The sequence below is a fragment of the Malania oleifera genome, chromosome 2 (assembly GCF_029873635.1).
Source record: "Malania oleifera isolate guangnan ecotype guangnan chromosome 2, ASM2987363v1, whole genome shotgun sequence".
Lineage (NCBI taxonomy): Eukaryota > Viridiplantae > Streptophyta > Magnoliopsida > Santalales > Ximeniaceae > Malania > Malania oleifera.
In genome coordinates, this window is record NC_080418.1 from 145,360,519 (window position 1) to 145,432,607 (window position 72,089).

General features: G+C 36.4%; 2 protein-coding genes across 2 annotated transcripts; one reads left to right on the forward strand and one right to left on the reverse strand.

Annotated features, from left to right (window-relative positions):
• The first annotated feature begins 21,982 nt into the window (after positions 1-21,982).
• Positions 21,983-25,346, forward strand: LOC131147887 (large ribosomal subunit protein eL31). The gene is made up of 2 exons (XM_058097526.1): positions 21,983-22,185; positions 24,911-25,346. The coding sequence occupies exons 1-2, from the start codon at positions 22,100-22,102 to the stop codon at positions 25,188-25,190; spliced, it is 366 nt and encodes a 121-aa protein (XP_057953509.1). The 5' UTR covers positions 21,983-22,099; the 3' UTR covers positions 25,191-25,346.
• A 34,674-nt stretch (positions 25,347-60,020) lies between these two features.
• Positions 60,021-61,518, reverse strand: LOC131147888 (DNA damage-repair/toleration protein DRT100). The gene has a single exon (XM_058097527.1). It carries the CDS (start codon positions 61,343-61,345, stop codon positions 60,251-60,253), a length of 1,095 nt encoding a protein of 364 aa, XP_057953510.1. The 5' UTR covers positions 61,346-61,518; the 3' UTR covers positions 60,021-60,250.
• Positions 61,519-72,089: the final 10,571 nt, after the last annotated feature.

A 72,089-nucleotide genomic window follows, 5' to 3' on the forward strand; every position in this document is an offset into this window, starting at 1 on the left:
TCCTAGCAGGGGGTTGGACGTAGTTCGTGGAAGAGAGGTGGCTATTATAGAGGCCAGAGATAGGAGATCGGAAATCGCGGTTTCCAGGGTGCACAGCAGTTTCCAGCTTGTCCATCTTGTGGGAAGAGACACCTCGGGGAGTGTCGTGCCGGGCAAGGTGTTTGCTACAGGTGCGGGGAGCTAGGGCATATGATGAGGGAGTGTCCGACACGGACTGGTACGGCTTCTGCTCCTAGACCTGCACGAGGAGGTTACCAGGCACCACGAGGAGGCCAGCAGAAGAATACTGCCCCAGCCAGAGTTTTTGCTTTGACGTCGGGCGACGTTGAGGCGGCCGGCGATGTGGTGACAGGTACTGTTAGTATGTTTTCGTTTAAAGTTATTACACTTTTTGATTCTGGTGCCACACATTCTTTTGTGTCCTTGTAGTGTGTAAAATTATGTGGGGCAGAAACGTAATCATTAGATGTTGAGTTATTAGTGTCTACACCGACCAGGTCAGTGGTAAGATGTAGTAGGGTACTCTGTGGTTGTCCAGTTGATGTCTAGGGGAAGATTTTATCTGCTGACTTAGTGGTATTAGATATGCACGGGTTTGACGTTATTTTCGACATGGATTGGCTAGTGGCTAATTTTTCTATTATTGATTGTCGTGCTAGAGAAGTGATATTCAGAACTCCAGGGAAACCAGAATTTAGATTTACAGGGTCACGAGTGCAATCCTTACCTCAGATGGTCTCAGTTGTTCAGGCGAGGGGACTACTTCAGAATGGCTGTCTGGGATTCATGGCTTTTGTGAAAGAAATGTCAGAAAATGAATTGAAGCTTATAAATACACCTTTGGTGAAAGAATTTACAAATGTGTTTCTAGATGAATTGCCAGGTTTGCCGTCTGATCGTGAAGTAGATTTTTCCATTGATCTACTTCCAGGTACAGCGCCGATCTCTAAAGCACCGTACCGAATGACACTGACAGAATTGGCAGAACTGAAAGATCAGTTACAGGATTTGCTAGATAAAGGCTTCATACAACCTAGTGTATCACCGTGGGGAGTGACTCACTCGAAAAATGAGCAGCTCGGAAGCTATCCTAAGTATAGGAGTTCTATCGTGTAATATTAAGCCCAAGGGCTAGATCGTCTCCTCAGGGAATGCGTTTAATCTCAGATTTAACGTTCTCCCAATCAAAATTAAATTGCACTGAACTTAGTTCAAATTCGGGATTTTTCAAGATTGTTCAATTTCACTTTTGATGAATTAAATGACACATAATTTAAAACCCTAAACTAACATGCACTAAATAAAAGAAAACAAGAATAAAAATCCTAGTTTACTTAAAGAAACATCAGGACACGCGTTAATAAAAACTGGAAACTTAAAACATGGAACTAAAACATACAAGAATGGAAACTCTAATCTACCTAAGGAAACATCGAAACACGCACTAATTATAAATGGAAACTACAAATAAGGAATTAAAACACGCAGGAAAGGAAACTTAATCAAACACACACACACTAACAATCAAACCTTTAATACGGATCAATAATTCAAACCGAGAACTAGAACAAAAATGCAAACACATCAAAAATCTAAACTTTGAATGATACAGAAAGATAAAAATAAGAACTTTAACAAAACTGAAAAATACGAATTTTGACGAAATTGACCCTAACTAAACTGAACGATAAATAAATAAAAGAAACTAAATTAAATTCTTCAAATCTAATGGTAACATTAATTAGGAGAAACATAAACAAATAAAATTAAACTTCACTAAAACAAATTAAAATTAATTAATACTCATTCAAACAAGTTTTCAAAAAAATAACTCTAATAAATAACTAAATCAAAAGAAAAGAAATATTCAATTGCAATTTTAAAAATAAAAGAAAGAAAAGAAAATAAGAGAGAGAGAGAGAGAGAGAGAGAGAGAGAGAGAGAGAGAGAGAGAGAGAGAGAGAAAACAGGAGCCTGTGCTGGTTGGTTGTCCTCGGTTGAAGCTGGAACAGAGGAAGAGTGCTGGCCTGCTGTGGAGTGTCTTGGGTTGGTGATTTTCTGCTGCAGAGGCTCGTGCAGAGGATTGAGGAGAAGGGAAGCCTACTGGTGCTTCACGGGAAGCTGTTGTAGGGGAGCTGTGGAGATTGGGCTGGAGCAAAGCCGAGGACCTACTGCTGTTGCTGCTGGTATCTAAGATGGCCGGGGCCGCTGTGCTGGTGTTGGCCGAGGACCTGGTGGTCGAGATTCTGTGGAACAACTGGTGGAGGCTCTCGGGTCTGCCTTGCTGGAGCAGATTCTGGAAGGCCGGCTGTTTGGTGCTCGAGGAGTTGCTGGTAGTGCTCTGCTCGGAGGAATGAGAGTTGCAGAGGAGGACAGGGGAAAAGGAAAGAAGGAGACAGAGATGGAGATAACTAAGTGAAGAGAGAAACAAAGCAAGAAGAGGAAGAAGAGAGGAGAAGAAGGAGAGAAAGGAGAGAGGCTGAAAAGAGAAACAAGACAGGAAAAGATTAAAGAAGAAGAAGAAGAAGAACAGATAAAGAGAGTAAAAGGAAGAGATGGTGCGCAGGGCACACCCGAGAAAAGAGAAGAAGAATAGATTAAATAAGGGGAGGAGGAGGACAGCCCTAATGATCCAATCGCCTGACCCATCTGGCTGACCCGACCCGGCTGCATGGTCGGGTCAAATCAAAGCCCATTTAATATATATTCTTTTTTTTTCTTTTTCATTTTTTCATTTTCTGTTCATCGCAAATCTGACTCTTCTAGAGCCCGTATCTCACAAAACTCAAAACATGAAAGTTGTAGATAATCCTTTTCTCTTTCTCAAAAATTTGAATTGTCTCGATCGGAGCGCGGACGAAAAAGTTATGTATGAAATACGAACAGGTGTCGGTTTTGGTTCCTGAGAATTTTTCCTGCGACAAAAAATTACCAAAACTTCATAACTAGTGCAATAAAGTTCAAGAATGATGATTTTGGCACTTTATTAAAATATTGGACAATTTTGAAAATTTAATTAAAAATATAAACCGTAAAGCCCGGGTTAAGATGCCCAATTACGCAGTTTCGGAGCATAATCAAGGAGATTCAGTGCTATTTGTAAAGAAGAATGATGGGTATATGAGGATGTGCATAGAATACAGAGAGATTAATAAAGTGATCATCAAGAACAAATATCCTCTAACCTGTATCAACTATTTATTTGATCAGCTCCAGGGTACATGGGTATACTCTAAAATCGATCTCAGATCAGGTTGCCATCAGGTGAAGGTGAGAGCAGAAGATGTATCGAAGACGGCTTTCAGGACTAAGTATGGGCATTACGAGTTTCTTGTTATGCCATTTGGTCTAATGAATGCTCCTACAGTATTTATGGACTTGATGAACAGAGTCTTTCATCAATACCTAGACCAGTTTGTGGTTGTTTTTATTGATGATGTACTGGTCTATTCGAGGAGCTATAAGGAGCATGAGATACATTTGAGGCGGGTTTTACAGATGCTCAGGGAGAAGAAGCTGTTTCAATAAATGTGACTTCTGGCTCGAGAAAGTTGTGTTTTTGGGGCATGTTATCTCAGGAGAAGAAATTTCTATAGATCCTAGTAAGATTGAGGCGGTAGTGAATTGGGCTAGGCCAAGGAACGTTCAGGAGATTAGGAGTTTCTTGGGGTTAGCTCATTATTACCGTCGTTTTGTCGAGGGGTTCTCAGCTTTATTAGGGCCTCTAACATGACTAACGAAGAAGAATGCTAGATTTGAATGGGACAATAGCTGTGAGCAGAGTTTTCAAGAGTTGAAGCAGAGGTTAGTCATAGCACCAGTACTGATCATCCCATCTGGGGGTAAGGGGTACACTATTTATAGTGATGCGTCCCTGAAGGGACTTGGCTGTGTGTTGATGCGGCATGGCAGGGTAGTGGCGTATGCGTCTAGACAGTTGAAAGAATACGAAAAGAACTACCCTACCCATAATCTTGAGTTGGCTGCAATGGTACACGCACTGAAAATTTGGAGGCATTATCTGTACGGCGAGCAGTGCGAGATTTTCTCTAACCACAAGAGTTTGAAGTATTTTTTCACCAAGAAGGAATTGAATATGAGACAGAGAAGGTGGTTAGAGTTGATTAAAGATTTTGATTGTACTATTAGTTACCATCTAGGGAAAGCAAATGTGGTAGCTGATGCATTGAGCAGGAAGACCGTGAGTCCAGTGTTAGCAGTTATGAAGATTCAGCACCCGATCATGATGGATCTGGAGAGACTCGGCATAGAGTTGGTGGAGAGTGATCATCCAGTGTGTATTGCCAGCTTAGTGGTGTAGCGTACTCTGCAGGAAAGAATTAAAGCTGCTCAAAAGGAAAACCCAGAATTAGCAGAGGTGATAGATAAAGTACAGAGTGGGCAGGGGGAGGAGTTCAGTATTGTAGATGACGGGGCTTTGCGGTTTCGTACCAGACTATGTGTTCCTGTAGATACTGAGATCAGGAAGACCATTCTAGAGGAGGCCCACAGATCTTTGTATACGGTTCATCCTGGGAGTACGAAGATGTACAGAGATCTGCGAGAGTCATACTGGTGGAGTGGTATGAAGAGAGAGATCACCGAGTATGTAGCCCAATGCTTGATGCGCCAGAAGGTGAAGGCTGAGCACCAGAGGCCGGCAGGGTAGTTGCAGCCGTTATTTATCCAGGAGTGGAAGTGGGATCATATATCGATGGACTTCATGTCAGGACTGCCGACGACATTACATGGCTAGAATGCCATTTCGGTGATTGTTGACCGGTTAACGAAGACCACCCACTTTATTCCTATCAAGATCACCTATTCCCTCAGCCGTTTAGTGGAGATCTACATTCAGGAGATAGTTTGTTCTCATAGGGTGCCTGTATATATTGTGTCAGATCGAGACCCGCGATTTAAGTCACGATTTTGGAGGAGCTTGTAGGAGGCACTGGGGTCTTGGTTATCGTTTAGTACGACATTCCATCCTCAGTCAGATGGACAGACTGAGAGGACGATACAAATATTAGAAGATATGCTCCGAGCATGTGTTTTAGATTTTGGGGGTAGCTGGACTCAGTTTATGCCACTGGTAGAGTTCGCATATAATAACAGTTACTAGTCTAGTATTGGAATGGCACCATTTGAGGCACTATACGGTAAGAGATGTCGATCTTCTTTATATTGGGATGAAGTGGGTAAGTGGCGTGTAGTGGGACCAGAGCTTGTGCAACAGGCATACGATAAGGTTCGGCTTATCAGGGAAAGAATTAGTGCTGCTCAGAGCCGACAGAAGAGTTATACTGACAATCGTCGCAGGAATTTGGAGTTTGATGTGGGGGAACCCATATTTTTGAAGATAGCTCCATTGAAAGGAGTTATGAGATTTGGTAGGAAGGGTAAACTTAGCCCTAGATTCATTGGTCCGTTTGAGATTTTAGAGAAAGTGGGACCGGTGGCCTACAGGCTCGCTTTACCACCTTCATTATCCAGAATTCACGACATATTCCATGTATCGATGTTGAGGAAATACGTCCCAGATCCTTCTCATATTATCAGTTATGATGAGTTAGAGTTTAGTGATTCATTGGGGTATGAGGAGGTACCAGTATGTATTCTAGATAGTAAAGTACAGGAGCTACGTAACAAGAAGATTCCTCAGGTAAAAGTTTTGTGGAGGAATCATGCAGTAGAAGAGGCTTCTTGGGAGTCCGAGGAGCAGATGAGACAGAGGTATCCGCAATTATTTCAGGAAGTTTAAATGTAATTAGAAAATGTGAGTAAATATGTAGTTTTCTTTTACAAGTACATGTACGGTTTTAGTAGTGTAGTATTTTGTTTTGGGAGGAATTTTCTTTTGATATGTATAATCTCCCAAGACTTGAGTTGTAATCATGGTATTCCTCCGCCACAAGTGAGGGTGAGTAATAAAACAAGTAAACCATTTTGCCTAATAAGGGATGATGAATTATGAGAATAGTAAATTTCGAGGATGAAATTTTATAAGAAGGGGAGAATGTAACGACCCGAATTTTGAATGAAATTTAAACAATAAAGGAAGGGAAATTGGAGAAAGAAACAGAAGGAAGCTACCAAGCTTTGTTGATGAACACAGGATTTCGTCGACAAAGGCTTTAATAATTTCGACGACGAACACAGGGCTTCGTCGACGAGAAAATACCGAGAGGGGTTTTGAGGCAGCCTAAATTTCGTCGACGAATACAGGATCTCATCAACAAAATTTATGAAGAACTTGTCGACGAAGATCGGGCTCGTCGACGAATTCTGCTGTCTATATATATGAAAAATCCAATTTTTTATTCATTTGCAAGCTTCCTCTCCACTCTCTCTCTCTCTCTCTCTCTCTCCTCTTCGGCCCTCTCACTCTCTCTCTTCGATTTTGGGCTAGTTTTATGCCGGATCGAAGATCTGAGGCTACCACGATGCTCCTGGCGAAGTTCTCTACAAGTTTGCCGAAGTGGATCGTTAGAAAAAATGAAGTTGGAAATCATCCCAAAGTTGAGGTAAGACTTTTTAAGTCAAATTAGACTTTGTGATAGTTATAGAAATTGATGTACGCATGAAAATACTGATGATTAATACTGGGAGTTTTGGGTTTCAGGATATTGACTAGGAAATCCAACGGGGAGGTCAGGCTAGGAAATTGTAGGGGCTTTCTCAGTAGCCAGGTAAGGAAATAAACTAAAACAGTTATTTTCCACGCAATTTATTATTAACTATGAGTAAATTTATTTTTCAGAAGAACAAATGTTATACTTGTATATTATAGATGAAATGTACATTTGGGAAATACTGCTATTATGACGAAACATATATGTATGTATGAGATGCCAAAGAATTACGATTTTAGAATAAGAAGTATGATTTTCTATAGTGCACGTGTGGCATGAATATTATTTTAGGTGAACATATTATGATATGAAAGATTTTATGAACGAAGTATGATTTTAGGTATTATGAAAAGACATGTTATGTACGATCATTTTGACGAATGTATGATAAATGAATTATTTTCAAAATATATATATACCTGAAACCATTTTGGCACGAGGCCATGTATTTATGTTATCGGCACGAGGCCGTATTACGATTTTGGTGCAAGGCCATGTACTTATGATTTCGGCACGAGGTCGTGATGATGTTATGTATGTTCATGTATTATATGTTCTTACAACCAGGATGTTAGTTTAGTTCATTTCTAGGCTCGGTACCGTAGCTATATATGTAGATCAGATATCTACGTCAGATTAGTGCTAACCATCCCACGAGAGGATGGGAGATGGATAGTCGATGTGGCTTTCAGTAAAGTGTGGACATCCACCTGACAGTCCGAACCAGGGTGTGGCGGGCCCATCATACTTACAGACATATTTGATTCGGCAGTGGTCAGCCAGCCATTGTCGGGTCCCGCCTTTGGGCTGCACAACCCGTCATGGGGGGTAATACATGACATTACTAGCTATTCATCCTGGGTAGATTTTCAGTATTACAGTTATAACAGATGCTTATGTATGTTATGATTTATTAATCATTAGGAGAGTACATGATTATCCAGTATTATATTATGATTATTTCGAGAGCTATGAAATGTACTGTATATGTATAAGTACTTCAAATATTCATGTTGCCACACAGCTGTATTTAGTTTATTTTTCCTTATTGAGAAGTGTCTCACCCCCAACATGTACACATTTTTCAGGAAATCCAGAGAAACCGGCGAGTCAAGGCCGCCGTTGAGTGAGTGGAGCTTCCCTACTAGAAGGGTAAGCATTGAACTAGGATTAGGAGATTTTTGTTGTAAGGTCCTAGTGTCATTTTTGACTTTTTGAAAGATTGTAAATAAATACAGTATTTTGGAAATGTAAATAACTCTGGTATTATGTTTCATGGATGAATGATTGAGATTTTATTTACTGCTGCTTAGGCTTCCGCTAAGATTGACAGGTGTCCCCGTGAGCCACGGGTTCGGGTTGACCATTTTATCATATATATTACATTTTATGTTAAGAAATTGAGGGACGTTACATTTAATTAAAAATATAATCATTAATGCATGATTTTAAACACCTAATTACGCAATTTAGACATGTAATCATAAACCATCCAACTAGATACCATGAACAATAAATAACCATGGATAGTTAGGAATTCAGTGCAGTACTTATATGGACATTTAGGCATGAAATAAAAAATATATATAAGAGCATTTTAATTTATATAACCATGAACGATAAATGCTCCCCCTCAATTATGTACTCTACTCATTTTATGCCATCATATGCTTTGAGTTTCTTGACCAAGAAACTTAAGGGTATTGAATGACATAAACTTGGCATTTTGATTATAGGCTTAATGGACCAAAAAGTCACAATGATTATCTTTTCTGTGTGTTAAGCCTATCTTGCCTCTTTTCTTATGAATCTTAGTACGTGTGAGAAGCACAAGTTGGAATGACTTTCGATTTAAAAATGCACATGCATAGGTCTACTTGAATTTTACGCTTTCATCTAGATTGAGACCTAGACAAACATATTAGTCAGTCAACACTATTTGAAGCTCTAAAAGATTTGATTGATGTTTGAGAATTGGTGAGAGAAGTAGGGATGTCTTATGATGAGCACTTAATATGTATTAGTCATTTATGATCAATAGTACTTTAAGCCTAAAGTGATGACTTGATTTTGATTTAGGCTTTTAAGTTCAACGATGGGTTTAGGATTAAATAATATATAGTGTGAGATGAATTCCCTAAACCACAAGCTAGTGCAATGGATAAAAGGTATGCTTTGTAGTAATCGGGAAAAATAAAATTAAAATTAAAAATATATATATAATAAAACAATAATAATAATAATAATAAAATTTAAAAAATAAAATAAATTAATTAAATTAACAAGTAAAATGAATAGTATGATAAGGAATATATATATATATATATATATATATAAGTAAGTTATTATGATATAGATGTAATATATAAAAAGTTGTACAAGCTTCTCCAAGAAGTTTTACTTCAATTAGTAAGTTATTATAATAGTTATATATATATATATATATATATATATATATATATATATATATATATATAAAGTTGTACAAGCTTCTCCAAGAAGCTTTACTTCAATTAGTAAGTTATTATAATATTAATGTATATAATTGTATAAGCCTCCTTAGGAAGCCCCATTGTTCTCTCTCTCTCTCTCTCTCTCTCTCTCTCTCTCTCTCTCTCTCTCTCTCTCTCTCTTCGATTCCAGGCCAGTTTTACATCGGATCGACAAATTGAAGTCACCACGACGCTCCTGACGAAGTTCTCCACAAGTCTGCCGGAGCGGATTGTCAGGGAAACGAAGTTGGATTTCATCCCAAATCTAGAATAAGACTTTTTACTCAATATTTGGATTTGTGATAGTTAATAAAAGTGTTATACGCTTAAAAATACTGAACTTTAATATTAGAAATTTTCATTTCCAGGGGTGTTGAATTGGGGAACATTGGGAATCATTCCTAAGTTGAGGTAAGACTTTTTAAGCTGAATTTGACTTGATGGTAGTTATAAGAAGTGTTATGTGCATAGAAATATTAAACTTTAATACTGGAAGTTTTCATTTCCAGGGTTGTTGAGTTGGGAACCCTACGGGTGTAGAGAAGATTTTCTTAGGGGCCTTGCAGGAATCAGGTAAGGAGATAAACTAAGCTAGTTTTGTTTTGAGAAAATGTGTGTATATATATATATATATATATATATATATATATATATATATATATATATATATATATATATATATACCTTGCAGGAATCAGGTAAGGAGATAAACTAAACTAGTTTTGTTTTGAGAAAATGTATGTATATATATATATATATATATATATATATATATATTTAGCATCTGATTTGCGGGAAATGTATATATATTTATATATATGTTTTATATTTGCAAAATACTGTGAAAATGATCGTATGATTGAATATGTAAAAATCCAATTGTGTGGCATGAGTATAAAATGTTGAGAAATATTGTTTTCGAAAAATATGGATGATATGGATTTTTATGATGAAAAATCGGCGTACGGACCGAGATTTTTATGTGTTTTGCCGGCGTACGGGCCGTGCTATGTGACTGTGATTTTCTAACGTACGGGTTGTGCTATGATTTGCCGGCGTACGGGCCGTACTATGTGGATATATTTTCCGGCGTACAAGTCGTGCTACGTGGATATGATTTGCCAGCGTATGGGCCGTACTATGTGGATGTGATTTGCCAGCGTACGTGCTGTGCTATGATTTGCCGGCGTACGGGCCGTGCTATAATAAAATGTGTAATACCGGCGTACGGGCCGATGATTTTCATAATATATGTATATGTGCAAAATGATATGGTTAATATGAAAATTAATGATATGAGATATCCATGTATCACGATTTTAGTATATGTATATGATATCAGAACTTGGTTGGCTTGGTTTAGGCTAGCACTTGCACGGTACCGTTGCTATGTGTCCATGGTCTTCATGATCATGATATTTGTGTTAACGCCGCTGTACGGAGTGGTGTGAGATTGGATGGTCAATGTGGTTTATAAGAAGTGTGCTGATCGCCCTTGGTATACAGACCAGGTTTGGTAGACCCATCGGACTTACAAACTTATAATTGACTTGGCAGTGGTCGGCCAACCATTGTCAGGTCCCGCCTTCAGGCCACACAATCCAATCATGTGGGGGTAATACATGACAACAACCAACTAACCTATGAGGAATGTTTTTATGTTATTATTATTATTATATGAGATGAAATATGATTATGAAAAATGCAGTATATTCTGCCATGTTTTGATGGTATATGTATGTTTTTCCCAGATTTGATAAACAGTATTGAACATGTTATGTATGATATATGTTGAACACAGAATACTCATGTTGCCACACACTAGTATTAGTTTATTTCCCTTACTGAGAGGTGTCTCACCCCTAAATCTTATAAACTTTTCAGGAGCCCCTGATAGGAGAGCGGGAAAAGCCCCGCTGATCTAGAGTGGTTTATCTGCCCTTTTTGAAGGGTAAGTTTTTGGTAGGGATAGTATGGTTTTGTGGGAATTGTCCCTAGATTTCATTTTTTGGGATGTATATATGGAAGTACAGTGATTGTAGTAACTCTGGTACATTGTGATGTATGATATGATGGTATGAATATGATTGTACATTTTCTGCTGCGTAGGCTTCTGCTGTATGTTCTAATGTATTCCTAGTACCCACGAGTCTAGGAGGATTGTGACCTGCTGAGTTGGAATGTGAGATGTGTGGTATTGATTTTATGATAATATTATTATATATAAAAAATGTGGAAAATGAGCAGGTTGTGACATGCTTAGCTTTAGATATTCATATTAAAGCGTGAGTTAAGCAATTTGAAATTTAAATACAAGGCAAACATGTCATGTCCATTTGGAAGTGGTTTTTATTCAAGCAACCAATAATTTCATATATCAACCAATGAATATATGCATTAAGTTCATATTGATTATTTTGCTTGAATTTTCTTGTTGACTTAATTTTTCAAGATCCTTAATATGTAAAATTTTGAATAGTGGACATATACTAATTTTTTACATTTTCAATCCGAACCACTTCCTAAGCCTTTAGTCAACACTACCCCTATAGCTAATCCTAAATGCTAAGGAAGAATTATGTGATCATATAATTCTTGTATGAGTAAACTCTTCCTTGAATTTCAAGGGGTTTGCTTTCTTAACAAGTCATACCATTTTTCTATCTTTGAGTCTTGATGGGTTAGGACTAGGTGATACTTTGACTCTCTAGACCTATTTGCATTTAACATCTTTCCTTTTAAACAGACAATCAAATTTTATGTGCCTCTTCTTTTTACATAAAGCACAATGGGTATGGGTATAAATACCGGAGGAGGTACTAGCGTAATGATCAGACTCTCTCACAAAGTACCTTATATACAGATTTTTCTTCTTTTTATTTCTAACTCCATTATATCCTATACCTTCCCTATCTAAGGTCATCTTCTGTGATTCTAACAACTTATTAAAGTTGTCCTTGTCTCTAGTGAACGTATAAATGATCTTTGGTTGGTCTTCTATTTTCATTTCTAGGTCTTGCATTTTTGAATCTTTCAAGTTTTTGCAAACACTTTGTAATTTAATAAGCTCTTTAGTCATGTTGTTTGCTTCGCATTCAAGTTCTGCAATGAGAAGATCTTTATTATTATCACTTGATGTTTGAGATCTTACTGCATTCAACTCTTTTTCCAATTTTTCATTCTTGTTTACTAACTGTTTGATTTTTAAATCATTTTCCCTTTCAATAAGAACTTTTGATTCACATTCTTCCAAAGATGCCTCATACTTGTTTTTCAAAGCAGTATATCTTTTGTTAGCTTTAACAAGTGACTTATGAATTCTAATATATTCAATTTGCAATTCTTCATAAGTAGGCATGTTCTCATTATCAGAACTATTACATGATTCAGTATCATATACATCATTCAAATCATCACATGAATCATTACCAAGATTATCTAATAATATATGAGGAGACGGGTTTACCTCATCGTCGATTAGAGCTATGAAGCACGGTTTACCTCCTTCAAGATCCGTAGAGGTTGAATCACAAGGAGTGATCGCCTTTTCCTACGTAGTTGCTCCATATCTCCTTTCAAGTTCCTCACATATCTCCTTAGCACTATTACATGTCATAACCTCACAAAGAACATTAGAATCTAAAGCATGCAGCAAGGTGTTCAAGGCATCAAAATTTATTTGCACTAAGTTCCTATCATTATCATTTAGCTTAAATTTAGATTTAGGAACATCAACACCATCAATGATTTTTACTTGAATACTATCTCCTTGTGCAATAATCTCCTAGAACCTCCAATTTAAAGCTTTAACAAATTAGGTTAACTTAAACTTCCATACAGCGAAATTTTCACCGCTAAATACTGGAGGGTTCATGACTAACCTTCCCTCACATGAAGGGGATGCACCAACACGAGTCATCATGATCTTTTTACTAATTAATTGTCAAGTCTAAGTAATGGGACTCTGATACCACTTGTTAGCCTTGGTGCAATCCCAAGAGGGGGGTGATTTGGGTATTTAAAATTTTGTCCTATGTTAAACTAAACCAACAATCAGTATTACACAAACCTAGGGTCTTTTTATGTAATCTTACACCTAATCAAATATTCAAACAATAAACATAAACTTACAGGTGCAGAAGGCAAATTTTGAAAAATAAAATTAACACCAGATATGTTATTGGAGTTCGACCAATACTGCCTACGTCCCCGCCTTGGCTCACCAGCACAAGTATTCCACTACGACTCACTTAATGGGTGGAGCGACACTGTTACAACCAAGTCAATTCACGAGGCTGACCTCAACCTACAATCGCATCTTACCAAGATAGCGCACCTAACTTTCCTAACCAGGTCTAAGCCAATCCGTACTATTCAATATGGCTAGTCTCCCTCTTTAGGCCCGCGCCTAAAATAAAACAAATATATGAAAATTTGCGTACATGGAAATATGCTTCTCAATAAGTAGAAATGTACAACAATACAGTCTAGAAAATATGCAAGCACGGATGATAGTAAATACGCTTAGTGCTTAATGACCGGTGCAAACTGCAAGTGCACAGTATCGTAGTTTTATAATATAATGATGTGTAGAGTATCGTCCTCAGGGATTGATGTCTTAATTTTACCAAGTACCGAAATTTTACTAACCTTGATTTTATTTAGAAAAATTAATAATTTTAGACTGCGAAATTTAAACAAAGCTACTTTAAATAAACTATTCAGGAGAATTTAAAACTAGATACCGTGTGTCAAATTGATGATGGTGAAACTTTCTAGGAAACCGATTTCACCTAGTTTCGCACTATGCTTTACTCATTTAGCTAATTTAACTTCGTTTTCTCTGTTTGTTAGCAAATCACCAATTTTTCCAAAAGCCTCTTTCGATAGTCAATCAGAACCTATTCTTATTTATTATTTAACATAAGAGTATGCAAATTAATAACGCAAGAACGCAGTAAGACCCTCGATTTTTAATGCTACGTAGGTTCATACAAGTCTTTCGATCTCTATATTTACCTACACTGAATTATCCAAGATCTATCCTATAATCCCCCCTTTCGTTAGCAAATCACAAGACTAAAATCATTTAATTAATGGCCAGTTAATTAAAAGCATTAGACACAGAATAACTCAAACAAACATTAATGAAAACTACTTCAGATTAGCATCAAAGAGCAAGCATAGTTCGAAACTGGCTACATCGTTTTCCTAGAATTCAAAAATTTAGTTCATTCCGAAAATTAAATCCAACATAACAGATTTCACCATATTTTCTTCAATTTGGAGCGTACGGAAAAGATCAACACTCGCCGCACCGCCGTCGCGCGTCACGAACACCCCGAACACCGCCGTTGTTCGCCGCCTTCCGATTCTGAAAAGATAGTATTTTCGCGTGCTTCCAACTCTCCTTTACTGGCTGTGTGTATATCTTCGTAGCACCCCCCAAAAGAATACCACAAGAAAGCTCCCCAAAAAATAATTTTTCCAAGAAACTTTATGTGGTTTGGCCTCCCTTGTGCGTCTCCTCCAGAAAAATCCTTTTTTTCTTTCTATGGTGCAGCCTCCTTCCAGTCCAGCCCCAGCGCACGGTGCTCTCTCCAAATCTCCTCTTGCACACGGCACTCCCCCCACAAGGAAACCCTCCCTTGTTGACTTTTCCATCCTTTCCTTTTGTCCTTTCTTTCTTTGCTTTTCTTTCCTTTCTTTTTTTATTTCCATTCTTTTGTCTTTCCTTTGTATGTACCCAGCGCACACTGCCCTTATGAGATGACCCGGCTGCATGGCTGGGTCACATCTCATTTTTTGATTTTTTGATTTTTTTTTTCAAAGGTACATGAACTGCCCTCCTCTTTCAAGCCCACTTTCGACCCTCTTACAGCTCGTAACTCTCAAAGCTTAAAACACAAAAGATGTAGAGCTCTTTTTTTCAGCTTTTTCCAAAATTTTGAATCATCTCAATTGGAGCTCGTATGAGAAAGTTACGCCAAGATTACTAAGAATTGTCGAAAAAAATCCATAAAACGGCGTATGCTAACTTCACGTCTGATTTCGGCCTTGATGCTGCCAGTATTTTGCAAAGCACAAAACACAAAAATTGTAGATTGTTTTCTTATCTTTCTATGTCATCTTGAATCATCTGAATCAAAGGTTGGATGAGAGAGTTACGCACAGATTGCAAAGTACCGTCGGTTTTTTTAGCTTCCAACAATTGCTCTACAATAAAAAAAAAACCAAAATTTCATACATTACTCAATAAAACCCAAATTTTATAAATAGAACACAATGTTAGAATATTGAGAGTAATTAGCCATTTAAATACAAAATATCATTTGCAATGCATAAATTAAAGCTCCTAATTACGCAATTTAAGCGCGTAATCACACCCCCCAACTAAAGTTTTGCTAGTCCCTAGCAAATAACGTGAATGCAATTTAGGGTGGTGTCATACCAATTTCAATGAATGAATACACAAGCAACACAACTATACCCATTTACATACAGGAATATCAACAAATTACACACAAACTCATTCATACCCAATTCACACAACTCCGAAGTAAGTCATTCATGCAAATCTCATCATTATATCGCCATTAAGAACAGTAAACTCATGAAAAATTAACCAGCAAGCACAATTCAGAGTTAATGTAGCCATATAAATTCAAGTATAAATAGGCAAAATCTTGAAGCGTGTGTAATGTGTGTGACTCGTTACACCCAGGATATCCGTGGACACCTAAAGAACTGTCGCTTTGACTCGGCCTAACTGGTATATCCTCAAAAACACTCAAAAAGGATGGGTTCACTCATCGTATGTGAGGAGGAGTGTCATGATCAAACATCCCACAAACTGCAAGGAACAAATGCTAAATGTATGGAGTGGACTAGTCTGAAAAGGATCAAGCCTGTTTAGGAGGTGTCGGGTCCTTCACCCTACCATCTTCTCACCTACTCGCCATGTCCAACCGAGACCACCCAGATCAACTTATTCACAAACTAGGCGTGAATACATCTGAGGCATTAGGCTGGTGAAGAGTCTTCATATGTGGATAACATGCGTCTTGTCCTTGACTTTTGTTGAAGTTGTGTGGAGCAGGTATTAATCTTTCACCTCTTCTAGGGTATTTCTTTCTCTTTTTCTTTCTTCTGCTCATTTTTCAATTTCTTTCTTTTCATGGTCAATTAGGACAATCATAACACTTATTTTATTATTTTCATACCACCCATGTGCATTAAGCTCGAACAAGAGTCCATGAAATAAGTCTATTTCTAGGGGTGGTTCGGCCTTCACATCTTGAGTAGGCTACAAGACCTAAGTTTTTATCTCCCCACTAGATGTCACCTCTAGGCTAGCAATTCAAAAACCAAGACTAGTGTGCAAAGAGTATCTAGAAAAAAATAGGGAAAGTTGAGTTTCATGAACTCTGAGTTGACGTCAAAACTCAAAAGAGCGATAAATGGCTCAACAGTACCTCACAAGGTGTTAAAGTCTCCACGAGCGCTCTCTCAGTGTTCACAAAGAACCCTAAGTGCTACAAGTCACGTGAACGTGTATTTTTTTTTTAGCCTCAAGAGATACCATGTAGATACAAGAGTTTATATAGCCAGATTAACACAATTGCACTACCAATCAACTTTCAATGAGTTACGATTCCTAGTTTAGCCATATAAATAGAAACTACACATAAATGACCCAGTGTGTACTCCTAGGTTATATGCAAGTATATAAAGGGCATAAGTAGTGTCACGCATGGCTTAATCATCCATATTCACACATTTTTTTTTTCAATTTTATTCAAAAATGAGAAAGATTGAAGAAAAGAAAGAAACTTCCCTGACTTATTGGTGAATCCGTCGAGGAGTTTAATTTTCAGCTCTATACTCATGCCAAATAAACCTGCATCGAAAATCTAAATTATTCAAAAGTGCATAGATAAATAAATAAATGATAAAGATAAAGGAAATAAACAAAAGAAAAACTCTTTGGGTTGCCTCCCATAAGCGCTTAAATACAAAATATCATTTGCAATGCATGAATTAAAGCTCCTAATTACGCAATTTAAGCGCGTAATCACTTAATATTGTGCTAAACACTCAGTCTAATGTAAATCTACAGTTAAGATTTAAAGTATATTTCTAAGAAAACTTTGAAACAAACAATCAATGTAAATCAATCACCACAAGTTTCAAAGTGTTTTAACAATGATATTCAAAATATCTCATATAAGATTTTCCCAGCAAATAATAGCTCAAGAGATATTTGAAAATGTATAAGCTTATGTGAAAAATATTTTGCAAATCAAAATTATAAGCTTGATGACTCTTGCAACCAATATGCAAAGACTCACTAGCTGCAAGGGTATTCCCACTCAAAGATTTATTATTTAAATCGAGGGAAGAACCCTAATTAAGAACTCTTAATGAAAATAACAATCAATGCAAGCAAGGAGAGTTTTAGCAAATATAAATCACTCAATAATAGTCTTGGGAACTTGATCTATCAAGGGAATAGGAAAATAAAGAGTGTATGGGCTTAGAATAGGAAAAATAAGCACTTGAGATTTAAGAGGATTTTTGGCTAATCTTTCTTAATCTTTGCAAATGAGGCCTTATATATATACTTGGCCTAAATTATGACCATTGGGGACCTATTAGTCATTTTTGGAAAATTTTAAATGAGGTTAATAAAAAATAATAGTGTTTTAACCTTGGTAAAACCCGAACAAACCGAGAGGGTCGATCGACCAATTTCATGGTTCAGTCAACCGGGTTGCCAAGTTCGATCGACCAGGGGATTTTTGCACTATAGGTTCGATTGACCATCTAAAGGCGATTCTAAACCTCTTTGATTCAGTCAACCGTATTGGGTTCGGTTGACCGAACTTTACAAACTTTAGTCGACCAGCATGAGAATGAACTGGTATAGTCGGTCGACCGAAGCATTGAGGTTTCCCATGTGGGGATTCAGTCGACTAGGGTGTTGCTTTATATTTCTGATCGGTCGACCGAATAGTCAACTTGTTGATCCCAGGGAGGTTCGGTCGACCGAAGGACCCTGAGTATTAGGGTTTGGTAAACCGAACATGCCAACTTTACGCATTTCGGTCCTATTCCTCTTATATAATGTCCCTAATCACATGATAATCAGTTCTAAGTCAATAGAGAACATTTTCATGCAGAATTATGAGCCCTAAGGTCATTTTCTTTGTTTTGAAAATATCCCGTGATAATATGAGAACTATGTTAGGGCTTTGTGCACTTAAGTGTGGGAACCTAAGGTCCAACTAAGGTCATTTTAAGCATATCATCCTACCATGCAAGATGCAGATTATTACAGACCATATTGTGGTACAGTCCAGAATTAAATTACAATCCTAAATGAAGAATATAATAAAACAATTACAATTACATGTGTTAATTGGGTTTATGATTATATATATAGATCTTAGGTTGTGTATTACTGCTGCTGATTTGGATAAAACTAGGAATAAATTTTTAATACCCCATTCTCCCCCTCTTGGGAATACACCAAAGTCAACAGACTCCCCAATTCAAATTATGGGGTTGAGCCACAACCAATTCTCCTTACAAGGTGGAGACACCTCGGTTCACTTTTCGGGCATAACCAAGTCATACGCCATTTAACAGGAAGGTGCACCTCCTAACTTTCTTAACCGGGTCTGAGCCAATCTGGGACTCTTAATAGGGTGAGTCTCCCTCTTCAGGCCACGTATGGAATATAAAGAAAAATATAAAAGTTTTTGTATAAATAAATGCTTCTACAAAAGTAAAGGATGTACATAATGAAGCTCTAAAATGCACTCACACAAGATATGAATAAAGCTCAAGTGAGTATGGGTATTCTCCTCAAAATAAATTTGTAATCTTTAAAATTGATGTATAAGATAGAGTGCTTCAAAGGTTTGAACCCTAATAAAAATTTCTCCACAAAATATATTTCCAAGAATTATAGGAGAACCTAGGGTTTTGTCTTCAAATAAATTTTGTCCAAAATAAATATAAGAGACCTATCAAGCAAAGATTATGTAGATGAAAGTATGCACAAGGTACTCTTAAAGATTTTCTTAAAAATTATATTTCAAAACAAATGTAGGAGAAGTCTAGGGTATTTAGCTCAGAAAGATTTTTGCAAATAAACAAATATAAGCTTTTGAAATCTTGTAATAGATGAGCAAAGATTCCCAAGTAAGAAAAGGTTTCTCCAAAAATATTGATCAATAAAATATGTAGAGAGAACTAAGATTTACTCTCAAGAATGTTTTTTAAAAATGGAAATATGAATGAGAGTACATGTGCATGATGAAAAATATGAATGCCCTAAAAAAATGCTCTCTTTCAAACAGAATTTTTTTAAAGGAATAATGAAAAAGAGAATAAAATGAACCACAATTTATTTGAGAGGATTTTCTCTCTAAGCATTGGTTAAAAATTGTGTTATGAAGGGGTATTTATAGATTTTCTAAAAATATGACCGTTTAGGGACATAGAAGGAATTTTAAAATTGTTTAATTAAGAAATTAAACACATTTTAGCGTTGAGAAATAGCCGAACCTGAGAGGGTTAGTCGACTGACCAAAGTGTTGGTCGATTGAGTTAAGGCGATTTCTAACACTTCGTAGGTTTGGTCAACTGGCCACAAGAGCCGGTCGGTTGAGCCTTTGAAGGTCGATCGACTGAGCTTGTTTTGTTCTTCTAGGGCCAGTCAACTAAGCCTTTAAGTGTGCCTAGAAATAGGTACGGTCGATTGGTGAATGTACCTATCAACTGACCTTAAAGTGAAATTCAAATTTTACGAGATTTGGTCGACTAAGGAAACTCAATTATAAACTGGTTGGTCGACTGAGCTTTGTAAAATGTTGACTTTCTGACCACAGGATGGTCAGTTGACTGAGCCATATAAAGTACTAATGGGTCGGTCGACTGAGCTTGGATAAAGATGTAACTTTGGCCTTGATTTGTTTTCAAAAGCATATTAAAACCTTTGTATGATTTTAGTCTTTGATGAAAGAGGTTTTTCGTGAAAGGTGTGGTCCCCTAAGGTCAATCTATGTCATTTTTTAGGTTAGCATTCATATCATGCATGTCATGTATTATTACAGACCAAAAAACTAAATTCATTACAAAATAAAATACATGTCTTCTTCTTTTGCTCTTCAATTTTCCAAGGAATAAGCCAAGAGTATGTGAGCTTTAATTTCTTCTGGCTTCCATTTCCCTTTGTCTTATGTGCCTGTCAAATTACAAACATGTTCAAACACTAAATTCATACATAAGATACATGTGCTTTGTCAGCATCAAAATAAGAATCAAATTAAAAAAGTAAACAACATTTGAAATGATTATGTCTGAACACTCTACTAAGTCACTAGGATGAATGTAATATTACTTTGATAATATACATACACATAAATAATATATATATATATATATATATATATATATAGATATAATGTAATACAACAATATCGACTCAATTATTGTTTCAATTGATCGAAATTTTGACTTTATAGGGGCAGTCACGGGTCTAGAATATAAAATTATATTTTAAATATTTTAAATTATTAAAAAAAATATTAATACTATGTTTGGCGAAACTTTAGATTTGGGTTTGCATTGAATTTGAATAAGATATAATATAAAATTGAATTGAAATTGATCCAAATTCACTCAAATTCAAATTTAAGAGTGCACAATTTATGTTCCATACACACCTTTAAATGTACATGCACAATGACTAGACATAAACATTACTCCAAAGCCAAGTTGATATCTTATGTGCATACTTTATTGGTAAAGATTATATATATATATATATATATATATATATATATATATACTTATTTACTCTATTTTATGTAAATTATTTGGGGGCACAATCTACACATAAAACAAAATTTTTAGTCTAAATGGGCGTCATAAGTTAGTGACAAATTTTATTCATAATGCATAATTTGGTTGGTAAGAATTGTAGAGGGAGCAGCCACCAAAAGGTCCGGTAGTCCTTTGACATCCAAGTTTTCTCGAATCTCAATCATATGTTTTTTTTTTAAATATTCAAAAATGTTTTAAATATTTTTATTGGGCTTAGATCCCATGCAAGCAACTTGAGTTGTCATAAAATAAATATCAATTTAACCTTTCTTTTTTAATCATCCATAAATAAAATTGGCAGTGAATGATTTAAATTTCACATACTATTCTATTCCTACCTTTGAATAGTAGGATTACATTTGACTTGTGACATCAAATAACCATATATAAAGAACTACAAAAGGGGTTGTTAATTTCATGTAAATGACTATAAAATTTTGACGTTATGTCAACTAACATAAAATATAAGAAAAGAAATTCCCAAATTTCATGGTAAGAAAAACAACACTAATCATTTGCGTTATACGACAGTCTTTTTCTATTTTCTTTAGTAATGTAATTTATTCTCGCTTAATATTTATCTCATTCCTATCCTATTATATTTCACAAATCAAAATATAAAATTATTGTGGATCCTCATCAACTTGTTCTAATATATATAAATTTAATTTGTATATTAATTAAAAATAATTATATAATTATGATAGTTTGTAGATTTTTTTTTTTATAAAGCATCGTTCAAGTGATATGTTTACTAATATCTTTTATTAATTTACATTCTCTATTTTTAGTAATCAATTTGATATTCGATAATTATTTTTCTTATTTGTACCCAAAAAATGAGAAAAGGCCCAGTAATTTGGGCCCGGCCCAAAACTCCAAGCGGAGGCCACCTAAGGCCGGTTAATGGATCAAGCGAATCGCGACGCTAAGGGTATTTTCGTAGTTTGATAGAATGGGCAAGGGCTTTCATGTACCACGACTGAACCAATTTAGGGTTTGTGACTTTGGGCTGCTTCTTTTGCAAGGTAACAAGGTTTGTTTTGTCTGGGCAGAGGGAGCTTCGCCCGCTGCGCAACAATGGTGGAGAGATCGAATAAATCCAGAAAGGAGGAGGTGGTTACTAGAGAATACACTATCAATCTCCACAAACGCCTTCATGGATGGTAACATTTTCTCTTCTCTTTGCTCTCTCTCTCTCTCTCTCTCTCTCTCTCTCTCTCTCTCTCTCTCTCTCTCTCTCTCTCTCTCTCTCGCTGTGATGGTGTTGATCTGTGTTTATATTATTTGAAATTCTGTAAAATTCGTGTCTTGCCAATCTTTTAGCTCCTGTTGTAGTTATTCAATCGATTGTTATTATTGTAGGATTAAAAAGTTCATTATTTTTCTCCCATTTTCTTAGAGTATGCTCTGTTCAAATAATTTGGATTCGTCTGGAGTTTCATGATCTGATTGAGCTGAAATCATTTGTAGGTTGCATGGGCAAATTTTGGTTTTTCATTTTCGTGACGTGATTCGGCGTGTGTGGATTTTTGTGATTGTGGATTGCTGTGTCTCGTTCTGTAGATTTGACATTATGTCTAAACATTGAGAATTTAAAAACCAGAATATGGGTTTAACACAGTGATTTGAAAGGCTTAATTTGGTGTATATATGCTTCAAAAGAGCAGCTACTTCAAGTGGTGAGTTGAACGTCCTCTTGTTTGGAGAAAAAAGATTATTGTTGGAGCCCATTATAGTTCAGCTAGCATCCCAAATTTGATCAGAAAAGTAATTAAGTGGGTGCTTGATAAAATTTAGCATAAGTGTTGAATGTTGAATGCAATTTTGAATCTTTGAAGGGTTCTGGATAATTGGAACTTGTTTCTGAATTTTAATTCTGAATTTTTTTAGTTGATCGTTAACTAAGCGTGGGGTATGTATGTAAAATAAATAAGAAGTTTTTGATGGAGTATTGTGAAATTTATATATTTTTATTTAGAATAAAAAATGTCCACTCTTGCCTCTGATTAAACCTCTTAATGAACAGTTATAGAAAGATCTCGTATTTTATAAGAGGTAATTCAGCACCAATTACAAGGTTCTCTAAAATTTAAACGAGACTGATTCGTTGAATTTTAGAAGATTAAAAACCCAACCTCTGTTTAGAGGCAGTTAAGTGCAAACCAACCTAAGGGATAGTTGTATTCAAATGAATCAATTGTTAAATTCTCAGATCTTTTTATATGAATGTATCATGAAATGAATCAGTTTTTGTATTAATTTTGCTTTTATTAGTAATTTGGCCACTGTCATAGTTAAGCCTTTGTAAAACATGTTTTATTTCATGAAAAGATGATTCTATAACTTGTACGGCTTAATGAGGATTAACATCATGGTTATGATCAATGTCTTAAGAGGCTCAATTGAGATTCGCTTCACAAGGCACTCCCAAAATGCCATAAGCCATAGTGTAAAACACCAAATCCCACAAAGGCTAATGCATATACACTTACCCTGCATTTGAGAGCTTGGATTTCATGCCTCGAGTTTGCCTTTGTGTCGATTTGAACGAAGCGCAATGCAAAATTTTATTGAGTTTCATTTAAATCCACACACATTGAATCCAAGACCCAAAATTCATGCTCCCAAACAGTCTTTGAGGCTTAAGAATTTGTACAAAAAGGATTTTTTTGCAGCTTTTTAGTTCTGGCTCATGAATTTTGGATGCATGACTCAAATTAGATTTGGCTTGAAAATTTCCACCACCTGCTGTATATAAAATGGATTTCTAATGGGAGTTGAATCTCTAGAACTTCTGAATCTCAATCTTTCCAAAATAATTGAGAATTGCATGGATCTTGAATCATGATGATAATTTAAATTTTGTAATGTTAAAACTATGTTTTGTCATTGTTTACATAATAAATTTGTTAAGGCTTGATATACATTGTCGGCCCATAACCCAATAACTTAAGATTTTACGTAAATTATTAATCTAACATGGTATTAGAGTCATGTTGTTCAAAAACTGTCCAATTCTCCTGTAAAGGGTATTATTTATCATTTGTTTCTTTCCAAGTGGTATATACTGCACAAAAAAAGAGGGGGTGTTGAAGCTTGATATACTCAATTTATAATCTAACAGAATTCAAGTTAGTGTTCTTAGAATAGCTAATAATTAATTTACAAATTTTTTTTGGTTTTTTTAATAACTTTATTTTTAAATATTTGCAAAAAAAATAAATTTTCAAAAAGGCTTACGCGGTTATGCCTCACATCCTAAGGGTTTAAACATCTCATCTTATGCCTTCATCTTACAGAACAATGGTTAAAATCCAAAATATAAAGGGCCTGTGGGTTTCAGCCGCTGTATGATGCTCAACTTGTTCCTATCTATTTCAATTGGATTTGTTACTAATCTTACAGTCATCTAAATAGCTGCTGCTGACAATTTGTACCATTTTTTTTTTTTTTGAATTTAAATTTTTGAGTGATAGATCATGTAGATCAATTGGCATGGCTGAATAGGATATGTGCTCAACAAGTCATATTTTAGCCACATTCTCTTTGTCTTTATTTACTTATTGTACTTTCTTTTACATTTTTGAATTTGATCATAAAGCTATTCTAGTGCTTCTCATTACAAGTTCAACATGTGTGCACCTGTACATTTTTGCACATCCTTAAGAAGCCCAGAACATTTTGCATCTTAACTTTGGGAGGGATACTGCAGTCCCTGCACCGCTGCTGTCGTCTCCCACACCCTTATTTTCCTCTTTGATTTATGTCGCCCTAACCTCACAAAGAGAGGAGCCATGTGGCCCAGGCATGCCTTTTTTTTATTTTTTCCCACCAAGCTATCTACTAAAATATTCTTATTTTTGATGGTGTGGTGGTTTCTATTTACAGCACATTCAAAAAGAAGGCTCCCAAGGCCATAAAGGAAATCAGAAAGTTTGCCCAAACAGCGATGGGAACAACTGATGTTAGAGTGGATGTAAAGCTGAATAAGCTTATTTGGAGCCATGGAATCCGAAGTGTTCCGAGGAGGGTTCGTGTACGCATTGCTCGGAAGAGAAATGACGATGAGGATGCAAAGGAGGAGCTTTACTCACTCATCATGGTTGCTGAGGTCCCACCGGAGGGACTGAAAGGATTGGGCACTAAGGTCATTGATGAAGAAGATTGAGACAACTTCCATGAGTAGGCATGTTTTTGGTGACTTCATTTATTTTTAGGCAATGTTTGTTGATGTTCCCAGCTTGATCAAGGAACTTAAAAGTCAAAACTGCCTACTTTGATTGTAGCTTCTATTGGCATTTAATCAGATTTTTGTGATTGATCATTGTTTGGCTACATTGTCATCTGAGCTTTGGATTGTTGTAGCATTGATAATGTGGCATGTTTTTTTTTTTTTCATGCATATAATTTAGCGTTATTTATGATTAAAAGTTGTCTACTTTGTTGAGAACCTAGCAGCTGTGTTTGCATCTTTTACGGGTCTAAACACGAAAGTATTCTTCTACCATTTTATTGTTTGGAATTAGTTTGGAGGCTCGATCGCAAAACTTACACCAAGGGAATAACTCATTCTCTTGGAACTACTAATGTATTAACCTAGCTTATTTTTGGAAGAGAATGTAGTCTTCACAATTTTCTTGCTTTTTTTTTTTTTTTGTTTTAACCTCGGCCCGTTTCACGCATGCCCTAATGTTCTTATATATGGATTAATACTAAATATTTTCTATAGAATATCTTTCACTTCCTCCTATATGGCTTTATTTTCATATAAAAACCTAATGACTCAAATATTGAACCCAAGAAAATAAAATAAAATTAATTTTAAAGAACTTATTGCATTATGATATTTAATCGATTTAAACCGTTGTATAAAAAATTTGCATATAAAGGATGTTATCTCGCCTTCGGAAAACATCTTTCCTCATATCCAAACAACGAGCCATTTCACGGATTTTCATGGCCTCATCCTCTTCTTCACCACTAGATATCCTCTACCTTGGTGCCTCCACCCAGATACATTTCCCGCCAGAAATACCTCCAGAAACCACTGATGTCTCCAAAATCAAATTCTGTGCAAAACCCTTCTGTTACCACTATGCTCATCTGATAAATCATCACCAAACTTTCCCAGCATACCCATTCCTCAATCCTTACATCATCAAGCCATCATCCTTTAATACTCATGTATTATGGTATCTCTCTGTTTTGCAGGGTACATGTTGTATTCCTTTCACTTCAGGAGACATACGCTCATTTTGATGATCCAGTCAACCAGAAATCCCTGTTCTGGACTTTTCTCCAGCTGTTTAATCCTCTGTTCACATGGAGAAAGAAGTTGACTACTCTCATGGGTAATCACAACCTTTGGAAGATGGACCCAGCTGAAGCAGCCACAGTACACAGTATGTTCATATTACATAAACAGTATTTCTACAATCCAACCAGGAATCTCCTGTGGTCCCAGAATCAAGTCTACGAATGGGATACGTTTTACAACTTCTCCAACACTTGGCCCAGTTACAAGCCTTCACTGTTGAATCACCTCTGTGAAATGAACGACTTGAAGTTCTATTATGAACTCGTCAAAGCTATTCCAAATGAGATTTCAGCTCCCAAGCCACCTGACAAGGACCCTCCTAATCAGGATCCTATGGATACATATGAAGATTATCTCTGGAAACAGCCAACCTATCACCATCCAATCTACGGAGAGATCACGGGTGAAGATTACATCAACCTCAACCTCTCGCCATCTCACCGAAGTCCATAATGGTAGGCTACTTTATGTATTATTATCTCCTAAGTCTAATGGTGGGCCATCTTATGTCTGTGTGTATAATAAGCTTGTTTAAATAGTCAAAAGTTGTTGCATAATTAAAGGTGGTGGGTCACTTCCGCACAAATGTAGCCGCTCATGTGCTGTCACCTTTTAATTATGTCTGTTGTCAGTTGTTAGGTCGTCTCTATCAGTAGTCAGTCAACGCGACAAAAGTCTTCACCCACTTTGCTTTATGTCGTTGTCTACTTTATGTCTTTATCATGTTTACTTTATGTCCCTCTCAATGTTTGCTTAGCGTGTAAGCTTTGAGGTCTCAGACCTCTATATAAGGGACTGTCTTCCCTTTGTAAGGCAGAACTAGAACGGATCCAGAGCAGATCTAGTACGAAATAAACTACTCTTTGTGTTCTTCCATAGCCTTCTAAGTTTTCTTTTCCCCTAAAGACTATTTGTCCAAACGGCTTCTATCTCCCACTTCTATGAGCTTATAATATCTTTATGATATTATAAAGGATATCTTTACAGTGGATACCCGTAACCTACCGAGTCACGGTGCTGGCGCAAGGTAAACCTCTGGTTTAGCGAAACTGTAATGGGTTCCTTTGATTATCATAACTTGGCACTGAGTATGCTCTGTGCTTACCTCTAAGGAGGATCCTGCACATCAGAAAGGTTGTACGGTCCCCGAAGACCTCCTCTAGTAAAGCATTTGGTTGAAAGACCCGAGTTCTCCGTTTGAGTGGCTATGGGAAGGCCTGTGTTGGAGATGTAGTCCTAGATTGGTTGCTTTCCTTTGGAAGGTCTTGGGGCTCCCGACTCTCGTGTGATATTAACTCAAACTTTATGATCGCCTTTTATATGCTTCACGGAGAAGTCATATCTAGAAAACCAGTCTTTCAGTCTGAGAATCTGTGGATCAGGGAGAATCTTGTTTCGGAATTCAAGCATCTTTGGGAAAGATGAGTTCTCCATTTCAACTATGAAGTGCTTTGATCTGACGTAGAAGTCAAATTTTTGAATTCCATTTTTTACTGCAATAATTTCTTTGAACACAGTGTGGTAGTGCTTTTAAGAATCCTTGAATTCTCCACTGGCGTGTCCACAATAAGACCTTTTGTTATCCTTATCTTCAAGTAGTAAGGCACCCCAATATTGGTCACTTGCATTTGACTGGAGGATAAGATTTCCTGTGGATGGAATAGTTAGAGGCGGTGGATCCTTTGCAGCTTTTTTGAGATATTTAACAGCCTGTGTCTGGTCAGGGCCCCATGGGGGTGGTTTCTTTTTCAACAACTGTGACAGGGCACTGGTGAATTGACTTGCACGCGGGATAAAGTTTTTGATATAATTAATGATGCCAAGAAATTGCTGTATTTCTTTGATAGAAAGATTATCATCAGGAAATTGTAATAACTGTTCAGGAAGATGTGGACCTGGACAGATGGTTCCATGGGATATTTTCATTCCCATAAAATCAATTTTCTGTTGTCCAATCATGCTTTTCTTCTCTGATAGCATTATCTCGTACTATGATGCCAGCTGGTGAAAATGATCAAGAAGGTGATGATGGTTTGCAAGACTTTTTGAGAATAATAATATATCATCAATATAAATCAGGGTACTGTGCAGGATAGGATTGAAAATCCTAGTCATCGCCTTTTGAAACAGTGATGGCGCAATCTTTAAGCCGAAGGGCAAAACAGTCCATTGGAACTGTTCATTTGGAATACAGAAAGCTGTCTTGAATCTATCATCTGGATGAATCCCGAGTTGCCAAAAAGCACCTTTCAGATCAAACTTTGAAAATATTTCAGCCTCAGCAAGATGGATGAATTGTGTTCTGGCTTTTGGAATAGGGAATTTATCATTCCTAATGAACACATTCAATGGCTTGTAATCAATGACCAATCTATTTTTTCCTCTAATTTTCTCTAATCTTTTCTCAACATAAAATGTTTGACATGCCTAAGAGGAATTGGTTGGTTCAATTAGACCTTGCTTTAATAAAGAATAACATTCTTCTCTGGCTAGCTTGAGGTCTAATGGAGTCATTCCCGGATGGGTAGCCTTGGTCAAGCTAACATCTTCATTAAGCTTGAAGGGAATGTGAATGAAAAAATCTGGGTTTTTCCAGTGGATGATCATGAATGAACTGGTCATGACCTTCTACACATAACTTAAGGAGTTTGTTTTGAATAGGCTGGAAATCTGGAGGAGAATACGAAAGAGAATAGATCTTGTTTGTCTGGATAAAAGGCTTGAATTCTCTTTTGTACTTAATTTCAGTGGGAAGAATCCTCAAGGATTTCGAAAGACAATAAACATCCCAACCTAATAAAACATCTTTCTGAGGAAGTGGACTGCTGATGACATGAGTCCAAATGATGCAATTAGGAAGGAGTTTAATCCCAATTTTCTTTTTGGAAATCAAAGCGGTAGTAAAAATTTGATCATTTGTAGCTCTAAAGAATTGAGTCTGGGAAGACCAACAATCTGATGGTAGAACTTTTGGATTAACCATGGTCTTATGGGATCCCGTATCAATGAATGCAACAGCAAGAATGGGTTTACCATATTTTTCAAGGAGGAGCTGAATTTGAACATGAGGACTTATCTGAGAATCTTGAGAAAAGAGAATAGGTTGAATCTGGAAAGTTTCATCTGAATGATAATCATCTTCTAAAGCAGAATTTTCTGAATCAGTAAGAACGAGAATAGTTTCTTCAGTCATCTCTTCTTGTTCTGAAAGAACAGATTCAGCATCTGCATCGAGTTCTTCATTTTGTAACTATTGGGCAAGCTTTGCATATTTTGTCATGTTCATTGGGCATTGCCTTGCATAGTGGCCTTTCTTCTTGCAAATGAAACAGTGAGGAGATTTATCATGTCCTCGTCGAAACTTCTTTTTGAAGTATCTGAACTTTTTCCTTTTCCTGGGATCTTTTCTGAAATGCTTGTCAAAACCATAGTCTTTAAAATGCTTCTTCTTTTTAGGACTGCAGATGCAATCCTTTTCTTTGCATTTGATCTGCAAGTAAGGCTTCTTGCATTGCTTTGTGAACTTGTGATTCTGTTTCAACATTTTTTAGAACAGTTGATGGGTATCACATAATTTCTCAAGAGCAGAGAGTGTCAGTTGATGAATTTCTCCTAATGAGATATCTATGAGTGGTCATGAGAGAGATGCAATCTTTCTCTGTAAATTTGGCTGGATGTCTTCTGGTAAAGAGTTAATGTAAACTTGTCGGAGATTATCATCATGAAATCCACCAAGAAGATAATATCTCCTGGACATCCTTTGATAGTGAAAATCAAGGTCTTTTCTTTTTAAGGAGCAACATCTCATTTCAAAATATTCTTGTCTAACTGCATTGGCATGAGTATCTGGATCTCCGACAAATTCTTGATAAAGTGTTCCCAAAGCATAGGAGGGAGTCTGGGATTTAATGAATGTCACTTGTCTGTATTCGCCAAGACTTTGAAACCAGTCTTTTAAAGTTCTAAATTTGAATGTGAATTCAACGAGAACTGTTTCTAAAGTATTCCCGGGCTTTGAAAGTTGAAGGTCAATCCATGCACTGAATTCACCAATTTGATCTCTCCATTTAGTTGGAGGTAGTCCATCAAAAGAGAACCAAGAACCATTGGTTGAATGATGAGGAACCGATTGAAGAGTAGTCGAAGTAGCTTCAAAAGGTTCTTCCACAATGGGAACAGTGGTGTCGGTTTCTTCATGAAATTCCTGGGTTCTGGATGATCCTGGATCAGTGGGAGATGCCATCATCATATTGGTGAGATCAATAATCTCTTGGTCTGAAAAGGAGGACAAAATTTCAGTGGAAACATAACTGTTATCATCAATGGGTATTTCAGGGACAAAGTCAGCAAGGAAAGATGGAGATTGATCAGGTGATACAAATGGACTTTTGAGTTTATGATCAACAGGCTCAGAGGGCAAAGGTTTTGCCGGGATTGGAGATCTTGGAGAAATAGGGGTTGATGGAATAAAAGAATGTCTCTTAAAAATCTCAGCAGTGGATTTGAAATGCTTGGAATAATTTGGCTGTTGGTAGGATGGAGTTGGTGGTGACTGAGGAATGAAAGAGTATGGTGGAGTATATGGAAAGGCTTTAGGAATATAGATAGGTGAGGGAATTGGACGATGATCTCGTTCTATTTGAGATAATTGATCTTTGAGCGTTCTGATTTCTGCTTCTTTATCATTAAACATAGATCCAAAATATCCTGCAGAAATAAATTGCCTAAATTCAGCATCAAGACAATCAATTCTTCTTTTGAGATCAGCGTACAAAGCTTCAATTCTGGAATCAAGGTGGCCAAATCGTTGGTCCATCTGAGTGCCATGATGTATGAGTTTATCGACCTTGTGATCAATGGCAGTCAACGTTGTATTCTGTGATCTGGCATTTTGTGTTTGCCAATCAGAACTTGCTCAGCTTGTGAGGGAAGCTTTCTAAAGCCATATGGTTGGACTTCAGAGGATTGGACAAAGGGTCTGGTATGGAGGTTGGAGTCTGTATATGATCTTGGTTCCAAGGGAGGAAAATGTTTGTCATACGGAGAAGCTATGAAACAGGGAATTGGTTATGAATGGGGCATTTTAGAGATTGGAGTTTGGTAAGGTTCTCGGTCAGGTTCTTCTGGAGGAAGGAGTCCTTCTTCACAAAGAATTTCAAGAGCTCTGTCATAGATCCATAAGGGCTTAGGTTTTGGATCTGGACGCCGGATTCCTATCTAGGGGCTGCTTGGGTCATCAGGCTTTCTCTGAGGAGAAAAGGGTTTATAGGATGGCTTGGTTTCTCTCTATTGTGATTGGTGACAAGTGCAATCTGGATCGCACATCGAGGGATCAACATCCCAAATGTAATGTCCTTCAATTTTATCAGTGTAAGTTGGGGATCCGTCTGCTTCAACGTGGCTGACAGGAATGTCATCTTCAAAAGTTACAGGCTTTATCATCAAAGATTAGAACACCGGAGGAGTGCTGGATGATGCTGTATCTTTTGGGTTGAACACCGTATTTACCGTTCCATCTGGAAATTTCTAAAACTTGGGGTCTGAGAGATGGATGGGTGACGATTGCTGATGAAGTTGCTCATAGCTGGAAATCCACTCCAGAGGAATGAGCTGCTTTAATTCTTCTCTAGGGATCTATCGTGGAATCTGGAGAATAATGAGAACATCATCTTCTCTTTCAGCAGTGATCAGGATTGTATCTTCAGATTGTCCCGGAAGGAGAAGATCAACAGCATGATCTTGAAGTCTGTAGATGAGCTAATGGTGAAGAGTAGCCATGTAAGCTGAAGAAACTTGTGGAGCACTAGTAATCTGCAGTTGAACCTTTATGCAGTTCCTCAGATTTTTGTCTCTCAAAGGAATATTGAAGTTGGGGAAGAACGTGAGACAGACACTATCAGCTTGAAGAGTGGTAAGCGAAGTGTCAATTGCTGCATGCTCATACTGAGTGTATGTTGTGTTGAGAAGAGTGATTCTGGATGTTACTGGAAGTCCTTTACGGCCATGAAGCTTTAGAAGGAGTCTGACAGCACCAAAATGAAGATGTGTATAGTCTTCTCTGATCCATTGATTGATGAGATCTTGATCAAGCTCAAGATCAACATATTGTTCCTTGGAGGAGGCTGGAATGAGACACTTATCAAGGGCTGTAGTCTGAACGAACTCCTTGACTTGTGGTCTATTATGAGATATAACAAGAGTAAGGACTTGATTGGCTAGAGATCTTTTTTTTTCTGAAAATATTGTAGGGATTTACAAGTGGAAGAGAGGTTTCCTAAATCTGAGCAGAGTCAGGAATATAGAAGTATTCTACTAGGTTCGTAATTTTGGAAGAAGTTGTTTTCTTTATGGAGGGAGGGAGAGAAATGGAGGAAGAAAGCTGAGTAGGTGCAAGTGTAATTTCTGTATTTTGAGAATGAGAATCCATGGTTTGAAGTTTCCCCCTTTGACTATTTGTACCTCGTTCTTCTAAAATTCACTTCTATGGTCTTAACTCGCCTGGACTCCAGGAAAGAACTTGGCTCTGATACCACACGAGAGTCGGTCCCCGAAAACCTCCTCTAGTAAAGCATTTGGTTGAAGGACCTGAGTTCTCCATTTGAGTGGCCATGGGAAGGCTTGTGTTGGAGATGTGGTCCTAGATATGTTGCTTTCCTTTGGAAGGTCTTGGGGCTCCCGACTCTCATGGATTACATTATTTTATTTTATTTTACACATGGATTACATTATTAATGCCCAATTACTTAGATTCCCCATATTCAAAATAGGAACCAGCTATTGGCATTTTAGTTCTTGGATTTTAAAGAGGACTACTCACATTTAACATTTATTCTTTCCTATATTATATGACGGAAATGTGAAAAAAAAAAGTCAAATTTATCATTTAATTGCAAAAATTAAGTTTAATTATAATCTCTTTTTAAAATATTTATACGCAATATGTTTCTCGTGAACTACCTTTTGTCAAATTAAATTTTTTATGGAGCTACTGACGTTTTTTTTCAGACTCAGTTATTTATGTTAACATTAATTATTAAATTTTGGCAAATTTACATTTGGTTTATAATGTAACAAATATGCACCTTGTTTCTATGTAAATAATATTTTGTTTTTGATCCGCAATCTCACCTCCTAGCGGCGACACCTCTTGTTAGCGTTCAAAAGTCATCATCTACTCATCATTGTTATCTAAAAGCTTGTATTTAATAGCTTGTAGTTTGGTTCGAGATTGGGAGATGTATTTTCCTCTCTCACATTTGGGTGTATAAAATTTAGACTTTAAATTTATATTTGTGTAAATTTTAGATAATGTGTAGAATAAAACTGCATTGATTTTTTTTTTTTTTTTTGGATTCACACAAATTTAAATTCAAGTATTGAAATTCATGCTTGAATTTTATGGACTAAAAGTAATTTTTCAAGTGAGATTGAGGCGATATATTTAATGCTATTTTTTTGTTTGGTTTTAGGAGGTCCTGAAATAGTCTCTAGGAGATTTTTTTAATACTTGAGCCAAAGAGATGTTAAACGTGCTTGCGTAACAATGATTAGAATGGTGAACTTTTTTTTAACTATGTTTTGTTTTTGTTTTTTTTTGTTTTGTTTTTTTTTGTTTTATGTTTTTGTTTTGTTTTTTTTTTTTTTTTTTTGAGCCTTTTTGGTTGTCTTCGTCATTTGACTAAGGTGGTAATATCTTCTTTAGGTAAGCATTTCCTAAGTATACAAGATTACCTCCTTTGGTTTTTTTTACCACACCTCTTTCTGTTGAATAAATTAATAGTAGCAAATGTGTTTTATTAGTTAGCATGATATTAGTGGTGCCTAGAAGTTGTTTAACATGATGTTAGTGGTGCTTAGGAGTTATTTAGCATGATGTTAGTGGCGCATATTTTTGTACTTGTAACCGTTTGTTTTTAGCATATATAATAGTCATTTCATTATCAATGAAGTAGTAGAGTTTTCAATCCAACTTTGTTTTCCCTTTTTTTTTAAATTTATCGTCTTCTTCTTCCATTTTACATCAGTGGTATCAAAGCCAAGTTAGAGTTCTACAATGGCTTCTGAAACCTTTGTGTAGCCAGCCATTTCACGTTTTGATGGTCACTATGACCATTGGATTGGAGCATGCTCATGGAAAATTTTTTGAGGTCCAAAGAATATTGGACAGTTGTTGTTTTTGGAGTAGCAGAACCAGCAATAGGTGTTGTGCTGACAGATGCACAGAAGGTGGAGCTTGCAGGACAAAAGTTGAAGAATCTCAAAGCAAAGAATTATCTCTTCCAGGCAATTGATCGATCCATCCTGGAAACCATTCTCTGTAAAGAAACTTCCAAGCAGATGTGGGACTCTATGAAGAAGAAGTATGAGGGGACAACAAAGGCAAAGAGGGCATAGCTACAAGCACTTCGAGGCAATTTCGAAACTTTACACATGAAATCTAGAGAATCGGTGACAGATTACTTCTCCAGGACGATGGCAATCGCAAATAAGATGAGAATCCATGACAACCAAATAACAGATGTCACTATCATTGAGAAGATTCTTCGTTCGATGACAACAAAATTCAACTATGTTGTTTGTTCGATTGAAGAATCTAAAGACACTGACAACATGTCCATTGATGAATTGTAGAGTTCTTTGTTGGTTCATGAGCAGAAAATGAATCGGTAAGACAAGGAGGAGCAAACGTTACAAGCTTCGGCATCAAAAGGAGGAGGTCATAGACGAGGAAGAGGAAGAGGCAGAGGTGCCAATGATGGTAGACACTCAAATCATAAATTTGAAGATTCTAATTCTCAAGGGAAAGGAAAGGTCATGACAACAACAACAATCATTTAACGCCTTCCAAGTTAAATTCAACGGACAAATCAAGAATTGAATGCTACAGGTGTCACAAGTTTGGCCACTACAAGTCAGAGTGTCGTACTAATCTAAGGAGAGATGGTGGAAAGCAGTCCAATTTTGCTCAGAAGGAAGAAGAAGTGTCTTTGTTGATGGCTTGTCACATGAAGGAGGAAACCCACAAGAAATTCTTGTGGTACTTAGACACTGGCTACAACAACCATATGAGTGGAGAGAAATCTGTATTCTCTGAATTGGATGAAGCTTTTCGTGATGTTGTGAAGTTTGGTGATGGCTCTACAGTCTCTATTATGGGAAAGAGAAAGATAGCAATTCAAACCAACAAAAATTCTATTCAAACTATTTCTAACATTCTCTTTGTTCAAGATTTGAGAACAAACTTACTCAGTGTTGGTCAGCTGCAAGAAAAGGGATATGGAATCTTTATAAAAAATGGAGTCTGCATAATTGAAGATGAGAAGTTGGGCTTGATAGCTCAAGTCAACATGACAATCAACCGAATGTTTCCATTGTATCTCCATGACACAGCTCACTCATGTCTTTCTGCAAGATTGGGAAAGAAGGAATGGCTATGGCATTTTCGTTATGGGCATCTTAGCTTTGGTGGGTTAAAGACTTTACAATAGAAGAATATGGTGACGGGTCTTCCTCAAATTACAACTCCTTCTGAAGTTTGTGAAAATGTGTTGTTAGCAAACAACACTGTAATCAATTCCCACAAGGGAAATCATGGAGGGCGAAGGCTGCACTAGAGTTTGTTCATTCCGACATTTGCGGGCCAATAACTCCATGCTCTAATGAAGGTAAGAGATATATACTTATTTTCATTGATGATTTTAGTCGTAAAAGTAGTGTTTATTTTTTACAAGAGAAGTCTGAAGCCTTTTTAGCCTTTAAAACCTATAAAGTGCTGGTTGAGAAAGAAGTTGACAGTCCCATAAAAATTCTTTGCATAGATCGTGGTGGAGAATATAACTCACATGGATTTGCAAGTTTCTGTGAGACTCATGGAATCAAGAGGCAGTTTACAGCAGCTTATATGCCCCAACAAAATGGCGTTTGTGAAAGGAAGAATTGTACTATTCTAAATATGGTGCGAAGTCTTTTAATAAGGAGTTGTATTCCAAAGAGCTTCTGGCCTAAAGTAGTTAACTGGAGCATTTATATATTGAATAGAAGTCTCACACTTGTTGTTCAAAATAAGACACTAAAGGAAGCATGGAGTGGACGGAAACCAGCTGTTGACTTTTTGAGTCTGATCCCTGTTTTGATGCTGACAAAGCACATGTTTCTTATGTATGTATTTAGCATGTGAACAATTCCATTAAATTAACACACACATAAGGAAATGATGATGGAAGCTTGCAGGACTTAAAGACTATACGATCAAGCGCATTCCATGAAGTCAGAAGAGCAAAAAGACGAAGAAGACGTTTATTTATGTAATTGCATTTAATTTTTTATATCTCTGATCTGTAATAATGCATGCATCTATATGATGTGTTTGAATGCTCAGAACAACCGTAGATAAACCCTAGAGACTAGCACATCTCATCAAAAACCTTTTTTTCTAAAAAGACTAAAATTATACAAAGTTTTTAGAATACCTTTAGGGTCAAAATCGAGGCTAAACAAAGGTCGACCGACGTCAGATTTTTTCGATCGACTCTCAAAGACCTTTGACTGGCCATGGGACATTATTATGCATGAAAATGTTCCCTATTGACTTAAAATTAATCATTATATGTATAAGAATAACATTATAAGTGGAATAGGACCGATATGCCCAAGGATGACATGTTCGGTCGACCGAACTCAGTTACACTGAGATCTTCAATCGACCGAACCCCCACCGGGTCAAAATGTTGACCGCTCGGTGGTCAACCGATCAGAAGTATATAGGCAAGATCTGATCGACCGAACTTCCCTGGGTCAACATGTTGACCTCCCGGTCAACCAACTAGAATTATATGGGCAATGCCCTGGTCGACTAAACCCCCATGTGGGAATTGCCAACCGCTCGGTCGACCGAACCTCGTACTTCAAATTGACCCGTCGACCAAACTGCGTGGGTTTGGAAATCGCCTCAAGTCTGGTCGACCGAACCTATAGTTCAAAAATTCCCTGGTCAATTGAACTTGGCTCCACGGTCGACCGAACCACAAAAGTGGTTGACCGGAGCTCTCGAGTTGGAATTTTTAAAAGTGTTAAAACATCATTAAAATTTAATTAATCTTTTCCAAAATACCGAGCGTGTCCCCAACGGTCAAAATTTTCATAAAATCTATAAATACCCCCTCATAACTCTAGATTAGCAACTTTGATTAACTCAAATCTTCTCTCTAATCCATTGTTAATCAAAGTTCCTCCAAAATGTTTTTTATTGTTTAAATCATTCTTTTGGGGCAAAATATTTTGAACAAATCTCTCCAATTCTCTTTCACTTGTTTTATCTCAAAATCATTTTTAAAGAGAGTATTTTATTTTGGACATTTTATTTGTATTTACATGCATATACTCTCACTTATTATTTATCTTTTGAAAATCAATTTTTGAGAGTATTGCTTGCATTTCTCCCGGTTATTTAGTTGATAAATATTTTGGGAGAAATTATTTACAGCACAAATATTTTATTGAGTTTAAATTCCTAGATTCTCCAAATATTCTTTATTTGCAAAAATATTTATAGGACAACATAATACTCATATTTTTATACATATATTTGTGCATTGATTATTTAGAAAACACACCCTTTACTCTACTGAACTCAAATCATATCATAAGAGAGTGCATACATTTTAGAGCTTTATTGTGTACATTTCTGCTTGTATTACAGAAGCATTATTATATGTACAAAAATATTTTATTGTATGGTTGAGTTAATCCCGTTAATTGAATTGGGGAGTCTCAGCCCCATAAGTGAGACCGGTTTGGTTCAACTCGAAAATTGAACTGGGATTTTCCTCACCCTGTAAGGAGAGGATGTAAAAGGCTTCTACTTCGCCCGGTTAAGTGAGCAGGTATAGTGGAATCCTTGGGGGGGTATGCCCAAGACGGATACGTAGGCTAGTTTGGCCGAACCTCGATAACAAATCTGGTGTCGCTCTCTTTATCTTATTTAAATTCATGCACTTTAATTTCAACATATGTATGAATGTTTATTTAATGTCAAAATTATTTGCATACACACATTTGATTCAAATAAGATACTGCACACGTGTATGTTTGCTTTTATTGTTAAACTCATTTTACATACACGCATATATGTTGAATGAGATGTGAACTGTGGTGAATCGACGAAATATTTTAAATTAGCCGAAAAGTTTTAAATGTCCAATTCACCCCCTCTTGGGATCACACCAATTCCAACACCAGCTATGTTGATCACTTTAGAATTTTTGGGTGTGTTGCATATGCCCATATTCCAAATCAGAATAGGAAGAAACAGGATGACAAGGGAGAAAAATGTATTTTTCTTAGTGTTAGTGATTAGTGAAAAGCTTACAATACTACCACTAAGAAAATACTTATCAGTCGAGACGTTGTTTTTGATGAATATCAAATCTGGGAATGGAGCAAAAATGTAGTTGGAGAGCCAATTCCAACTAGTTTTGATGGAGAAGACGGTGATGAAGCAAACCAACCGCAGAAACACCTTGCTCCAGAAACTGATGCATTTGAGAATCCTCAAAATGAAACTCCTGCAGCCTCTGAAGTCACTCCAATAACACTAGAAGCAGCAACTGAATCACGTTCTCATCATCTTCGAAGGAGGCCAGCATGGATGTCAGATTATAAGGTAATTGGAATTGATCAATCTGAAGGCCAGATCACTGATTTTGCTCTATTTTCATATCGTGATCCTATAGTGTTTGAAAGTACTGTCAAAGAATCAAAATGGCGGAAGGCTATGGATGCTGAAATTGTAGCCATCGAAAAGAATGACACTTGGGAGTTATCTGATCTTCCAGAAGGGTCAAAACAATTGACATGAAGTGGGTTTACAAGACAAAGCTGGAGGAGAATGGTGAAGTCGACAAGTGCAAGGCACGCTTGGTGGCCAAGGGCTATAAGTAAAAGTGCGGTGTTGATTATAAAGGAGTCTTTGCTCCAGCTGTAACACATAACACAATCAGATTGGTCATTGCATTAGCAGCTCAGAACTCATGGCCTATCTTTCAGCTGGCCGTGAAGTTGGTGTTCCTGCATGGAGATTTAAAGGAATTGATGTGGTTATGTGAAATCTAGAAATGAGCATAAAGTGTATAAACTAAAGAAGACTCTATATGAATTAAAACAAGTTCCACAGGCTTGGTATAATTGTATAGAAACTTATTTTTTGAAGGAATGATTTCAAAAATGTCCTTATGAACATACACTTTTCATAAAAGTTAAGGATGGAGGGAAAATGCTCATTGTTTGCTTATATGTAGATGATCTAATCTATAATGGAAGTAATACAACCATGTTTGAAAGCTTTAAGAAGACCATGATGGCTGAATTTGAAATGTTTGATCTTGGCATGATATATTACTTTCTTGGCATATGTTGCAGTCTTCTAGTGGCATTCTTATTTCTTAAAAGAAATATGTGGGAGAAATCTTGGACAGGTTTCAGACGAAGGATTGTAATCTTGTGAATACACCGTCTGAGTTTGGTTTGAAGCTAAACAAAGATGATGGAGGAAAGAAGGTTAACAGTACTCTTTACAAGCAGATTGTGGGGAGCTTAATGTATTTGACTGCAACAAGACCTAATATAATGCATATTGTAAGTGTCATTAGTAGATACATGGAGTGTCCAACAGAGATTCATCTTTTGGCTGCAAAAAGAATTCTTAGGTACTTGCAAGGTACTAAGGAGTTTGGGTTGTTCTTCAAAAAGGGAGAAAAGTTAGATTTGTTTGGCTTTATAGATAGTGCATATGCAGGACATTCTGATGATCGTAAAATCACATCTGGGTATGTTTTCATGTTAGGAACAGGAGCTATTTCATGGTCATCAAAGAAGCAACCAATCGTCACATTATCAACCACTAAAGTTGAATTTGTTGCAGCAACAACGGTGCTTGTCAAGCTATTTGGTTGAAGAAGATTCTTGAAGAACTATAGTTCAAAGACGATGGGCCTACTCTCATTTATTGTGACAATAGTTCAGCAATAAAGCTCTCAAAGAATCCTGTTCTACATGGTCGAAGCAAGCATATAGATATGAAGTATCATTTCTTGAGAGATCTCACAAATGATGGAGTTATTAATCTGATTTACTGCAAAAATGAAGACCAGATTGCTGATATTCTAACAAAGCCTCTCAAATTTCTATCATTTCAGTAGCTCAGGGAGTTACTTGGTGTTTGCAGTTCAAAGGATTTTATCTGAGGGATGACGCTTTAAAGTTTGAGTCTTATTAAACTGATGTTATGTATGGAACATCAGTGTAAAGGAGGGTTTGTTGAATAAATTAATGGCAGCAAATGTGTTTTATTAGTTAGCATGATGTTAGTGGTGCCTAGAAGTTGTTTAGCATGATGTTAGTGGTGTCTAGGAGTTGTTTAGCATGATGTTAGTGGTAGCATGATGTTAGTGGTGCCTAAGAGTCGTTTAGAATGATGTTAGTGGTAGCATGATGTTAGTGGTGCCTATTTTTGTGCTTGTAACTGTTTGTTTTTAGCCTATATAATCGTCATTTCCTTATCAATGAAGTAGTAGAGTTTTCAATCCAACTTTGTTTCCCCTTGTTTTTAAATTTATCGTTTTCTTCTTCCATTTTACATCACTTTCTTGACATTTCTCAAGATAATGTCCTTTGTTCTTTTGACTAAAGTCACTATATCTTTCTTGGGCATTTCTCAAGGTTGGTATAAACAAAATTTATCCTCAACTCCACATGAGCTTAATAACTAGTTAATATGGGGAGACTCCTGGTTTCCCTTTAGATCAAAGGGGCAAATATGAAGAGATGTAACTTGTTCATAATTATAAGGTGGCCTCTTATGAGCATTTTACATATGGAATCTAGCTTATAAAAAGGGGGGAAGGTAAGGTAAGATACACTCATCATTCATATATCAATGTTTAACATCTCCCTCTTTATCAAAGTATCAAGGACATCTTCCAAAGACCATTTTGGGACCTCCCAAGCTTCACTATTTTTCTTGTGATTCAACAAAAAAGTAGCCACGAGATAAAGGAAGAGGAAATTCTTTTTTGTGTCATTTTTAGACCATGTCAACCTCTTATATAATGGAACCCAACACAACATGTTTGCGAGGGTTAACTCTTCTCCACTTAAGAGGCTCCCCTTAAAAAGTCAGTGAACCCCACCTCATCAAGATGGCTTTTGTGGAACAACACATAGCCTCCTAATAATATATCGAGATCAAGTTCAAGGAAATCCTTCAAAAATGCGAGGATTGTCCCCTACAACTAATGTAGAATGTTCTAGCAACTCAAGTTCCCTTAAGGTTAGAATGGAGGAGCTTATTAGCACCAACACTCGAAGATCACCCAAGGAAAATTTCAGAGAAAGTTTGAGATTAGAAGATGAAAAAAAGGATCCTCGTAGAGATTGGAGCCCCCATATAATATACACGAGAGGTAACGAAAGAATCCCATCACCAAGATTTCTTCTCAAATTCTCATGCAAATAACTTTATCTGATTAGGACCATATACAATTCTGAAGATACATGAAATGAAAGATGGACAAATATTATATTCAATATTTAAACTCTCAAAGGCATACAAGCAACTACAAAATAGGGAGTTTTTTTCCGTTTTAACTTTTTTTTAAAAAATATATATATATTAAATAATACCACATTCTAGGAAGCATTTCCGAAAATGATTCTGACGTAATTTCGCTACTTTGAGTAGCAAGATTTCCCATGTATGCAAATCTCTTGGCTGCCACTCGTTTGTGCCAGATTGGGCCTAGCATTTAAATCTCGCTACTCCAAGTAGCGAGATTTTTTGTGCACCTAGGTTTTCCCTTTATTATTTATTAATAATTAATTAAATTGGGAAATCTTCAGTTGTTAATTTAAATTTTGACATATAATAAATTACAGTTCACAATTTAGTTAAAAATATTTTTTATCAAAAATTAATATAACAACCATAGACTATAAATATAAACTAATTATATTTAATTAAATTGAAAAATCTTCTATTATTTTTTTGAGTAGGAAATATTTATATATTAATTGAAAATAATTAGTATTTAAAAATGTTAACATGTTCCAAACAGAACTTCTGCTTCTTCTGTTGCCGCTGTCTCTAGCACAAAGAGAGCGTAAGGTCTGCTGCCCAAGAAGTTGCTGCTGTTGCTGCCGTTGTCAGCATAAATATTTATAGAAGCGTAATGCTTCTTTTATTCTCTTTTGGTTTTCTTTTTGTTCTCATGTTTTCTTTTAACATTATTAATTTGTTTGCCTCTGACAATGAGTTTTAGGGATCCTATTCCCTTTGATGGAGTTAGGATTTTAATTTCCGCATTTCTGACATTTCCTATTTTTGGTTTGTTCCTCTATTATCCTCTCTCTCTCTCTCTCTCTCTCGGTTTCTATTCCACCATTTTCCCTATAAATTCTAATGTCATTTTCATTTTGCTGATATGAGTGTTTCAATTTTCTTCTGTTAAGGGTTAACCGTCCTTTTATAAATTGCAAAGAAAATTGAAATGATGAAGAGTAGAGAATAAAATATTGATTATTTTCATATGTAAAATACCGAAGTAACATTTCTAATTTTCCCAGATTTAAAAACCTGCAAATAAAAACCAATTTATTAAAATATTAATCCATTTTTGTTGCAAAATTAATCTTCTCGGCAACCAGGCAAAGCATATATCAACTAATCCTCTAGAGTTATTTTTTATTTGGAGTTTCGTGTAACGAAGAAATTGTCCTTCTCTCCTACACCGTCTTTTTCTTGCTACCATGAAACCATTCAAATTTAGTTAACTTTGAGAAGGGTAACTCATGAGGATTTGCCTCTATTAATTTGGATTGTTAAAAGATTGGGATCATGACTGAAACTGAAAGATTGAAATAATTGCTGTTTCATGTCACCATTTATTTTCTTTCTCCATGACTCAACTAATATATTACTCATTAGTCATTACTATAATTCATTTTGCTCCTTGGGAGCAGTCAGGTTGTGGGATGGCCGCCTATAAGGGCTTATAGGATGAAAATCTTGGCTAACCAGGCAAAGACTCTGACATCTGAAGAAGATGAGATATGCGAGGATGATAAATTAAAGGATACTTCAAAGAAAAAAGTATACAATGGTAGCAATAAGAACAATACTGCTGCTATGGAAAAAGGACATCTTGGGTTTGTTAAGGTTAACATGGATGGATTGCCAATAGGGGGGAAAGAGGATCTAAATGCTCATGCTTACTATGAGACTTTAGCCCAAGCACTGGAGGACAAGTTTGTTAATCCAACCACGGGCATCACTTCCATTCGCGAGTGTATTCTTTATTTTTTATATTTTTTATCAATAATGTGTAATTTACTTATTTTCTATCAATTCGATCTTAAAAGTTTTGATATGAGACTATTGTTAAATCATTGTTGCACCTCAATCTATTGACTAGCTTTTAGAACCAAGTGGTTTAAGAGCGCATAAACATTTTGACCTCAAAGTCAAATTAGTAGGACTAGGACAGTAATGAGTTGCATAGATAATTATGTTCTAGTTTTAAAATGTAATTATGATTGTGTAACTACGTTCGAGTGGAGAGAGTGAGCAAGCAAGAATGGCCTCCAAGCTTTTAATGGATCATCCGAATTTGTGCTCACTTATGAAGATAAGGAGGCGGACTAGATGCTCGTAGGAAATGTTCCTTGGGAGTATGCACCTTTCATTTCATTTTAAATGTATATATATATATATATATATATACTTATGTATATATGTTTGTGTGAATGTGTCTTTTAGGTGTAGGAGCAGTAGCTGCACTACTAGTAACCTAATATTAAACATTTTGGACTATGCTTTTAAGGTCTGTTTCATTCAAGTTCCTAGGTACTTTGGGCAATGCATATCAAATAAAACATCATAAGAAAAGACAATATTGTAGTTGGAAATTGAGAGATGGGGTTAGCAAGTATCAGTTCATCCAGGTTTTGAACATTGAGTTGGATCAAATTATAGAGGTGTTTCTGCTTATCGAAGTCCTTTTTTTGCACTTTTTATGTATACTATTTAGTAGGATTAATTTGAAATAGATACGTGATCATAAATTTTTGTAATAATGTTTCATATGTGTAGGCATGTTGCCTAAGAAAGATAGCCTTCTGGTTTTAAATTTGACTTCGTTTGGCACATGCTTGAGCATTGAGTTTAGTTTAGGGGGGGGGGGAGATATAGGGTTCAAATTTCAGGAACAAAGTTCAGCCCTCTAATTATTGTCAACCTTCATGTATGCAATTCCACTAATATGCTATGCTCATTTGGCAGCAATTTTCATTGACAATTCATGAAGCTTGATGTCATTTTCTTTTTTCTTTTGTGGTAAGTATGCAGTTCTTGACCTACTTTACTGGCATGAATTGTTTTCACATAAACCATTGTATATGTCCAATGAGTTAGTGTATATTTATAACGTATGATTGTTATATTGAGTTTTTTAGGTGTTATTGACTCAATATTCTATAATATAAATAATAGTAATCTGAGTATTGGAAGTCAAAAGAAAACATTTATCCAACACACTCGATATTAGTATGTTCACAATGTTACATTCACCAGTTCCATACACATCTAACCTATCAAATTACTATAAAAATTTCAACAGAATCCCATTTAAAAATTTAGCATTTCCATCCACGCACCTGTTCAAATAAAACATTTATCCTACACAAGGCATACCAGTATGTTCACAACATTACATTCACCACTTTCATACACATCGAACGTATCAAATTACTATAAAAATTTCGGCAGAGTCTTCTTTAAAAATTTAGCATTTCCATTCACGCACATGTTCAAAGAAAACATTTATCAAACACAATTGATACCAGTATGTTCACAACGTTACATCCACCAGTTACATACACATCCAAGCTATCAAATTACTATAAAAAATTCAGCTAAGTCCCCTTTGAAACATTTAGCATATCCATCCACGATACATGGCACGCAATCTCCATCCGCAGTTGTGGTCCTTACACCTAACAACCCATAAATTTGGGGAAGATCACACGACATGGAAGTCATGGTGGGTGCGAGCATGATACATTCGCACTACGACGATCAATTGATCCTTTGATCAGAAGAGCATCCCCCTACTTAACTCAGAGGATTCATCCCAACGAGTCACACGTATAGGAAGCTCATCCACCGCAGTTGAATTTGCAGCATCTAGGTCAATACGACCGTACATCGAAGGCTCGTCCATGAATTGGGTGTTGAACGTTGCGTCATCCGTGTCACGGGGGGTGGGTTCACATCATTGAGGGCCTCATTTTACCCTTCACCCATTTCCTCCTCGTGCATGTCTTCATCTTCAAGATGAACATCGTTCGTAATGTTCATGCCCTCGTCCGATGCATCATTCGCCATGGCGAACAACGATGCTGGTCCCTCTGTCGGGACATCTTCGCAACCTCCCCGCGAATACGTGTCAAGAACAGGTGTTTCATACGCCGACGGCTCGAATGACGATCTCAGATATTCGTTAAAATCGACCGTAGGCATACCACCAACCTCCGCACTCACATCGAAATGATGTGTTTGTTGGGTGTCTTCCTCGACTTCATCCAAATACTCGACAGGCGCGTCTGGTTGCCTAGCCGCGATTACACCCATTTGAGGAATGATTTCGACATATAATTGCACCGTTAAATATGTCTCACCTACGTAGTGGGCGTCCAACACACTGCACAGACCATAATCATCAGATATGGGAACAGTCTCGTAGAGGACTGTATTATTGTACCCTCGCAAAGGGTATATTGCGGTCACCTGCAATGCATATTGATTTGGATAAATATGCAAATATTTATATATCTTTGTATATAATTTATTTAATTTATACCTATGGCCAATTCAAATTGGTCAAACTGGCGGACTACTATAACTAACACCATCTGCTCCGGTTATAATGTTCCCCCCCCCCCCTATGTACAACAATACTGCGATCGGAGCACTGCTTGAGCTTCCTACCATTTAGATCAACGATCAGGAAATAAAAAAGACCTACGCAAAACAAAATTGTATGTATAAGTGATATGTGTTGCTTATAGTAATTAAGAATTAATTTCATTAAGTTTAATCATCTTGTAACTATTTTATGATCATTAAACTATCTTATAGCTTTTAAATTTTTTAGTATATAGGTTTTAGAATGTTTTTATTTCGTTAAAAAAATTTTGGATCTTAAATTTGGATTTGGATGTATTTGAATAATTTTTAATATAATTTTTTTGTCATAAATACTTTTAATGACATTCATATATCTACCACAAACTCACTTCTTTTTTAATAAAAATTATTCTCAATTTTGATCACAATAATATTGATTTTTAGTTCTCATTCTATTTCATGTTAACTAAAACAAGGCAAACTACATTTAAAAGCAAGTGGTTTCTTGCATCACTAGTAAGTTTATGGGAATTTTTTTTTAAGTGAAACAATTTTAAAAATTATACATACTTTAGTAATTCATAACCACCATTAACTTATTTGGCGTCACAACTTTAACTATATATCATTAAAATACGTTGCAAACCAAACACCCATTTTAGGTTTTTACCAAATTTGAGACTAAGAAAAATGTTTAAAATTTATACAATATTATAAATTTTTTTTGACTTATATCTAATTTCATAGTTAAATTTTGTGATTTAAAATACAAAATTTATATTTGCATTATTTGTAATATCATAATTTAATACTTTTATTGAATAGTTATTTTTGAGATCATACCCTATCCATACTACAGGATTTCTACTAGTATAAATATAAATGAACAAATATAAGAATTGCATAGTAAAAATCATTGAAGTGTCATAGGGCTTCAGACATATACATGCTTTAAAATAAATACATAAATCAATTCTACCTAAATCTTATTGTGCGTCAATTAACTATTGCAGTTTTAATGTTCTGTAATTTAAACATTTCTTTAAGATCTTTTACCAATATATATTTCTATCTGCACCACATAAAAAAGTATAAATATTGTAAATTGAACAAAAATATTCTCATCTTTAAAATATTAACAATTTTTAAAAAATAATATAATCTAAATAAGATAAAATTGCATTTTGCAAGCCTATTGAGTTTAGAGAATGAAAGCGAATTTATATTTAGCCAATAAAATAACAATATGATAAAATTTTTAAAAAAAGAAAGTATATTATTAAAAATTACATAATAAATTAACCTTTAAACTGTATCTCTAAAATTATTGTCATTTAAATTGTATAATATCATATAGATGATCAATAATTTGAGTTGTAAAAGACAAACATTAAGAATAAAATTAGTATATCTTCTAAAAATAAAATTAATTTTATCTCGGAATATTTTCTCAAAACCACTAATTCCATTGCTTATTATACAAATGCACTATAAATTGAGTTAATATATCTGCACACACCCATAATTCATAAATGTACTTTTGGTTTTTGGCCTCATATTTTGAACACGATAACCTCTACTGTATTTAATATCACATGAACATGAACATGCATTCAAAATTTTAATTTTTACTATATCAAACAAACATGCTAAAGAACATAAAAATACAAAAACGATTATATAATTTGGGACAAAAAAATTTCATGCATATTTTTGTTTGGGCAGTATCATAAAAAATATAATTGAAATACAAAAAAAACCCTAACCTTAAATAAAGGCGTTTCCAAACAAAGCCTTCTGAATAGCACTAAATTCAAATCCGATTATCAAACCAGCTATTCGATCAAATAAATTAATTTAAATTTTATGAACAAACTTAAATCTTAGAATGTGTCTTACCCCATTTAATCTTCTTTATATACGCACGCCCTCAACGGTTAGCCACAACGGTCACCTGCGCTCGTCCTGCCCTGTCTCCTTCAACGGTAACCTTACTACTCTTCCCCTTCTCTCTGCAAAAGGTGCGCACTCCCCTCTATTCGCGAAGACAATGGAATGAGGAAGGGCTGGGTAATGGCTGAAGCAAATCTCGCTGGTTCATCCAACGAAATTTGCCACGCGTCGAACGCCGACTATATGGACATTAAATATGCGAAGTAAAATCTTACTGGATGAACCAGTGATATTTGCCACGCGTCGAACGTCGGCTGAATGTCCTTTAAGTATCGGAAGCAAATCTCGTTGGATGAGCCAGCGAGATTTGACGCACGTCCGCACGAGCATCATCTCTTAAAAGGAAATCTCGCTAAATGTGATATTATTTAATATATTTTTATTTTTAAAAAAAGTTAATCTGAGAAAGAACTCACAAAATAGGAGATGAATATTTTTTTATTATTGCCAATTTGGATCGAACTCCAACGAGGACAAGATGATTAGGAAGAGGAATGAGGGGTCAAAGTTTGTCCATGATGGACCAATGACAATCGTCCGATCATATGAGAAGTTGGACCCACAAAATTCAACACAGCCGTTGGATCTATGGAATTCATTTAAAGGAAGCTCCCGGACCCGGAGGCCAAGTAAATGAGATTGCTGCCACACCACAACTCACCTCCTGCACTGCACACAGATAGATCCCATTTCATGAAAGACATTTATCCTACAACCACCATCATTACATTTATACCCCTACTTTTATATACATTTAATTACTGCCTGCTCCCTCACTACCCTGCTTTGCAAATTGCAAAAACCTTCTGCCCACCTTGTCAGAACTCTTTACTTTTGCATTGCCCAACCCCACATGCTTTTTTTTATTATTTTAGAAAAAATCTAGAGGCTCAGGGACTCTTCCATTATTAATTATTTAAATTTATTTTAATTAAAATATCTATCTATTATTTTTTCCTATACAAATTATAATTTTGAACTAAAAATATTATACTTCAAAATTTATTTTGTTACAAGCACTAATACATGATTTTAAGGGAAGTTCAGGCGCAACAATAAGGTTGTTGCCATGATTGCGTATAGATTTATTATGGTCTGCCCCTTTCTCGGACTCCACATACGCGAGAGTTTTGTTCACCAGTATCAACACTATTCAACCACTCTGCGCTCAAGAATAATTTTTAGCTCAATGGATTTTGGCTGTTTTGATTTTATATTTTTCTTTTTATTATTTTTTTGTTAAGTTTGTTACAGAGAATATTTTACTCTCTCTCTCCTGTGTATATATATACACACTGTTCTGCATTAACAGACTGAATATAAGAAAAAGCAACAGAATTCTTTTCTTTTACAGTCTTTTTTGCTTTTATCTTTTTTTACTTTCTTCTTTTCATCATAGTATTAGAGCCCTATTAGGACTTGCGTCCATTCCCTCGTCTGCAGCATGGCAGAATCTTCTGCTACATCGTCTTCTTACACGCAACCTCCAGTAATTTCTCTTCCTTTCCCCATCAATATGATTACAGTGAAATTAACCCATGACAACTACATATTGTGGAAGGCACAGCTCATACCCTATCTCAAAGGCCAAAATCTCTGTGGATATATTGATGGGTCCTCAGTTCCTCCTCACCCAATCAGCAAGAACAACGCATCGTCCCCTGAATTTCTTGCCTGGCAACAGCAGGATCAAGCCATCATCAGCGTCCTGATATCCTCCCTCTCTAAAACGCTGATTGCTCATGTCCTCACAGCCACCTCTTCTCGTGAGGTGTGGACAATGCTTGAAGATCTCTTTACTGCAAAATCAAATGCAAGCATCATGCAAGTTCAACTCCTGCTCACTACCCTCAAGAAGGGTTCAGAAACCATACCTGAATACTATCGTCGGGCAAAGCTACTCCAGGACTCCCTTTCCATGGTCGGTAAAATCATTCCTTCATCTGGTTTCATTACATATCTCTTGGCTGGTTTAGGCTCCGACTACGATTCTCTTGTTACATCCATCACTACTCGTGTGGATCCACTCACTCCGACGCAAGTTTACAGCCATCTCCTGACTCATGAAGCTCGTTTGAACCATCAGAGCACCACACTTACAGCATCTCCTGAATTTTTTTGCCAACACTACTCAAACAAAACTTGCTACCAGCTTCTCTTGCGGCAGAGGCTTCTCACACGCCAGGGGAAATTTCAGAGGTAGTGGTCGTGGGAGGCATGGTGGTCGTCCTCCCTCCTCCAACCCAGTTCCCTTTTCACCTAACCGGCCCACTTGTCAGGTCTGCCATAAAAGAGGCCACACCGCCATCTCTTGTTACCACCGATTTGACTATAGCTATCAATCTCCTCCACCCCCTTCCCTCTCAGCCCACCTCACTTCGGGCACACAATTTCAGCAACCCTTTTCCCCACCTACAGACTCCAGTTGGTACCCCGATTCAGCAGCTACCCACCACTTCACCCAATATCTCTCTAATCTCTCTCTCAACCCTTCTGAATACAAAGGTGATGAACAAGTTCGTGTTGGTGATGGCTCTTCTCTCCCAATTCACCATGTTGGCAGCTCCACCATACCCTCCTCCAATGGCAGTATTCTCCTCTCCAAACTCTATCATGTTCCCTCAATTTCTAAGAATTTAATTTCAGTCCGCAAATTATGTAAGGATAATTCTGTATTTTTTGAATTTCACTCATCTTTTTTTTATGTGAAGGACTCTCAAACTCAGTAGCTTCTCATTTGCATTTCTATTAAGGATGGCATGTACGTGTTCCCATCTCTATCTCCTAACGCTCATGTTGGTGAGCGTGTCTCCTCATCTCAGTGGCACTCTCGTCTTGGTCACCCCTCCATGCAATTAGTACATAAACTCATCTTACAGATGTCTCTGCCCACCAAATCCTCCTCTTCAGGTTTATGCTCTTCGTGCTGCAAGGCTAAGCTTTACCAGCTCCCATATGGTCGCTCATCTCATCGTTCACCTGCTTGCTTCATCTCATTTTCTTCAATGTTTGGGGCCCTGCACCAATGATCTCCCGTGGTGGTTTTCTTTTTTATGTTTCCTTTGTAGATGACTACAGTTGATTTACTTGGATTTTCCCTTTAAAATGAAAATCCGATGTAGTCTCTATTTTTTTTGTTTTTCAAACGCCATGTAGAAACTCTCTTTAATACAAAAATCCGTTCATTACAATCTGATTGGGGTGTTGAATTTCAATCTCTTAATAATGTGTTAAAATCCTTTGGTATTTTTCATCGCATCTCTTGCCCTCATGCTCATTCAAAAAATGGCTCGGTTGAAAGAAAACATAGGCACCTTGTGGAAATTGGCCTTGCTCATTCTGCTTTGCCTCATTTCTACTGGTCTGATACTTTTATTACTGTCACTTTCTTAATTAATCGTCTACCCTCCCCCACTTTAAATAACAAATCCCCATTTGAGATTTTATTTCACTCCAAACCTGATTACCTTTTTTTAAAAACTTTCGACTGTCAATGTTGGCCCAATCTTCAACCATATAATCGACACAAAATGGACTTCAAATCCCTTCCTTGTGTTTTTCTCGGCTATAGTTCTTTTCATCATGGTTATCTGTGTTTTCATGTTCCTACTCGCCGTATGTACATCTCCCGGGATGTTTTATTTGACGAAAATGTCTTTCCATTTGCTAATTCCAGCTTCAGCTCCCTTCATTCTCGTCCAGCTCAGCCCATTCCCAGTCCGCCCATTGGATTGTTCCCCACTTCTAGGCCCAGCCCATCATCTCCCCCTAGCAACACTGGGCCCTCAATACATCCTTCCATCCCTCACTCCCAAACCCAGCTCCCACCTATCTCACCTGCTCATGCTTCCTCCTCTCGCCATTCCACTACGGCTTCCCTCGACTCGTCACCATCGTCACACTCCCCTTCGCCTTCTTCTCCTTCTCCCTCTATGACTCCTACCACCTCTGTTCACCCCATGCACACAAGAGCCAGAGCACAAAAATTTTGCCCTAAAATCCGAACTGATGGAACCATCCCCTAGCCTCCGCCTTGCGCCCATACCATTACCATTACTGTCCCAAAGGATCCCACCTCGGTTACTCAAGCCTCCAAATTTCCTGAATGGACGCATGCGATGCAGGTTGAGTTTGATGCTTTGATGTCCACAAATACATGGTCTCTTGTTCCTCCTACACCCAATCAACATGTTGTTGGCTGTCGCTGGATTTTTAAGACGAAACATTTGTCAAATGGATCCATTGAGAGACGAAAGGCCCGCTTGGTTTCCGAGGTTATAGCCAACTTGAAGGTTTGGATTACACTGAAACCTTTAGTCCTATGATCAAACCTACTACAATCAGGTTAGTTCTCTCCATTGCAGTCTCGTCTGGCTGGCCAATTTATCAGTTGGATGTTTAGAATTCATTTTTACATGGCAATTTAGATGAGAAGGTTTTCATGACTCAACCCCCTGGGTTCATTCATCCACAATTTCCTCATTATGTCTGTAAACTCAATCGTGCTCTCTATGGCCTTAAACAAGCCCCTCGAGCTTGGTATGCTAGGCTCAACTCTCAGCTGCTGGAACTTGGATTTATTGTTTCCAAATCAGATACATCCCTATTCATTTATCAGCATCAATCTGTCACAATTTACCTTCTTGTATATGTTGATGACATTGTGATTACAGGCTCCAGTTCGAGTGTTATATCTCACTTCATTTCTACCCTAAACTCTGACTTTCCTATCAAGGATCTAGGATCTTTACACTACTTCTTGGGTGTTGAATGTCATCATACCTCTGTTGGGCTCATGCTTTGTCAACGGAAATATATCTTGGATCTACTTAACAAGACATATATGATGAACTACAAGCCAATCACCATTCCTATGTCCTCCTCCACTAAATTTTCTGCGTTTGACTCCACTCCCGTTCCAGATCCTACGCCATATCGTAGTGTAGTAGGCAACTTACAGTACCTAATCTTCACCAGACCGGACCTGGCCTTCTCTGTCAATCGTGTTTGTCAGTTCATGCATGCCCCATGTCTATCTCACTGGCAGAGTGTTAAGCGCATCTTACGCTATCTAAAACATACTCTGCATTATGGTTTACTACTGCAACCCTCACATAACTTATCCCTGGCTGCCTACACAGATGCAGACTGGTCAGGGTGTCCCGATGACAGAAAATCAACTGGAGGTTACAGCGTCTTCTTTGGTGGCAACTTAGTTTCATGGAGCTCAAAGAAGCAACCCACTATTGCCAGATCCAGCACAGAGGCTGAGTACAAAACTCTAGCCCATGCCACTAGTGAACTACTATGGTTACAATCCCTTCTATCTGAATTGGGAGTTTTCCTATCCATATCTCCAACTCTCTTTTGTGATAACTTGGGAGCAACTTACTTGTCTATGAATCTAGTTATGCACTCTCGAACTAAACATGTTGATGTTGACTATCATTTTGTCTGTGATCGCATTCAGGCAAGAGCTCTTCAGGTCTCTTTTCTTTCAAGCAGGGATCAACTCGTTGATATCTTCACAAAGCCCTTATCTGCTTCTCGATTTGCATCTCTCCGTTCGAGCCTCACTGTTCTTCCACACACGTTTGGCTCGCACGGGTGTATCAACACTACTCAACCACCTTGTGCTCAAGAATAATTTTCAGCTCAACGGATTTTGGGTGTTCTGATTTTATATTTTTCTTTTTATTATTTTTTTGTTAAGTTTGTTACAAATAATATTTTACTCTCTCTCTCTCTCTCTCCTATGTATATATATACACACTGTTCTGCGTTTACAAACTGAATATAAGAAAAAGCAGCAGAATTCTTTTCTTTTACAGTCTTCTTTGCTTTTATCTTTTTTTACTTTTTTTCATCAACCAGACTATCCTTGTTTACATGTACATGATTTATTTGCATGGCTTGCATGTGTCTCTTGAAATTAAATATTACTTATGCTTAATTTAGGATATACTAGTATTGTCACGCCTCGAACCCGACAATAGGACCCAGGGTGTGATATACTAACCTAACACGTCTCTGTATCATAAAAAATACCAATGATACAATAAATAATTAGGGTCCAACCCCGTGGGGTTCCTGTACATCCTATACACATTCACATACATGACAAATAGGCAACAGAAAAAGTTCTTTCTATACATACATGGTACGCTACCAGAGTCTGTACAAAAGGAGTCTAAGCTCCATACTACAAAACGTAAACCCTGGTGCCAACCAAAACCCAAAACACAACCCGTTATAGTCCTAGTACTTACACAAGTACTCTCCACAATACAACGACCACTACGCTCCCAACACAAGGACGCTAGTTCCGGTTACTCGAAAGACCTTAAAAACATGTACGTACGATAAGGGTGAGACACCTCTCAGTAAGGAAGAATCAGATTATATCGGTGGCATATGAGTATTATCATGACATAAAACATACACAGTTCAATACAATTCCAGTATTTTCACAAAACAATTCCAATATAGTGCACATCACGCACATACACACGATCAAGTAACCCGGTGTCGTCACACACTTTAGCCTGAAGCCGACCCGCATTACACGGCGTCCCCGGCACATGGCGTAGCCCCAGGCTCCCATGGCATCGTACTGGTACAACTGGTGGATCCACACCCTTTGGTGATCAGCCGGTAAGGCTCACACCCTCGGATATAGAGCCAAACACTCTTGCCACTGGCAGGTGATATTTGACACCCTCGGATATAGAACCGGACACTCTTTCACAACTTGGAACAATTCAAACCCAGTTCCTATATCTCATTTCAGAAAATCACAACATATGCGTGCTCATAAAACAAATCAATCCACACTCATTTGGTAATCTCAACAATCATGATTTTCAAAATACAGTTTAAAACAAGTCAAGGCACGGCCATCTCCATAATACAATATATATATCACAATATATCCACGGTTTTCTAACAAAATCAGAGATGCAACCCAATGCCCCCTTTTTCCCAAAACTGTAAAATAAAAAAATCCATAATTTTACCCATTAGATCCCTCCCCCCCCCCCCCAAATGAGTAGCCAAAACACACACAAGACCGTGAACCACGGTTCTACCGAGTCTGATTTCGAAAATAACTTATATAAACAGAATCCCCTTACCTTTCCCTCAAATATCCAAACCCGAACTCTACGACTCCTAAACAGTGAACCGAGTTCCCAAAACCTACAAATCACAGTACAAAACATACTCACAATTTCATTCCCTACATAACTATCGAAACGAAAAATGAAAACTGAGTCTTACCTCGATTTTGATTCAAAACCCGAAAATGCTCGAAACGAAGATTCGTTCCACAAATCCCGAAGAGAATCCTTCCCTAATCCTCATAGTAACGTCGAATCATCAATTCAAGCAATGATTGGCGAAGAAATCTAGAGAGAAAGAGAGAGTGGAATTCTAGTTCTTAGAGAGAGAGATTTTTTTTTTTTTCATTTCTTAGCTTAGAAGCAACCCAATTGGATATTGATAGCCCTTTGATTCGGCCAAACTCATCGATGAGTTGGCGTCTTCGTCAACGAGCCAATGAAGATAGTTCGTCAAAGAAACTGTGGCCTCGTAGACGAGCCCGAGATTTCCGAATTCCCAAAACCTCTCGGCTTCTCCTCGTCGACGAGCACCTGCATTTCGTCGCTAAGCAATAGAAGGACCTTCATCAACGAATTATGGCTTCATCGACGAATCATGCTCAATTAATATTTTACCATTCTCTTATTTATTTATTCCATATATCATGGTTTGAGTTCCTACAACCTCCCCTCCTTACAAAGATTTCATCTTCGAAATTTGTAATCTCTCATTCACGAACTCATTCACACAATCAGACACACACTCGACTTAAGAAAAAACTAGTGGCTATTTACATCGAAGCCCCGTCACAATACATACACACTCTCACTTATGGCGGAGGAATATCATGGTTACATACATAAACCGTCTCAAGAGTTCACAATAATATACACTCCCAACGACTAACCACCTATCCCAAAACCACAATAGGGTAAGACACACTTACTCAAAACAACTATGGATACTTCTGGCATATCTTTGTTTCCGATTCCCAAGAAGCTTCCTCCATCTCGTGATTTCGCCACAATACCTTCACTAACGGTATATCCTTGGTACGTAGCTTTTGAACTTTACTGTCTAGAATCTGAACAAGTACTTCCTCATACACTAAAGTATCCCCAATTTTCAAGTTCTCGTAACTAATAACATACGACGGATCCAACACGTACCTCCTTAACATGGATACGTGAAACACATCATGGATCCTTGACAGTACTAGGGGTAGTGCAATCCTGTAGGAAAAGTCACATATTGTTGCCTCTACAACTGTATCGGCAAGTTCAAGTGGTGTTGCTTGGACTTGGTGTTTGTCTATAGTTGTCAGAGGGGAAGCGGTCCCAACCTAACATCCCAAGTTCAAGGTGGAGCAACGGGTTCGTGTTTTCAATTTCTACTAAGAGACATATGTTCGCCAAGGTAGAGTTTGTTGTGAATTGTGGCTCACATTCTAAGGGAAAACATGAATGAAATCAAGGTGTAACAGTGCAGCAGGCGGTTTGGGGGCAGTGTTTACATTATATTTGAAACCATTAACAGTTTGGCTCAGGACAACCAACGCAAATTTCAAATTTTGAATAATTGGATGTTAATACGATTGGGTTTCAAGGGGGCAACCTCCGAGGAGGCTTATATATACATAGAATACGTTGTATATAGGGTGCCAAAGGGAGTCAAGTGTGGTTGAGAGTATTATTGAGAGGGTTTTTGTACTGTTCTTGTAATTTGGAGAAGAAGATAGTGAATCCTAGTCATTTGCACCTGTGGATGTAGGCATTGTCGAACCACATAATTCTTGGTATCATTGTTATTGTTATTGCTTTATTTACTTGTCATAGTTGTGGAATTGTTTTGTATTCATCATTTAGATTGTTGCATTGAGTGTTTGATCCTTTACACAAATATAGATATTTCGCTGTGCATGTTTGGGGATTTTTTACACAACAATAAATAATATCAATTTAACGAGTTGTAAAACATTTCAAACCAAAAAATAAAATGAAAACTACAAGAGGCTAAGTTAAGTAAAATAATAGTGAAAGAGATGGTGATTATATCATGGTATTAAGTAAGGAACAAATACATTATCGACACTTAACACGATCTATACATTTCTTACCAATTTCAGCAAATCATGATTGCAGCAATCAACAAATTATCTTGATCATCAATATAACATTTATGGCCCGACCAAAGCACTAAAACTCAACCACAATAAATTATGATAAGATGGTTAGATGTAAATTTCACATGTGCAAGAAAATTTTGTTACTACATGCCTTACAAAAATCACGTAATCATAGAATTGAGGAAAAACATATAATAATTTTTTTTCCATATATGTAGTGAAATAGAATAAGATATTAAAATTTTATCGATTGGAAAATAATAGAAAATAATACAAATGTCTCATACATCTTCTATCGAAGAAATTTATAATAAGTTGAGACAAATCCATGCACTAAATAATAAATTGTTTCACTCAAAAAACTACGTTATAATATATCCAAGAGAACTATAGGTTATGGTTTGATCCTTAGCCCTATAAGTACAAAATGACAAATAAAATTTATCCTGTGTTGAAGAAATTCAAACCTTATGTCACACTACACACAACACAGTGCAGCAACCCTACTTTGTATTGGTCAAACCTACATTCACACTTATAAAAGTATTGGAAGCTTAACGAAAGCTTAAATTTCATATTTAAGTATTATCTACAAAAAATACCACAAAGCTCGAATGAAAAAAATATAATCAGCAAATACAAATAGAAATACTTATCAACAGCTAAGGGACATGGAAGGACTACTGTCCCTAAAGTCGATTTCGCGCTTATGGAGAATATTTTCTCGGTGCATATAGTCACTGCGCACATGACCTCCAGAATTACTCAACTAGCTCGATTTTGTATACATTCATAAACACCAACGTGGTAGGAGATGTAGTGTCATTTAATTACCCAACAGAATATAAATTTTAAAAGAGAATAAAAGATAAAGTTGTTTTGAAGAAAAAAAAAAGTATCTTCAAAAGAAGTTGGATAACATTTTATATAAGTAAAATTAAATATAACTTTCAGCAGTAGTTAATATTTTAAAAATGTTAAAATTAATATATTAAATTTGACGTATGCTTAATTAAAATAGAAACCGGCGACTGTTATATAATATTTATTAAACTAATAATTTTTTAATTTGAAACATCGAACATAAATATCAACAGTCGCCACCCAAAGGTCCAAAGCGTTTGGTATTCAAGTTTTCTCAAATCTCAATCATATATTTTCTTTTTCTTTTTAATTTCAAAAAAAGTCTTAAATATTTTTATTGAGCTTAGATCTCATGCAAGCAACTTGAGTCACTACAATTTTAAAGAAATTAACTATAGCTTAGAACCCATCTACACACATCTTTTAAATTATTTGGGTGAATGTTACTAGAGTTGCGAAAAAACATTTAAGAATCGAATCGATCTTAAAAGTTGATTCGAATCAAACCAAAAATTCAGTTCACCTATTAATTTCTTAATATCAGTTTGGGTTCATCTCTTTAATAGCTTTCAATTATTGGTTTAGTTTCAATTTTAATGTTCATGAACTATCCATTACCTAAACCAAATTGATATATATATATATATATATATATATATATATGTAATATATATATTATTTATTAGTATGTAACAATACACATAATATATCCAAAATTAAAAAAGTTAATACGGAAAATTATTTTTTTATTGTTGATTTATCCAAATAAGGCTTGATTGTGCATATGAAATCAAATTTGAAGTAAAAGATCTAAACTTTTTTCAAAAAAGAAATTGTAACATTATGAGAATCAATTAACGGAAGAATTCAAATTGATTTCAGTTCTCAAAAAAGAAAAAAATAACTTGGACCTTCAATTTTAATAATCAAATCATGAATTAAAAATACTTCTAACTGTTATTGTACACACTCAACGCGTTATATATGTTGCTCATAGCTGCATGCTTTAGGATTCTCAAATTCTTAACTCTTAATTTTTTTTAAATTCTTACATTATTATTTTTACAATTATACCCTTTTAACTTTTAGAAAAATTCCCTTCACCATATTTAATAAAACAGATCGAAACTTGATGGGTGATCTGTGACCCGCCTATTCAAATTGAGTTTAAGATTTATGCTAGCTGACCCGTTTATAAACAGGTCCACCCGAAGTTAATCCGTTTATAAACAGGTCAATTCGGGTCCAGATCAGGTCGCCGTCGGATGACCCGCTTATCTCACTATCTAAATAATTTAATAGAACCTTCATTAATTTTTAGAAATTAAACAGTGTTGATAGGCCTAAATTAACAATCACTTTACGCCTACTGCTGCACGTTCTCTCTGATTTTAATTTAGGCAGAGCAATTATTATTCTTAAAGAACACTGTCCATGCATCTTAGGTTTGCACGTGATTCGGGGGGCCCAGCCTGAGCTCGTAGCACGTGACAGCTACTAAGATCAATCAATCAAACCTAGCTACCTCCTTCTTCACCCTTTATAATTCACTATAGATAGATTCTTCATTTGGGTTCCAATGAGTTTGGTCGATGTGAATATATTTCTTATTTTTTATTTTTCAAAAATAATACGAATGCTATTTATTTTTTCAAAAATAGCTAAGAATTAATAAATTTCATTTGACTCAAAAACTATATTACTAGTATATATAAATATTACATAAACAAAAGATACATAATAAATATATTGAGGTATGTGGTTCTGTAAAAAAAAAGGCATCACACTAAGATGACTCACACTGCTTCTACGTCGTCGTTTTATTGGTGGCAGCGCATACAACTTCGCATCCGAGTCTCTATCCGTCTTATACAGCATTTCGGTACAATCCGAAACATATCGGCCGAAACATTAACAAGCTCTCAGCGGGAACCCGCAGAGGCAATCGTTGTAAGCAAACGACGTCGCTTCGAGGCGAGCGCAGGGCTCCCCCTGAGGAATCTTCCCGCACAAGTGGTTGTGACTCACGTCCAAGTGCCCGATATACGAAACTGACGAAATCGATTTCGGGATTGGACCTCTCAATTTATTGAATGACAAATCTAACATCATAAAATACGATCTCGGCCCGAAAACGTCAGGTATGTTTCCCTCGAAGGAATTTCGGCTCAGATTCAGTATGTTCAAGGAAGATGTTAGCAAACTCGCCGGTATTCTCCCCGAAATCGCGTTGCCGTCGAGATTTAACGTCGAAAGAACCGGCATTCTCCCCAAGGATTCCGGTACCGGACCCGAAATACGGTTCTGAGCAAGGTCCAAATCGGCGAGCCGGTACATGGTCGGTATCGAGTTCGGAATTGGGCCGTACAACCGGTTCTGGCTCATCAGAGCCCGGCTCAGCATCCGGAGGCTCCCGAACGCCCGGGGAATCGTGCCGGTGATTTTGTTGTTCCGAATGTCGAAGTGCGTCAACGACGAGAGTCTCGTGATGGACGGCGGGATCCGGCCCGAGATGAGGTTGTCAGCGACGTTGAACACCGTGAGCCGGCCGAGCTGACCAATGTCGGGGGGGAGCTGGCCGGAGATCCGGTTCCCGATGAGGTCGACGATTCGGAGGAACGGCAACGACGCGATGCACTGCGGGATCTCGCCGGAAATGCCTTTCCAGTCGGCTATGATGATGCTCGAGAGGCGGGTGAGTTTGCAAATGGAAGGGGAGATCGAACCGGTCATGAACCCGGTCCGACCGGCACGGCGGAAGATGGGATCCTCGGACTCGCCGCGGAGGTTGAGGTCAGCGACGCGGCCTGTGGTGGGATCGCAGATGACGCCGTACCAGTTGTGGCAGCAGTCGGTGCCCGTCCACGAGTTGAAGATGCCCAAGTACGGCTCGTGTAGAGCCGATTTTATGGCCAGGAGAGCCGCCCGCTCCGACGGCGGGCAGCTTCTAACGGCGGTGGTGCCGACGGCGAGTAGTACAGCCACAATGAACAACACAACCCCCATCTCTCTCTCTCTCTCTCTCTCTCTCTCTCTCTCTCTCTCGCTCAGAGTCTCAGATTTCTCTCTCTTAATGTTTGAGTGTCAGTGGAAGCACCGAACTATGGTACTGCCTGCTGCGTTAGGGAGGGAGGCATGGGGAGTCGCCACGGTTTTTATAGTTACATTTTGTATTTTGTGTGACGATTTTGTCCCTGACATTTATAATTATTAATGGCGGATGGACAGCTAAACATGGGAAGCGAGATGTGCATGGAGTGAGCATAACGATGTGGGCCCGCGGTTAGCGGGGTCCACTCAAGTGAAGGACTGCATGGGATGTTTTGCCACGTGGTGATTCCTTATCCATAATTTATTTTTCTATTATTTGAATTTTTTGGAAGAGGAACAAGTTAAGTTCCAATAATTTTTAATGTAAAAAGTTTTATATATATTTGGAGACTTCAGAAAATTTGTTTAATTAGAAAAATTAAATAATCTCCTTTAATAGAGAATTCTTTGTAATCAATTTGAAAAGTAACACTAAAAACCATGTGTGTATTTAAATGTGAGCAATGCAGTGTTTTATATTAGAAATAAAATGATTTAACTTAAAATTGGGATTATATATTCATATTTATGTTTCATTGAGGTTTTGTTAAATAACTTCTTAGACTATGTGGGTGATTAACAAGTTTAGAATTTGACTCATCTAACTCTTTTCAACTAGTGGAATATGTGACATTTATATATTTTGACTAGATTAATGTAGTCAATTTTTAATTTTATTTTTGACAATTGTCTTCATTGTCATTATTGACCTTTATACGCTAAGGATGAGAATATCAAGCTACTTCAGAATATCGAGCTTCTTCTTCTTACTAAACGTTGTGGAATATTAGAAATCAATGAATGAAGTGACGTGTCCCTTTGATGAGTGAAATAAAAATAGTGCAGTTTTGAAACCACGGATAGATAATTTTTAATCTAATTTGTGTTTCCTACCCTAATACATTTTGCTTTATGAGGATGCTTGTGAGACAAGTATCACACTCCCTTCCCATCCATAATGTTGAAGTTAGTTTACTAGTACAATTAGCATAGCCATAGCACAATTGATCCTTAAGAATTGGCAGATTTGTTGGGCTTGGCCTACTTGTGCATTAAGGTCGATGTTGACTAAATAGTTTATATATAATATTTCTTTGCATTGAAAAATTAGTCCTTTTGCAAGGATTGTCACTTTTTTTGCACATAGAACTAGAAGGGAATCATACATATAACTTAAACCCTTAATTCTATTAATAAAGAGGAGTATTTTTATTGTGCATGGGCTTGAATAGGTATTGGGGCATTGATTTTGAGTGGAGTGAACTTAATACTCATCTTATCGTGTTCTACCTCATTATAAGGGATAAGGCCATCTACGAGACCTTCTAGGATGTACAAACAATCCTTTGTTTAGTTAACCTCCCTTACCAACACAACTACTCTCTTCGTTCCCAATTTTATGCTTTTTGATTGAGAAATTTTTTCTGAATTCTTGTTGTTGACTTTTTGAATCTGATCCTTATTTTGATGCTGATAATGCACAAGTATCTTATGTGTGTTTTAAGTACTTGAACAGGTTTACATTTCAGCATGGACATAAAATACTGGTACATAGAAGTCAAAATGATTCTTAACACACATACAACTTGGCATATTCCATAAAGAATCAAAGAGCAAAGAAGAAGACATGTTATTTTTATTTGTAATGCATTTGGTTTTTAAATTTGGTCTGTAATAATGCATGACTTGCATGATATGATTAAAAGTTCAAACGACCATAGACTAACCATAGGGGACCTAAACTTTAATAAAAAAATTCTTTTCATAAAAGTTAAAATCAAACAAGGGTTTTTGAAATATCTTTAGGGTCAAAATTAGGGCAAAAACATAGGTGTTAAATGACCTCGGTCGACCGACCCTCACTAGTTAAAACTAGCTTAATCGACCGACCATACCTTAGGCCAAAAATCAAAGAAATACAAAACTCGGTCGACCGACCAAATTAACACACAAAATCCTCAATCAACCTGTGACGCCCCGATTTTCTTACCATTTTTTTCTCCAATAAGTAATAAATATTAATCAAGCATCGGTCACGTCAAAAACTCTGATACCATTTAAACATAACCTGACCTGAAGTGGGTGCCAGGTAAACAATCATACCCTAACAACAAAAGTCAATACTTATAACTCATTCAGAATACAAATAACCAGAGTTCTAACCATCCATATATATATACATACCCAGAAATCAACCAAAAACTCTAGGAGAATCATACAACCCTAGCTCAAAATACTCACCCTGTCTATCAAGGTACCAGCTCCCCTCTATCTCAGAGCTCTATCTCCTGGTCTATCACAGTTCCTTGAAATATTTAGATATTTGAGTGAGACACATCTCAGTAAGACAGAATAAATTATTTACAGTGTGTGGCAGTATGAGTTTCGTTTTATTATAATGTACTCATTTCAGTGATAATACCATCTGAGAAAAATATACCAAGTATACTCATAATCATATATATATAAACATAAGCTTTAATTTTATTTTCAAACTCATTCACATGCAACCATATTTATCAGCGAAAGTTCCTGATGATAGGGGAGATTACACGCCCATACATGTGGCTTCCCTCTGCTCTAATATAGTTTGTAACCTTATCCGATTAACTTAGGTGAGGCTGCAACTAATACTTATTATGGCACTCACCTTACTAAGTAAACTCTCAGGTGAAGAGTTATACTTCGCCCTAATTATTTATGTTATTAAACTCACGCTCTTTCATTTCTCATTTTCATTTCACATCTAGCTCATGAATGTCCTCGATAACCAATCTATATGCCCTTTATAACTCATGGCTGCCCTAAGGATATTATCCACGCCATGTGTAAAGACCCAAAATTTCTGCTATCTTAATTTTTTATTTTTATGATAATTACCATAATAGCTATGGTACCATGACATACTATCAAAGTCAACCCAGACCCATAAGCACCGGGGATTTGCATGTTTATACATACATATTACCTAAGAAGCGGAACCAAAATACACTTTACATATATACAATACCAAAGTTTCACTATTTCTACATATGCACATATATACCCTAAAAACCATCATGAGTCTGACCCGACTACTCACCCTACAACTGGGTGGTACCTAAGAACTCCGCTATCACGGAGCTCACTCCACTCGTCAGTCGGGATTTCCTAAAATATTTGTAATGCTAGGGTGAGACACCTCTCAGTAAGGGAAATAAACTAATATTAGTGTGTGGCAATGTGAGTATTATCATACTATATATATATACTGCAAATAATGTAACTGTAATATATACATATCTTAAGTTGTAACTGATATCATAAGAATATCTCTACTTTTAAACATACTATATCATTATGAATTTTCATATCTTTAAAATCATCTGTTAAATCTGTATTTTACCGAAATTATACCTTCGATGTATATCTGAGTATCATGATTTCACCCCACATGATTCGGGTTGTGTGGCCTGTAGGCTGGACTTACCGTTGGCTGGCCTACCAGGCTAAGTCAAACATAGCATTATTCATAACGTAAGTATCATGAATACTTACATCCTCTTCCAAGCCTTTAAATTTAAATGTAAATTAATGAAAAAAGAAGTATCTTACAACTAATAAGTATCCTGAAGGCTGCGTCTTTCTTCAATTCTCAAGAAAGAAATCTTGTAACAGTATAAGAAAGTTTTACCTTCGTTTTTCTTTTTTCCCAAAAAATTTAAGTCGTAAAATGACAGATATATGAAATGTCTATGAAGAAAGATACACTGAAAAGACAACACAAGAAGGGAAAATCAATGAAAATAAGCTCAAGAAATGGCTTTCCTTTGCAAGCAAACTGAGCCTAAAGAAACAAAATACAAATTTCAGACCCTACCACCTTAGGGTTCTTAGCGATGCTATACAAAAATGGAACCTTTTAGAGTCAGCAAAGCTAAGCTCACCCACAAGCCCACCTCCCCACTCCAAAAGGCCAAAAGCTAACCAAGCTAAGGCTAAGAGCCTAAGAGGTCAAAAATTGGAAGGCGAAGACCAAATGGTCCACAGCCTGTGCTTTTCAATTTTCATTACACCAACGTAATTGCCACTCTTATAAAGTTTGATTTGATTAACCCAATCAACTATATATGCACATCGTTTACGATTAGCCAAAAAAGAAAGTAATGGTTCAGGTAAGGACTTGTTGTAAGTAAGTGGGTTTTGTGCAGGTTAAGTAGTTCAGGTGTAATTAATTCTAGATTTATCTGTAATGGTTTTTATGTTTGAATGGTTTTGGACGAGTTTTTTTTTTTGGATATCTGTAATATTTCGGAACCGTTAATGTAACCACGGTATTCATCTACCATAAGTGAGGGTAATTAATAAAGATTTAGTGGTTTGTTTTCAGTTGATGATATTAGTGTTGATTAGCAAATTTTAAGGACGAAATATTTATAAGGAGGAGAGAATGTAGAGATCTGGAAAAATAGTAATTAATGAAATAATAAATAAAATAGGAAATTTAGTTTGGTAAAGGCCAAACCGTCAACGGTTTTGGTGGAGCTCAAAAAATCATTGACGGTTTTGAGTTACCATGGCCAAGTAAGGGTAAAACGGTGAAAAAGGGATTTGGTTAAAAACCAAATCGTCGACAGTTTTGCTGCGGGTGAGAGACCTATAAATAGGATTCAAACTCATTTTTTTAGGAAATTTCATTTCCTCTCTCTCTCTCTCTCTTTTCAATTTTTCACCCAATTTAAGCCCGAATCAAAGGATAAACATCATTTCGGGATCCCAGTGACAATTCTCTGCAATTTAACCGGAGCGGTTTCATTGTTTAGGCTTTCCAGGCACCACTCCAAAACTAAGGTAAGGAATATGTTTTTCAAGTTTAATTAGTTATTGGAAGAGTATAGGCTTAGGAGTATTAAAATAGTTGTTATTCTGGGATTGAGTTAATTAAATTAGGGTTTATGGATGCAGGGTTTGTGCATGCGCCGCAGGCACGGTTTTGGAATCCCTACAGGCACATTTTTAGGAATTAGGTAAGGGGAATAAGTTATATCAATAATTTTTAGAAATTCAACTAGTTAAATTATAGAATGTGATTACTGGAATAATGTTTATGGTTTTCTGAATAATTTTATGGGTACGAAAATTATGGTTGATTTATTAAATGTGTATTTGAGAAAAACCCTGGTATTATAGGTTTGAGAAAACCATAGAAAAGGATATACAATATTTTTAGCAAAATGTATATTTTTCCAAGGTAATTATTATATTAAGAATTATACTCAAATTATGTGGCATGAGAATAACCAGCTAGAATACTTTATGATGATATACAGCAGATTATGATTTTGTACAGAGATCAGAAAATGCTATGTATATGATTTTATACTAATTTTAGAATTTTATGAATATGATAAAAATATGATATGGCAGATTTACGCAAAGATATGATATGCCGGTTTTGTACCGAGACAACTATGATATGATGGTTTTTATTATACCGATTATGATATGACAGATATGATGTGATAATGAAATATGATTAATACAGACTTATGAAATGATGATTATAAGATATGATTACATGAACAGTTATGTTATATAAAGTGTACTATATGATATAAGAACCCTGATGGATTAAGTAAGTATAGAACACAATACCGTAGCTAGCTAGCCAAATCAGATAGTGTAACCCCCTATGTGCCGACCCGAAAAGTGTTGCAGAGACTAGGATGGGCAAATCAGGTTGGTGTTTAGACAACAGTGCAACCACACTATTCAAAAAGTGTTGGGTCAGACGCTGATTAGCCCCCGAAGTGTTGTGGAGAGCAGGATACCCCCTAGATCCGACATGTGAAGTGCTGTGGAGAGTATGATAAGCGGACCAGGTTGGATGGTCAATCGTGCGTAGTTAAGTTATATTTGAGTTAACCTGGTAGGTTAGTCATGGTTAAGTCCAACTTTCGGGTCACATAACCTGATCATGCAGGGTTAATTCATGATAGTATGTCAGTACCATCAGGGTAAGAAAGAAAAGAGATTATATTGTAAAGATATGTGCATATTTATAAAAACATGATAACTTACTAAGTAAAAGGATGTTTGAGTAAGAATTAAGTATTTTCAATAATAGGTGTGAGTTACAGTTTAAATGCAGCTTTCTTTACAGCTAAATTAATGGTTATATATTTTACTCCTGCGAAGAACTTATTTGCCACACACTGATTGTAACGCCCCGAACCCTTAAACCCGGGTCCGGTGCGTTATACCTGATAAAATTCCTAATAATCCATAATCCATAATATACGCAGCGAAAATATAACCATAATCTCCATATAACATAATACCAGAGTTTACTAATTCTAACTACCAACCATAATAAATTAATCATCCACGAGTTATTCAAATGTATACATGTCTCCAAAACATTATCCACTAATACCAGTATGTTTCACAACCATCCATATCTTATAAAACTTATAACATAAATTATAAAACATAAAAATATACCCTTTTTTCTTATATCTTCCAAAAATGTTATAAAATCTCGAACTCTCAAAGCTCGATCCTGAGAAATCCTGAAAAAAATGAATTCATATTCGGGTGAGACACATCTTAATAAGGGAAGAAATAATATATTAAAACAGTGTGTGGCCAACATGAGTTTATATATGACATATTATTTAACATTTGAAAATCGTTAACATAATTTCTGAAATCATTCCCTGAACCTAATCAAACACATGCAAATGTTTAACCCACGAGATTACCCGAGGATAGGGGTGATTACCCGCCCATACAAGTAGCACCCCTCTGCTCTGATACCTAGGCAACCCAAAGGGGGCAGCTAAATATACCAAGGCACTCACCTTACTCAGTAAGCCCTCAGGTGTTAAATTAATCTCGTACTCACGCATTCAACAATAGTTTATCGGCAAAGGCTCCAAGGATAGGGAATTCTACCCGCCCATACAAGTAGATTCCCTCTACCCTAGTGCGTTATGCAGCTACTGCCACATCTGAAGCTACTAGTGCACTCGCCTTACTCAGCAAGCCTTCAGGCGAAAGGTACGCCTCACCCAATCGTAACATGTTCTACGTACATACATACTTCTATTATCATAATACATCATTCTTTTCTGTCATTATACATTCATGCACATTCATTCCTGTTCATAACTTAACTTTGCATTTCGTTTCACTTTAAGTGGCTCTTTCCCATTTACATCATTTACATTTGTCATTTCATTTCATTGTTATTTCATCGTCATTTCATTGCATAACATTTCATTTCATTACTTCGTACTACAGCTGGTCTTTAGCCATCATCAGTTAGTCTACATAGAAACGTGCTAAATCTGCTAACACAGCTCCTTTTAACTGTCATCAGTTAGTCTACACAGAAGTGTGCTAGATCTGCTAACATGGCTCTCTTTCAGCTGTCTTACATTTACATGGTTGCATTTAACATACATAGGTAACATTGTCCATATCATATTTTATTTTCATTGCTTTACTTACTTAGCCTGCATCTCATACATTTAATATATATTTGCACAGAATCTCATGCCACACAATTTAGCAATAAAATTCATACATTGCCTGTAAAATAAGTCAACCAACATTTAACATTTATATACTGAAAATACCTTTCATTTCTTACTTAATTATCCTGAAAATATTTCCCACTTTTATCAGTTCATTTTTGCATATACATATCTAATAAACAGCCCTAAACTCGAAAAAATATAATTTAAACAGTTGGCATTTTACCCATACTGAAACATATACACGTACAAATAACACAATTTATTTTTCCATTAAGTTCATAAAAATTCTGATTTAATATATATTTTTCCCCTTACCTGGTTTCTTGAACTACGCCAACAGGGACTCCGAAAAATACCAACGGCGCTCACCCGGATCCTGAATCAAAAATTCCTAACTCCAATAAATTATTCCTGTATAAAATATTATTTAAATATTTCCTAGGGTCATAATTCCTAAATAAATAGATATACCCTTAAATTTAGCCAAATTGTCAAATTTCTCAACTCCCACTCTCGCTTTGGAGTAGGGCCTAGAAAATCCCAATTAAAAAATTATCTACGTCAAAATGACGACAACGACGACTAGGACCCCGTGGTGGTACCTGATCGTCGATTCAATAGCAAATTTAACTAGAAATTGAGAAATTGGGAAAAAATTACCTTTCCCCAAGAGTGGTGCCTAAGCCATTCCCACGACAAATCTGCTCTAGTAGAAATGTCGGTAGCGGAGTCAGGAATCCAACGGCACCTTTCGTTTTCTGATCGGCACTCGTTAAGCTAACGAAATTGAGAAGAGAAAGGAGGAGGACGGATGAGTGAAAGGGAGACAGTGAGAGAAGTTGAGAGAAGAAGAAGCAGAAAGCTTCTGCATTCGCAGGAAGCCTCTGGCTTCCTTCTTCTTTTTTCTTTTTTTTTTTTTTTAACTTCCTTTTAACTTAACCAATATATATGTATTAAAACTTTAACTTTACTTAACATATATATATACATATAACTTATACTTTAACCTTTATATATATATATATATATATATATCTTTATTCCATTTTTTTACTATTTATTTATTTAATTTAATAACATTTAATTAATTCATTAATTAATTAATTATTTTTTTTATACTATTTATTTTTATTTGTTTATTTAATACATTAATTAAATAGTGTTTAACCAATTAATTAATTAATTTTTTTTTATTTTAAATTTTTTTTCTCGGGTTATTATACTGATAATAATTTATTCCATCTTACTGAAAAGTATCTCACCCCAATAATATTTCAACATTTTAGGAGATCTAGGGAGTCAAGCTTAGAAGACTCTAAGACGAGATTTAAATGGTTTGATATAAAGCTACTGTCGATGAGACACTATTTTGTGTACAAATAGTTATGTGTTTAGTCTGGTGGAGATGTGACAGTACTTTTGGAGAGTCACATGTGTATATATGATATGATGGTTCTAAAACTCTAGTATTGTATTGGGAATTTATGTATAGGTTTCTGCTGCATGTATAGTTGAAATATGGATAGGTCAGCCTGGTACCCACTTGGGGTTTGGGATAATATAGCATGGTATCATATTTTAATATGTGAAAAATAAATAAATAAATAAATTGAGAAAAATTTTAGGGTCGTGACACTCCGAGTTAACCTCCTAAATCTGCTAAAATGTAATGAAACTCTTTCAAACCCAAATTTGAGAGAGTGGGATATGACCTAGACCAATGGAAGAGACTAGAAACGCATCTAGAGTGAATTTCGGCGACTGAGAAAGAGTGCTCCCTAGAAATTCTTCTGTTTCGCTCTTTCCAGATCTCCCAAAAAACCACCCCTATAATGGCTGTTTTGAGGTTCTTCATAAAACCTTTAAGAAATGTAGAATTCCAAATATCATAAAATGAACTAATCTCATACGGCATGACCATCTGTAATTGCAAGAAATAGCAAAAGGAAGACCACACTTTTCTGCTAAATTGATAGTGAATGAGAAGATGATTAACATTTTCAACGTCCTTCTTATAGAGAACACACATTGGAGCCAACTTCTAACCTCTTTTTTAAAGGTTATCTGAAGTCAAAATTCTGTTGTTAATTTCCAACCTACAAAAGACATTGACCTTTGTCGGAATGAAAATGTTCCAAAGCTTGGTTTCAGATTTAAGATGGTTGTGGTGGGTGTGCTAGGCAAGAACTTTCCTCTGCTTTGATGCCTAAACACCAGAAACCAAAAGGGGCTATTATTATGAAATTGCAAAACATCTATAATTTTAGCCTTTTGCTAAGACACCATGTTGAAAAGGTTTTGGAAAAGGTCAAAAAGGGTGTCCAAGGAGGCCCATTTGTTGGTCCAAAAGTTTGTTTTATTCATATGATCCCACATAACTGAATTGAGTTTAAGGATATTCATCCAAATACTTCTACTTATGGGATCCAGAGGGAATAGGGGAGTGACAAATGGGTGTTGGGACGACCCAAAAAATTTTACTCTAAAATTCTCTAATACCCCTTATAATAACCTAAATATTTCATACAGCGGAAGACCTCCATAATAATTATCAAGAGTAATAAATTATTCCCAATACAACAACAATATCATTTCTAACATCACAATTGATACCCCTAAAATTCTAAATACATCAAAAACATAATTTATTAAAGATCTATTCTAAATACAACCTTCTATCCCACCCACGCTTAACTGGGCTATTCTGATCACTATTATACTCCATAAGGCATCTGAAAAATATTAGAAAATCATGGGGTGAGACACCTATCAGTAAGAAGGAATAAATTATTTTCAGTGTGTAGTAAATGAGTTTTACATATTTAAACATAGCTATTAATTAAACTGTAACTGAAAAGCATCTGTATAACAATCATAACTCACACCTATTCATTTCAAGGTACATATTTACTACTCAAACATACTTTAGCGTAATTGATAATTATGTTTTCATAAAACTACATATATACATAAGATACTTCCTTTTCTTTCCCTTGATGGTTTCTAGCATAACATCATGAATTAACCCTGCAAGATCGAGTTGTGCGGCTCGAGGGCTGGATTTAACCATAGCTGGCCTACCAGGCTAAGTCAAACATAACATAACTACGCACGATTTCCCACCCAACCTGGTCCGC

Excerpts from the sequence above, each read along its gene's own strand:
- LOC131147887 (XM_058097526.1), top strand. The coding sequence starts at position 22,100 with ATGGTGGAGAGATCGAATAAATCCAGAAAGGAGGAGGTGGTTACTAGA. Across the intron at positions 22,186-24,910 it reads CACAAACGCCTTCATGGATG|CACATTCAAAAAGAAGGCTC; the intron begins GTAACATTTTCT and ends TTCTATTTACAG.
- LOC131147888 (XM_058097527.1), bottom strand. The coding sequence starts at position 61,345 with ATGGGGGTTGTGTTGTTCATTGTGGCTGTACTACTCGCCGTCGGCACC.